Consider the following 72,089-nt stretch of genomic DNA (forward strand, 5'->3'; position numbering starts at 1 on the left):
TATATGTATAATTATTATATTCATTGTATTATGATTCTATATATGAGTAAGTGTATAAAATCTGAAGTAATATCACACTATGACTTATTTTCTTTTTTAATTTTACTTGGCTTAAAAGAGATATAGACAAACAAATAAAAAATATAAAACAGTATTTACAATGATTCATAGTTGTATTTTATATTTGGACAATTATGTGTTTTCGGATCGTTATATGTTATGATCAAATGTCCTTGGTTTTGTTGAGCTATCTCACGGTCAAGCAGTGTATCAGTTGGTGTGGTGGAAGATCGTGTTGCTGTTTCCGCTGCGGGGGTTGTCCCAAGGTATTTATCGAGTGGACCGGGCGTTGTTCCTTGTGATTTGAATGTTGTTGTTTTTTTCTTTTTTTTTCAAGTTGTTTTTATGAGATTGATGTGCTAGTCTGTCTGAGTTCTTTTCAGATGGGTTTTGGTCTGGTACCTGTATGTTGTTTGTATCTTTGGGAAAGCCAGCCTTTGTACTGGTTTCTTCAGTATGTGGTGTTTCTAGCAGGTTTTCGGTCGATTGTGATAAAATAATCTCCTAACCTTTTTCAGATTCATCTTCATTTGTTTCATCTGACTCTTCGGACGACACTTCTAACTCAGCTTGATTGTTTTTATCAACATCAGCTGTGTAATCCTTAGAGATGTGCCCTTTTGTACCGCATGTCTTGCATTTCTAGTCATTGTTACAGTCTGTTTTTATGACCGTTTTGCAGGTATTTGGTACATTCAATTTCTGTGTTTTGGTTTATTTGACCCTTGTAGAAAATAAGGCCACGGTATTTGCCAATTTTTATATTTGTAGGAATTGTGGTAGAGCAGGGTTCGCAATGAAAGATCCAGTCACCTGTTTGACAGATTGTCAAGAACCCATCATTCCGTAATCTCTCTCTGTAGTAGTTTAGAACATCAAGGTGCCAATTTTGTAGATATCTCACCAGTTGTCCATCATATTCTTTATTCTAATTATTACCGTTGTTGGGCTTTCTTTTTCTACACATTTTGGATTTCTTAAGTAGACCTTAATGCGTTTTTTCCTTACTGTGATGGAATTAACCACAGGAGTGTCTCAGTCTTCCTCACTGTCTGGGTATATACGCCATACCCCTCCAATGACTCTTTGAACTCCATTTATGTGGTTGGCGGGTATTGTAAGATCAATGCATTTGAATAATTCTGTATGCGTTAGGTGATTGTTCTTATCTAGTTTTAAGCTTCTGAAAATGTCTCATGCTAAAATGAATACCGGCTTGACGTTGAATATTTCACTATCAGGTTCTGCATCATCTCAGTGTTGTTGTTGTGTTTAAGTGCCATTACGTATGAACCCGCTATTTTGTCACTAGCCGAATTTTGACTATTTTGACCACTCATGGTTGCAAAGGGGAAAACTGTTGTGTTTTGAACTATAAAGGTAATTAGACAGTTTTTTATTATCGTATTGTGTATTGCTTGAGTGGATGGAGTGACTCTCAAATCTTCTGTACATAATTATTAACTGTTGTTATTTTCCGGAGCTTGGAAAACCGTGGTCAGCCATTCAAACCGGAAATATATATAATATCTAAGTTAATAAAATCAAAACAATAAATGATATCACAAAGTAAGTGTCGACATAATAATGTGATAAAATAATGATCGATGACTTTTTTTTAAAATAATCAGAAGATTTTTATTAAAAAAAACTTAATGAATAACACACAGTATATGAAGTTCATTCATAGTACATTATACATAAGTGAATCGTTTTTATCGTTTTATTGTTTATCTAGCCCGCAGACGATTAAATCATTATCAAACGAACAGCTAAAAACTAACATTAACGTTTTTTCTGTTACATTTGCTCTAATTATAAATGTAATGCAGGATAGTCAAGTAGAAATATAAATTTCGTATGAAGGCCTATTTCAATAATCAAATGCGTTAACATGCAGTTAATATAGCAATTATTAACACAACATACTGATAATAGCACAATAGTATAATAGCCCATGGTGATTTGAAAAAAAAGACACTTGTTTTTGTTTTAACCACGATAAAAAGGCGTAGAATTAACACAACATACTGATAATAGCACAATAGTATAATAGCCCATGGCGATTTGAAAAAAAGACACTTGTTTTTGTTTTAACCACGATAAAAAGGCGTAGAATTTTTTTGGTGTTTGAGAAATACAAGTCAGCTCTGGTATAAATTTAGTCCCAGTATAACTTATATATAATCATGCCGACACAACACCAGCAAGTAGTAGGTACATAGCCGTTTTTTTTTTTTTTTTTTTTTTTTTTATCTTTTGAGGCCAACTATAAATGGATTATTGTATTCAACGGTAATGTTTGCAATGGTTTTGTTGCATTTTAATTTATCAACTCTGTTGGGCTTTTTTCAATATAATTCGTGAAATGTGTAAAAAAAATGCATAAACTCCATAGGAAGAATACACAAAGCTAGCATTTTACGTTGATCTGCTCTCAGATTAACTACTACATGTAGCCTGAGACTAGCATATTTGGCATCGTTTCTTAAAAACATGTACATGCGTAAGGTTTGCTGTACCAAGTTAGGAATATGTTATCATATAGTCCGTTTCTATGTAAAGCAGCGTTTGTTTTTGTTGCACGCTAGCGTTTCTGTTGTTCCGTTGTACATGTATTTCTCTTATATTTTGCTTCGGTTTGTAACCGGGTTTTGTTTTCTCTCAATCGATTTATTACTTTCGACCAGCGATATACTACTGTTGCTGTTATTTAGAAGACTTTAACTATGATTCTGGTACCTTTGTAAAACCAAGTTTAATCCCTCATATTTTACAAAAGAAAATGCTTGTATGAAGTGAGGAGTATTACAGTTCAAATTGGACAATGGACCTGCAGATTAGAAAATTCCATGGAGTTCGTTATTTTTGTTATTTAGGTTTTTTTTTCTGAAAGTATCGCAACAATATTAACTTCAAGATAGAACATGTAGACCGTCTAGACAGTCATCAATAATTCGATGAAAAACACGAATGTAACCATTATTTATTGCCATAGCGAACGTTCGGGTATTCTGCATCGATGAATATTTGTATGAAGTCCAAGCTGGTAAGAATATATTTGTTTTGTAGTAGTTTTTTGTTAAACAACTCTATTATAATGAGTGTCAACAATAAAAAAAAACACACTTCTTCAAGATATGCTCGGAGTACTATTAGAATCAAAGTAATAATAAGAATTTTTCTTAAAATCATAAGTTGTTGTTGTTATTTTGTACGTCCCGAGACAAATACTTAATGCTAAATGATGACTTAATAAATCAACAATCGATACAAATAATTTGGTATAGGTGCAACCTACTGCAGCGAGTTGTTGCAACAGTTGTTTACTGTAAGACTATTGTACTTCTCTGTCTATGTAAAGGATCGGTTGTGACGGAAAAACTCTGCATTAAGTGTTGTTGCAGTGATATATGATAATTTTTAATTTTTAATTCAATTGTCATTTTCAACAAAACATTAATTACGATCATAACAAATTAATGGAATATTTGTAACATATATACACTGGTTAAAAATAATTGTGTACAATGTAACAAATATATATATAAAGTCTGTCCGGGCGTTATCCTATCCATTGTGCCATATATTCATAACACTTATTTTAACGTTAATGTACTTATTCAGAAACTTTATCGCGAACCAATGTATACTTACGTTAAGAAAATTGGTAACAAAGACCTGATGAAATATTTCAATAAAGTATAGCTATTTGTAAACTCAGTTTCCTATAATATAATTCCCATCAATATTGTTTCCACAGTTCCAGTATGGTATTTCTTCAATGAGGATTTCCGATGCATTATACATCTTTTAGTAGATAAAGCAGTTATTAAACTCCTTGATGCAATTGATGATCACTTAGCCTAAGACAGAACTATTCAAGCATATTCTATACGAAGTTCCTCTCTTCCAATTACCATACCTCCTATGCTTGATGTTACTTCCGTTACAAACATTTCGTAGTTTGTGTGTTGCATATCGAATCCTCCCCGACATTCCGTTGAATGATATGTAAAAGGGAGCACGTATTTCATTTCTACAATAAAAGTTAAGAGTCTTTGTTTTAAGTTTATTTTAAAAAAAAAATAATATCGTAAATAATACACGATTTTAATATAATCAAAAAATAGTGTAAAATACACTTACTTCCGATACGTTACTTACGTAAACCACGAGTACACACATTTCCGCGGGAATTTTTTAAGCACGAGTTTCACGATAAACATTTAATCAATGACGTTATTGAAGTACGTTTAAGGAGGCTCGACAAGATTCACATTTATTTTTTATTTGTTACAGTACACTTTTAGCAAATTGTCAAAATGGAATATCGAGATTTGCTAAAAAAAAATGATGCTACAATGTTTTTAAAAAGTAATGTTGAATAAATCTAGAAAAAAAAGGCTTTGTATATCAAGAAAACAAATCTACAATTTTGCAACATATATATTGTTGATTTTATAATGACGATTGAACAATACAAATGTTTGGAAAATAGACGCGATGTTGTCACTTATCGTCCAGTGGCTCATATTTCAGGAATGTTCAGGACTAAAGGCAAAGCGAAGTTATACGCTAAAATAACCGTTCTATTGCTCCGGTGTATCATTTATACACATTTAGGAGGGGGGCAATGAATATTACCAGGGGAGAGGCGATGATTCAAAAGTTATGAAACGAGCACCAGCATATGGCATAGTATAAATACTATCTTTTTTTCTTCATTTTCATTTTATTATTTTGAGCGTTGCAAATTTTGAATCAAGGAAGTATTTGTGTTTCTGTTAGGGAAGAGACAATGTATTTGCTTTGACATTTTCTTAGGTTAACAGTGCAACATTGTTATATTGAAGAGTGGGGAAGGGGCCGGTTTTTAGTCTTCTAGGGGCATTTTTTTTTTGTCTGACTACTCTATATTTAGAATATTTTGTAGTGTTATCTCCTCTGACCTGGTGGTATCAATAATCATCTTCTAACCTATCGGACGTCCCGAAATCCTAAATATATCTAAAGAAAAATCCAATTTAATAAGTGTCGTTGCATGCACAATAATTGTCCGCAGTTCCACGACTAATATTTAAATATGTCAAAATAAAGGATCCCTAAAACGAGTCTTACGTATGATTCGTCAATCATACGTACCTTTCGTCAATTTGTAAGAAAGCTCTATTAAGGACAGCAATTTCAAAACCATGCCTGAGGGCAGCTTTACCCGAGGTGAAACTTGAAACATATGTACTAAAAAAGATAATTTGTGTCGTGGCACTGATACTACGGGCGAATGTATTGGTCACTTATTTGTTTATAATTTGTGAATAGTACAGTCGTACAGAAAAGACAAATATAAACAGTACATTCGTATGGAATGATCAGCAACATGTGTTAAGTATGTCAACTGGGAAGAAAACGAGTTAATGTTGACTGCAACTGATATAAATTTGACATCATTTGGAGCAAGGCAAAACTTTCCTTCCAAAATACCATGTATATTTCTATGGGAAGGGTTTGCTCATGTGGCATCGAGCGTATCAATTTTCCATATTAATCAACCGTGAGTGTTTATATATGTACATGCCTTACATTGCTTGCATTTCCTATCATGATTTTCTTGATAGAGGTTTGCTGCTCACAAGGAAGCTATTAAACCAAGAGTTCCAAATGGTGAAGTTGAAATCATCCCTTCGTAAATTTTACGGACGCCATCACGAGTTGGTTGACCGTTATGGAATAACCGTTTCACAAATGATATCGGATATGTTCCTTACGTCGTAACTACAATCCCCTTCCCTTTCATGAATATGACCTACCGAATTAGACTATTTACCGGATTTGTAATCACATAAGCAACACGACGGGTGCCACATGTAGAGCAGGATCTGCTTACCCTTCCGGAGAACCTGAGATCACCCCTAGTTTTTGGTGGGGTTCGTGTTGTTTATTCTTTAGTTTTCTATGTTGTGTCGTGTGTACTATTGTTTTTCTGTTTGTCTTTTTAATTTTTAGCCATGGCGTTGTCAGTTTGTTTTAGATTTATGAGTTTGACTGTCCTTTTGGTATCTTTCGTCCCTCTTTTACAACCAATCGGAAAACATATGTATCTTGAAGCCATGCAGGATCAGTCTAGCTGACCATCATTTTGATTATTCCAGTTAAGCTCTAGATTTGTTTAAAAAAAATACTGTGCAGATAATGTTAACAGCTGACTTACATGCCAATAGAAATCCGACAGTTCTTGTGCATTTTAAGTGAATACTTGTCGATCATCATTGTTGATTGGATTGTTTTTTAAAACATATTTATTGAGCCCAAAGCACCACAAATACGAAAAATAAACGTGTTACTGCAATTCTCATATGATATAAAATGTTTGTTTTTTTTTTTTGTTGGTTTTTAATACTAAGTCAACGAGTTTAACATAAATAAACGTAATTAAAAAATATGGAAATTGACGACAGCTTACTAGATAGAACATTAACTTATTCAAAAATTGTGAAATTGTGAAATAGGGATTATGTCACAGAGAGCACAGCCCGACTAAAGAACAGATAACAGGTGAAAGCCACAAATGGGTCGTCAAGCAGCGAGTAAAGCCCACACCCGGTGTTGGACCTCAACGGGTACCTAAATAAAAATGTGTATTAGTTAATTGAAAATGGATGTCATTCTAAACTCCAAAACATACAAATGAACTAAGATAATAAATAAGACTAACAAAGGCTAGATGATCCTGAATTGGGACAGGTGCAAAAATGCAGTGGGGTTAATCATGTTGTGTGAGATCACAACTCTTCCTTTATATCTCTATCCAATGTATCCATTTATTACGCAAATTAAAACTCAGTTTAAAGGTTGTCCGAGTCCGATGTCAGAAAAAAGTAACAAAAGATACTATGGAAAATGACAATGATATTTGAATAAAGAAAGGACCACGATCAGTTACTGACATGCAAGCTCCAGATCTCAATTAAAATAATTTAACAATTATGTCTTCATTACATCATCTCTCCCGTTACGTCATACCATCATAAAAAATATGATCATTATCGGTAGTGTTCCTAATAAATATTGTCTTTCCCATGTATTTAGTTTCTATCTCGACTTTCATCATTGCAAACGACATCAGTAAACTATCTGCAAAACATACAGTACATGTTAATAATAACTATAATGGTCGAAGAACGCATTTATTTTTAGCTCTGTTTTTATTCCACTTCAAAACTCGAGGGTTGACTTAACTTTAGGTATGTGATTATTTTGGCCCTATAGTACGGTTCTAGCTCTAATAACATTGACAAAGGGACGTTCGCTTGGGCTTTTGTGATTCATAATTTGCAATATTGCAATTGTTGGACAATAGCTTAATGCAAGATTAATTATTTTGTTTTCAGAGAACATTGCAAGCAAATATTCCTTTCACAATTCCTCATGCAAGTTAATCAAATGTTTAAAGCACTTCGTTATAATAAAAACATCGCTAATGTAACAAAATTTATGAAATAAAAAGATTAACACATGTAAGCGTAAACCTGTCCCACATATTTGCAAGAGGGGCGAAAGATACCAGACGAACAGTCAAACTCATAGATACACGAAAAGGAACTTCAAAGATGGTACTTTGGTACAGCAAATCACAGAGGTCAACATTAGTTTAGATATTTGTTTACCTGTATTTTTCACAGTAACCTTTAAAACAGACGGTGACCTGTTCGTCTGATTTTAATTGATTTATTAATTTGGTTTGCCCCATAGCTGTCTTCTTTCTCTCTTCTAGCGTTGCGAGATCCTAAATTACCGCTACTTTCGTTCATTCAGAATGGAAAGGCTACCAATGCCTCCTGTCGGAATTGTGTTTTTTTTAACATGGTGATGATCTCTCATAACAAATCTTTGGTAGCTCTTTGTGTGGCCTATTTCAAAGCAAAACCTCATCCTTTATTCATCTACTCTCTGTGATATAACTATTTTCCACTATTCATACAGGTCAACTCACTGTTCAGAATCTACCAACTTGAAATACTGTGATGTGTTCTGGGCCTGAATATGTGTAAAAAAAGGGATGTCAAATTAAAACGCCGATATTTTTGAAAGGAATTTAATGTTTTATTCAATTTCCCTCGTCATATTTCAGATAGCAGTTTTATCATTCATAACTTCTTAACTGCAAATTACAAGTAACAATATTCTAACTCTTACTGACCTTATCGTACTATTTGTAATAATAAACACTATCAAAAAGACATTAAATATAAATTGCAAAACTATATGGATATTACAAAGCTAAATAAGAAATATATTTAAACATATTAAAGCAAATTTGTAGATTGACCATTCAGTCGCAGAATTAATAAATTATGTTGCTAACCCTGTATAACCATTTGTTATCCGATAGATAATGTCTGTCATAAAGTTGTCATTTATTCACACGCACATATACATATTATTAAGTATGCTGTATTCAAATATTTCTTGTAGCAGTGTTGTTAACTGTGCGATGGCTTTGATTTAAACTATATCAGGAATATTTAAGGGATAAGCATTATCATAACAAACACATCTATAGCTTGCATTCTTGTAAATATTAATAATGCAATTTCCTACAGAAGTCACATTACGGCAAAATAAAACTCTATCACTTTTATTCTAGAAAGAAGAGTTCAGACGTATTGCTATTTATTTTAAGTTCAAAATATAGGACTGTGCGGCATATCTTCAACGTTGCGATGCCCCGTATTTCTAAGTGTTAAAACTTACACTAACATTATTACTACCCTTACCTTGACTTTAGGTGCTCCACAGATTTCAATTTGATCGATATCGATATGCATATGTATATTTAATGGTAACATTCCCAAGTTAGGGCTCTACGAGATAAAACATAGAGATAATATATGGGAACCAGTATGTAAACACACATACCTCCCTAAAAGAGGCGTGGTTTGAGTAACAGCTGTATTTACAAAGTGCAACTGATAGGTTATAAAAAAAAATGCTGTACCTTATGTCTTTACTCGAGACAGATTATTTTCTAAACTTAAAACGCAAGGCTTGACAAGCTTTTCAAATATTCAAATTTATAGTCTATAGTAGAGAAATATCGTAGTGCACAACATTAGCTAGTATAATCTGTTTTATAGAGAATTTTATTCGATATATTGTCTTTTGTTTCACTGGTCTGCAAAAAGGTACATTCCTTAAGATTTATGTGACGATATCCAGTTTGACAGCCTGACAGAGCACATAGTTAAATTTTGACTAATATAGGACTGCAGACACAAAACGAACCATACAATTATTATTTAAAAGAACAATGAAATGGTCAGGGAAAGAATAAATCGTGTTACAAACGTAGAAAACAAAAAATAACAAAAACGTTTCCCTGAAATGTATAGTATTCCTAAGAATCTGTAGTACCAACAGCTTTTAAATCCAAATTATAGCCAAATTAAGATTATTAAAAAAATCAAAATTTATATACAAGATAATAACAAGATTCACAAGGAAATATTGAAACAAATTGCAAAATTAATTGTATAAGCCAGTATCGTACATTTGTTTAAAAGATTGTCAATTCTTGTCCTAAAGATAACTGATTTTGATGTTTGGTCGTTCTGATTACAAATCAACATACTTATTTTGGTTCTTATGATAAGTAGAAATTGCAACAACTAAGCTAATTGATTATTCTCTTTAACACTGCAATCCACATAACATTAAACGTATGTCGTGTTACTTTCATAGTCATCACTGTTTGTGCATATTTTGTCATTTCATCTTATGCTATGCCTTTGAATTGGATATTTCTAGAGTATAACATGCTTGCAGTTAAGTATAATGGTCTGTAACTAAGTGTCTGATACTTTGAGTTTATATTTTTGATTTGATTCTGATGTACTTTTAACAATTGGCAACTAATGCACTTTTTTATTTGAATTTTGTTGTGAAAATGTGTAATTGATTGGAATTGTTCTGAAAAAATGAATGTTTTATTCGGATTTACTTGATTGCAAACGTTAATTAACTCACATGTGCATACAATTACTGGTGTGCCTTTATATAATGAATAAATAAAACAGGAATTTGTTGCTACTTTTCTTGCATTTGAAGAATAAACTCATACCACGTCTTTTCTATACTATTAATTTACCCTGCTCTGTACAAAATCCAACACGTCATGGCAAATTGAAGAAGGGGATGATTGATGGTTGTTTAAACTGTTATACAATTAAGTAGATACAATGTATATATATAGATTTTCACATCCTAAATAGGTCAATTTAAGAGATTTTTGCAAAATTTGACAAAATTGACTAGATTTCAACCATTACGACCAAGAAACATAGAGCGAACATACTACTTTGATTTCCAGGATTATCAATCACAAGAGTTGGTAATTGTTTTTGAGTTTTGGTCTGTCTGACAGGTATTAGCATACCTACTTTTTTCAATAACATTTTGAATCTCTTGATTCTAATATATGCAACAACAAAACCATTTTATTATTCTCTTCAATATTATAACACATCTACATGCCAGTAACTTTATATCGCGACACTTTCACGTTAGTAAATCAAGAAAAATATCATGGTTACGTCATCAGACAAAACTTGTAAGGAATAACGTTTTATTATGATCCATTATGCAGATTTTGTCATTTGATTTACTGCTATTACTTTGAAACAGATTAATTTAGAGTGTAATATGCTTTCAATTAATTACGTTGGAATGGAAATTAGTTTCTGATACTTTGAATTATTTTTTGAGATAAGAGACTGATGAACTTTTAACAATTATTAACTAACTTAATTTACTTGTTATTAGAATTGCTCCATCAAAATGTTTATTTTATTCAAAAATAATTGATAACAGATGATAAATACATTGTGCATAATTGCACGAATGTGCATTCAAAATCTATATTTATAAGAATAAAACATTTTTGCAATTTAAAGAATGCTCTTTTTCATTTATTTTTTTATCGAAGTACTACAAGTGTATAAGAATAAGCAGATGTTCAAATGAAGTGGATGTTATCAATTATAGGCAAAGGTTTGACCTTTAACAAGGAGAAAAATCAACAATGTGTTTTTGGATACAGAAGGCTCCGACATGAAAAATATAAAACAATTCAATTGAGAAAACTAACAGCCTAACTTGAAACAAAACAATTAGGTACACGAGATACACATATGATAAACAACGAACCAACTACAACCCCTTAATTACATACAGGCTCTTAACTTTGGACAGGAACATGAAGGGTTTGTCGGGGTTACACGTATTTGTGTATGCAAGTTGCAGTTCCTGTGTTGATTGTTAATTTTAGTTTTAGTTGCTTGAAGAAATGGTATTATATTTATTGATTAGAAAATACACAAAATGCTTATTTTGATAGTTCATAGATAAAGGCAACAATATTATATCGCTGCTTAACAGTCATAAACCTTTCTGGTGAAGAAGAAAAAATAGACCAAAAACCAATACTGAAGGAAACATATCCTCTATAAGAGGAAAACAAGAGAATAACAGAAAAACAGATCTGCTACAAAAACAAACTTCAACATACAAATAAACGGCCTATTTGATAGCAACTGCCATACGACTAGGTACAAATCATTTAAGAAACAATGGTGGGTTGAACTTGATTTCATGGCTAGCTAAACCTACCGCTCAGGTGGCAATGTGAAAAATATCAATATTAAAGACAACATTACATGACAGGAATACAGCATAAATAACGATAGAACACTCAGGATAGAGAAATACATGAATAAATAATATAAAAGTACAACACTATGAATATGTAAACCACAGAATAACAACGGACACCTTACACGCTCGGTACCCCACAATATATAACTTTGAACTGTGCCTCACACGACTATTTCAACGTAACAAAAGGTAGTGTCACTGGTAAACAGAATATAAAATTGGGATTAAGTAAAGACTTCCTTCATTTTTGCGAATGTGCTTTGTCTATTGGCTTTTTTGTGTTACAACACAATACTGACTCCTGTATTCTTATTTTTGACGTTTTTACGTATTATATCTGTTTGTTTTGTCCACACAGCGTTGTCAATATATTAGAATTATATGCGACTGCCATACAAGTCAGAGGGTAAGCTAGCTTCAAAAACAGGTTTAATCCACCATTTTCTACAGATAGGAAAATAGTAGATAAATAAAGGTAAAAAATAGTATAGAACTGTTGACTGTCCATAACACAAGTGTTGATACCAAGTCAAGAATGTGACTATTTTTACATGTACCAAATCAGGAATGTGACAGTTGTTATCCAGTCGTTTGATGTGTTTGAGGTTTTGGTTTTGCCATTTGTTGACAGACTTTCCGTGTTAAATTTTCCTCCAACTAATGAACCATGATTTCTACAAAACCAAAAACTAAATGGCAAATTAATCAGTTCAGTGGAAGATTGATTGCTGCTAAAACTGATAAACATTTATAAAAAAAAAAAAACAAATGCATTTTTTTTCGTAGCTACATGTCCATTTACATCTTTAAAAAATAAACTTTTAGCATACCTGATGACAGATTGATCGATAAAAAAGTATAATCACAAAAATACTGAACTCCGAGGAAAATTCAAAACGAAAAGTCCCTAATCAAATGGCAAAATCAAATGACACAAAACGAATGGACAACAACTGTTATATTTCTGACTTAAAAACATTTCCTGATAAAAATAAGTATTTCATCAGTTTTTATCAGTTTTTGTACATGGAAGAGAATATTGTTCTGAATGCAAACCTTTCTGTCCATATAATTATACTTTTTTATGACATGAATGATAAACAAGCAACCTCTAAATACAATGTCCGATAAAATAAATACTTGTGTTATTGTCAGTGAACAATGGAAATCGTTTTCAGCAAGATATTTCACCCTGTCTCGTGTTCTAAGTGTATATGACCTTGTATATTACGTTGAAAAATAATATAATTATCTCTAATTATTGATTATTGTCTTCATTACATTGTTAAGCAAAAAACAGTTTTGAAACATGTTACAAAAATATGTCACGATTAGACCTTGGTTCTTCAACTCTACTTACGTTCTTTATATCCTCGAGAAACCTAATAAGAGATGTCATTAAAAAGGATTTGCAATGAAAATAAGCCACTTATGTAGATATTTCATTCTTAAAAGAGTTTTAAGTATGAAACTGTCAAAAATAAGAAGTTTGAATTAAAACAAGGATATATTCTTGTAAAAAATCTGCAGTTGTTAAACATGTTGAAGGTTGGTAGTAAAATCCCAACGATTTCCTCATGTTCTTACATTTTTAAAGATGATTTTTAAGAACAAGAAAAACAGCTTAATTAGAAAAAAATATTCAGACATGTGGGAATATTCACAATAGAATATGTCATATCAGCTTGTTATTGAAATCTTTTTGATTGTGTTACAGTGTTACTTAGCGTTATCTATATTCACAGAAGTTGAATTGTTTTAATAACCTTGACGGTTGCTATTGACTTATAAATATAGGGTGAATGACCAAACATTTCTATTTTACAATCTCATATTAGGATTTTAACCAAATTCCCTCGTGTCAATGAAGCACTTAAAAACTATTCAAAATACTTTTATATGAAATTCAGTCTTTTTAGATCTGCAATTTATAGGAATAAAAGAACCACTTTGATGAAATTTTGCAATTTGTACCACTTTATCACGTTTATAGAATATTCAATGCAAAAGTAAACAAACAAAAACATTTTAATACATATAATATGAAGAGGAATGGACTATTAAATATAAAATCTCTTTGAAGCTAAATTGGTATTAACATATTTGCACGGATATAAATGCTTTTTATCGATACGGAGTAATCATTTAATTACAATTTTTTTAATACGACATTTTTTAAAGGAGTCTCAAGAAAGTATGCTATATGCAAAATGCAAACTGACTGGACGATTGTGTGCTAAATGTCAAACAGGTAGTGTTTACATAACAAATAAAATGAAATTCAAACGTGTGTTGTTATAAGCGCGACAAGCGTCTAGATCTAGATCCAAACTTTATTTTTTGTTTAGGGTTGTATATTATGTATAGTGTTCAGTTGTCAGTTTTCTGTATATGTATCTCCCTAGTGTACTTAGGTTATATGTCAAACCGAATTTTTAAGGTTTTAGTTTATAAATTTTCAGCAAGATTATATATTTATCACCTGTCCCGGTTTCGCTACTTGAAATCTTTATTTTGAACCAACCGGAGATTCAATATCGGTCTGTAGCTTTGATCGATTCTCTAAGAAAAAAAAAGAGTACAACTCTATCCAAGTGGGATGCGGCCTAAATTTTAGAAACTTTGCATTATTGACTGACGCTTTGTTTCCTCAGGAATAGAATACCTTAGCTGCATTTGGCAAACCTTTTTGGAATTTTTGGTCCTCAATGCTCTTCAACTTTGTACTTTTTTGGCATTTTTAACTGTTTTTTTTATTTGCGCGTCACTGATGAGTCTTCTGTAGACGAAACGCGCGTCTGGTGCAATTACAAAAGCTAAACCCTGGTATCTATGATGATAAATATAGGAAGATGCGGTATGCATGCCAACGAGACAACTCTCGATTCACGTCAAAATTCATCAACGTAAACCATTATAGGTCAAACTATGGTATGCTGAGTTTTTTTACAACAGTAAAGTAACAGCTTAGGCCAAAACCTACAACAAACGTGTCCGTGGTATTCTGATAAAAAACATATCATCCATCACAAAACAATGTACATAATTACAAAGGAACTTGTTCAACCATTGACTTAAATTAGGTGTGGGGTAAATCTAAATGAATTGATATAGTACGTCACGAATAGCACTTAAAGAGGAATTAATATCACTTCATCGTTTTAAGATTTGTACTTAAGAAAATATATCACTTTATTGTTCTTATATTTTTAGCAGAAAAAACAAAAAAGGCACCTCTATCTGAGGTGCTTAATTAGGAGAAACATTTTTTTTTTAATATAGAATAATTAAAATTATCCATTATTATATATATAACTACTATGCGTCAAACTAATGTAAAAGTATCCATGTTTTTTATTGATTAATATATACATGAATGCCCAAAACAGACGGTGGTGTCAGTACTATACTAGTACAACTTCGATCATAGAAAAGGTTTGACATCCAAATGGTAAAATAAACATTGAATATGAAATTGAGAAGACAATCAGTCACAATATATTATGGCTATGATGTGTTTCAAAATAAGATAAGTCACCAATGTGTCCTCAACGCAGCGAGAATATCCCGCATCCGGAGGTGTTCCTCAGCTGGCTCCTAAATAAACGTGTGTACTAGTTCAGTGAAAATGGACGTCACACTGAACTCCAAAAAATATAAATGAAATACAATTAAAAAAAACATGCAAGACTAACAAAAACCAGTGGCTCTAACTTAGGACAGGCACAAACAAAATGAAATGGTTTAGTACTTAAAGAAAAATATGATCAATAAGGACTTGCATGACAACTACTTTCAATTCGTTTCATTATAGATAATAAAGTTTAATGTTTGATTTTCTCAGTTTGTTTGGACGTCCCCTTTTTGAATGTACCTTAGATTTCGGTGTTTTATATAAAGCTAGTACCGCCGAACTCCATCACTGGCGATACATTGTAACTGATTGTTACTTTGCTTCATGATATCATTTATGGAGGGCTTAAATAGAGTATAATAATGTACAGAGACACAGAGATATTGTCGTCTAGGAAACCTAATCAAAAGCCACCGCTGAAAATAATTAAGATGATGCCTCACTTTCATTGCTGGCAAACAAAAACGGATTCGGTTTCGGTAAAGGAATAATGACGTACATGTATTTCGTTATGTTATACTGTATAACTTTTAATTCATTGTTTTTCCTTATGAGGTAAACATTTGGCACAGATTGGTCAACAAACGACCAATATGGTACTCTGAATTAGGCAAAGGTGTCCGGTGATCTCAAATAATGAAAAGTATTTGAGGATATGAGAAGTAGGTTACCATTGGTTGAATAGATCTTTATCAATACGAACAAAAAGTTGGGTGATTCATATTGTTTCGATATCAGTGAACCACGTTCTTAGATGTTCAAATGCTGTTAGTAATAAAAGAAAACAAGAACTAACAACTTCCATAATACCATATAATTCCTTGTTGTTGTTTGCATCATCGTCATATGATCTTTGTTTGATTGTTGTCTCATTGGCAATCATGCCACAGCTCATCATTTTTATATATGAAAACTACATGTTTGTATGTCTCTTTAGAATATCATAATTCAAATACTCAAAAGTCTAGTTTGGTCACGTTGTTACCAGCTGAAAATAGGGATAAGTAAAACAATCGCCGTGGTGTGCATAGCAATTAATTTTAGTCAACATTTCCTAAATGGGTTTCATGCACAAACATTATAACCCCGGGTAATGTGAAAGGAAAAGTGTTGACAGCGGTACAAAAAAGGTTGACAGAACTTTACAAAAATATCTGTTTACTTTCTAATGAACCAACATATTTATAAATGTTCTTAAAATAAATATAGTTTTGATGATGAAAACAAACTGTCATAAAAGAAGGGCGAAAGATACCAGAGGTACATTTAAATAGATCGAAAATAAACTGACAATGCAATGGCAAAAAAAGAAAATAACAAACAGACAAATTTCTAAAGTGAATTTTTTTATAAGGGTTAAATATTTCGCAGTGGTGACTTGCCATGGCTTTGTTTGGACTTGTGTTTTTTTGGCCTTGAATGTTTGTCTCTAATATTTTATTAACTGTGCATTTGCATTCAGATATCGCAGATCAAATTTATTCGTTTATAGTGTATTAATGTACGTTTTTTTGATTGAGTTAAGCCTGCCAATTGATATTTTAATGTGTGTTTTTCTATGTTGTGATGTTATGCTAGTGTTTCAGAAAAAGGGAGAAGGTTTGGATCCATTAAAATGTTTAATCCAGATGCAAATGTTTGCACCTGTCCTAAGTCAGGATTCTGGTGTGCAGTAGTTGTCGTTTGTTTATGTAATTTATACGTGTTTCTCGTTTCTCGTCTTTTTATTTTATATAGATAAGATCGTTGGTTTTCCCGTTTGAATGGTTTTACACTAGTAATTTTGGGGCCCTTTATAGCTTGTTTGGTGTGAGCCAAAGCTCCGTGTTGAAGGCCGTACATTGACCTATAATGTCTTACTTTTTTCAAATTGTTATTTGGATGGAGAGTTGTCTCATTGACACTCACACCACATCTTCCTATATCTAAATAATAGTACACAAGACACAACATAGCATACTTACAACTAAGCTACACGAACCTATAAATCATAAAGTATTTATCACGCAGGATCATTTACCATGATAATGGATTTCAATTTTGTCTTACAAAGGAGTGATTCAAAAGCGAAAAAAAACCTTTAATGTGAAGTGTTTCATTCAATACAAAGTTATTCTTTTCCATTAAAAAAAATAATTAAGTCCAACGGTCGCTTCCATGCATTACGGATTCGAATTTATTCAAAGTTCGTGATGCACTTTGAACACCAAATGAAGAACCGATATAACAAATCTAAGTCGCGTGTTGTAAATCAATGATAAAACATAGTTTTAAAAGTCAATTAATTTATGTAGATAACTATTTACTTAGCCTAATCCTGACATTTTGGTATTCAGACGTTTATATCATGTCTACTGGCAAGTCATTTGACCTATTAATGTGATCAGAGTATTTTATTTTGTAATGAAGATGTCGTAAATATGTCACAGATTCCAGACACGAATAGTAATTAAAGATTGCGCGGAAAATAATTAGACATTTTCTGTAAACTGACGATCTTTCAAGCACGGATTTACACTGAAATATATGGCTTTTCATAACTCTTATACAGAATATGGTTTGAAAAGGTAAGACAGACACAAGCCAGATTGGCTGAAAGTAAGAGTCGCGGATCCCTATGTGTATTATGTCTTCCTGTGAACATGTCAGGTCAAAAACAGTGTTCATAATTATCTTACAATACTATGTTCTTGCTATTTCTTGTTCTTAATACCGTCATGTTGAACACTTAGTGAGGCTTTTGTTCTTTAGATTTATGTATATTGAACATAAACCTTCATCTAAAGTCCATAATTGAATTATGTATATCACATCGATTCTTATTCGTTCTTGTTCTTATCTTTTTGGAGTACAATATAGTCGTAAAGTATTGTTGGATTTGGCTGTTGGAGCCCAATATTGTCACATAAACCAAGTAGTTCTAGTGGTAATGTTGACCTTATTTTGTCAGTATAGCGAACCTATAAATAACTGTCGTACACGTGTGTAGAATAACAAGCTGTAAAAACAGGTTGTTTTACCACTCTGTTATATTGACGAAACTGTGTGAGCAACCCAAACAGACATATTTTTTTAATGTGACAATAGTTTGGATCCAGCTGCATAACTGTGTTAATATACATTAGAGACACACAACACAATATTTTAATACACATACAACAAAACTGACTACAAAATTGAAACAAACATACAGTAAAATGACAGACACCAACAAAAGTCGTTTTTTAGTTCATAGTATTTACAAAAAAATAAAAATATGCAGGAATATTGTTCTATATTGGTGTATGACCTTATCTAATTAAAAATCAAATGAAACTTCCTACTTTCAATTTGACTATCGTTCATAATGGGAGTTGCGTTTGAATATACGAGACCGAACTAATTATTAGCTGTACCATACGTTGAAGAGTTAATATATTGCTATGATTATAATTTGTAGAAATGTTATTAAGTTAACTTAAATCTGAGATGAAGGTACACATAAACTCAAGCTTCCATACAGACAATCATACTTTTACAACATGATTCACTACATACGATATACATCTTGCTTTCGATTACAAAACAACTGATTAAAGTATTTAATTTATTAAATAGTAATAAACTGAAAAAAAAATGTTTTGCTTGTATTTTCTACTGAATGCATTGGTAGATATTAACGAAGCATCACATGATAGCTTTTATATGGAGGGTGAAACTCTGTCAGATTGAAACATTTTAAATGACTTGTAAAAGGACACCCAAACTGTTTACTTCCTGTCTGGAGAAAAAAAAATAAATACCAGAAATAACAATTATCATGGCTACATAGGTGTTTTTTTTAAGTTAATCTGATATTGATGTATTCCAAAACTGGGTGGTACAATAAAAACTCATAAGTCGGTGAGAGACATGGAAAATATATGAAACAAGTGTAACTGTGAGATAATGCTCACTGATGATACCCCCGCCGCAAGTGGATAATGTTAATAGTGTAAAAATATGTAAGTGTTCGGTAAACAACAACAAACAGAAGTGTTTAACAACCTTCACTGGTTATGCAGCCCTTGCACGGTCAGTAAACAGGAAGATGTTGAGTGACGTATTTAAAAACGTATCACATCGTAAAATTGTCATTTGTAAACTCTGAAATAAAATTTTAGAAATCCTTGTATTGTAGTTCCTGAGAAAAATAAGACAAAATTACAACTTGGCCATCATGTGTAAAATTACAAGTGTTCGGTAAACAGTAAGTTGTGGAGTGATGAATCTTAAAACGCATTACACGGTATAGCTGACTTATATAAACTCTGAAACCACATTTAAGAAATCCTAGAACTGTAGTTCCTGAGCAAAATGAGACGAAAATATTCATGGGACGGACGGACTAACGGACAGTAAAACAGTACGAAAGATAGACAGACAGAGGTTAAACAGTATATTCCTTTTTTCAAAGCGGGGTTATAAAAAATACTCATAATGACGAAATGATAACCAACATTCTACAAACTACTACTACTACTACTACGACAAAAGACTAATCAACTCTATCCCATCCTACTAGATAGTAGATACTCCGGACAGTTAAACATATCCTTGTCGACTCTTACTTAAATATATCTTCCGTGTTGTTTTGTTTTAGATTTTATCTTTAATTTGGTTTAGCTTACGAATGTATCTCTATAAACATATAGTTACAAATGTTCTCGAGTACACCCTGCCACGTCCGGTCTGTGTTTTTGCTTTATAATTTTTTTATTTGTCTAGCCTTTTTCAACTGTTTTTTGACAGTTTGTTCTCATGTTTTTACATCTGTTTCAGATTTATAAAGGTTTGAATGAGCACCAAAAAACTGTGATCCCCCTCCCCCGCGGTTACAATTATGATCAATATTCAAAACATATTATTCCAAATGACCTACCAAATAAGACTTATTCTAATGCAATTTGGATGTAGCCATTTTTTTCATAGTCTAAAAGTTGCGTCAAATCTACAGTTGACAAGGCGTAACTAAGGAAAGACCCGCCATTTTTAATTGATTGAATCAACAAATGTTCGATTACTACTAGATAATCGAAAATAAAACAACACCTACTTCGAATTCTCCGTTTTAATGTAATTTTATCAGAATTTGAAGCGTACAGTTAACGTGATAACCTGAATGCTGTGAGTCGAGTAAGTTGTAAACAGCAGAGAATTGTGCAATAAAGGATTTATTTTATTAAAAAAAAAAGGTAGCGTAATAACCTCCAGTTTGTAAGTTTTCATTTGAATGACGTCACTTTGAGCTCTGACGTCTTTGTGCCAAAATCATTCATGAAATTTCGCGGATTTTTTTCTATTTGTCAAATTTAAACATTTTTTCAAGTTTTATCTTATTTTTCTCATGCATTGGAATCGGAATAACAGTACTGTAGTTGAAGAGTTGCTACCGTCAATTTTGATTTGACGGTCGCAAATATCCGTTTTACTGTCTCCGCTACGCGTCTCTAGTAAAACTGCATTTGCGACCGTCAAATTAACAATTGACGGTGGCAAATCTTCAACTACATTACTGTTATTCCTTAATCACCAGTTTTGAACTAAATGAGCAACACGACGTTTGCCATATATATATATATATATATATATATATATATATATATATATATATATATAAGGACCTGCTTATCATCTGGAGCACCTGAGATTATTCCAGTTTTCGTTGAGGCCTGTGTTACTCAGTCTTCAGTTTTTTATGTTGTGTTTTGTGTACTGTAGCCTGCCTGTTTATTTATTTTGTTCCTTTTTAGCGACGGTGTTATTTATTTTCGAATCCATTTTGCCTCTTTTTTCAGTATACCAGCAATTTCAGCAATGCATTCTACGATTACTCTTCATGTACAGACTCATTTCAAAAATCAGTTCAGTAATACATTCTTAATTCTACGATTGTTTTTAATGACGCCGACTGGAAAAACACAAGTATTTTGCCATCGAAATTTTCCCCCGATTTGAGAAAGCGGATTTTTCTTAAATCTCCATAAAGATACAATAAATATAATTTTTGAAGATAGATATATCGAACGAGCATAAAATTGGAAAGATAATTGGATTTCTCATAGACATCACATTTTCCTAAAGCTCTAATTTTCTAAAAACAGCCTTTATAATTTCCATAAACAATCCTAAAAATGTTTTTTTTTTTGGAAATAACAATTTAAAGGACACATTTAATATCGTGAAAAGAATTAATAAAATTAAATGCCATCTTAAACAAAAAATTCAGGTCTTAAAATGACATCTGACTTTGCCTATGGAGAAAATGTCTTTTCGTTTGACAGTAAGAGGATTACAATATTTTAGAATATTCTTAAATCAAATAATAATGAGACCTTGGTTGTATGATATCAATAGCTACTAACTTTTTCTTATTATATGATATCATAACCATAAAAAGATCCTTTCACAGTATTTTTTGTTAAAGTTACTTAAACTGAAAAGAAGACATTGGATATTCATGTAGTCTTTCATACAAATGTATTGATACCTTAAACAATTTGTAATATTGATGGAATTATAGCACGTTAAGATTTCGTCTGAGAAAAATGTTTCCATATCAATCCACTTACGAATGGAAAACGCCATTATGGTAATGCACGGTAATTTGCATTTTCAAAATGTATGCTTTTTCAGCTATTGATGTTTTTGTTTTAGTATGACTACTTATCTATCATAAGGACGTCTAAAGATAGATACTAGTTTTGCTTTTAATTATTTGGCATATGTAGCGACTCCCTGCTTTCAATTATGTGGCATATGTAGTGACTCCCGCCTCAAAACAAAACCCCAATTAAAAACGGATAAATACTTTCTTTTAATCATACATTTATAAAATCGTATTGCATTCCTAAATATCTTAGCAATTAATACACCTCTGTCAATTAATGTTGTCCCCATAAGAATATTGCACTGTATGCATCCTAATACATTTGATTGAAGATGAAGGGAATCATTGTACATTGTAAAGCACAGGGTTCGGAACATTCAGAAATTTGGATTTATTATTGAATAACATGTAAAATATGGATGACAATTCCTGCGTCAGATTGACCAGCTCTCACATAAGACATTCTCAATGCAACTTTCACTGGTGCGCCTTATATAATCTATTAAATTGAATATAGTTCTCAATAGTTTCTAAGATGCATAAACCCATAGGCTGTTTTCCTATCCAACTGCAGCGAACCTTTTCAATGTTCTCCAATCAATATTAATCTACCATTTATATGCGTTTGCTTTATGGCAAAATTCTTCAAATCTTAATAATCATATGTCTATTCCCGATGATCAGGTGCATTACATTCCATACACCCTCTTACTTCCAGAAGAAAATCGGCCAACTTGTTGTTTTAAGTTATGATATTCCTATGTTTACTGTACCTTTTCATCCGTTTCCCAATCCCTAACTCTGGATTCACTTCTCCTCCTTTTTACGTTCCCTTAGCTCTGTTCAACCCCTCTTCGGTCATAGGGCATTCGTGTTAATCAAGGACAATTTAAACTAGGACATTGATTAATATAATAAGCACGCAAGATCGGATTGTAATTGTCAAATGTCCGCATGATATAACTAACATAAGATCTTAACAACATGTAAAAGCTTTAAAATAGATTACATGCTCCGATAATTATGTGTAACCTTATTAACATGCGCTTTATGATTGCGTGCATGGAGTTCCATTGCTTCGAGGCATTATCGAGGACAACACACATTAAAACTACATTGAAAAAATAATGATTGTTTTTTCCAAATAAGCCAGCGATTGTAGGTGTTGATGTTATTCGTATTAACTATTGTTTTCTTGAGGTAACAGCTCAATCTTTAAATGATTGAAACATGTTTGGAAAAAAGTTCAGAATAGGCTTTAAGTGTATTATCTCAGTGTAAAAGCATATTTTAAAATTTACTGAACTCCAATCGTATTTTAAAAATCGGACAAGTCCATAATAGCTGACAACATTTAAAGCTTTACTTAATCAACGTACGAAACGAAAAGAAAACAACTGTCATATTCCTGAATTTTCACAACGTTGTAAATAACCCATCCAAACTACAGACCTAACCGCGTCTTTATCCAAAATCTCCGAAACGTTGATGCACAAATAGATCTAGGGACATACGAATGAATATCAGTGAAACAATTTAGTACAATACAAAACAATAAATACAATAAATCCAAGACAACGGTATGCAGAAATTTAACGGTAAATGTTAAAGTATTCCTTCATCATAACATTTAGCTACAATTGATATATAAACAACACACCTTTTTACATCTTAAGTCATGGAGGCGTGACTAATTAAACAACTCATGGTATGTTACGTCATGCAATCTTCATATGCAACATCAACATTATAAATTCTGATACGGTTTACTGCTTGCAACAAGTTATGAATTGAGACACAATAGGTTAATTTTTGGTGGCTTATATATTTGACCGCATCTCCTTAATTATAATAAAAAATGTTTTGTTCATTTCTTATAGAACATGCCTCCCGAAGTATAATAGGAGAATTTCTAGTTCCGCCTCGTTTTTATGATATATTTATGATTCGATAAGATAATTCATAACCTACTCGAACTTAACAACCATACAAACAACATCGCATGATCGTCATTGTTAGTCAGAATAAATGATCAACTTGGTAGATATGATAAACAGCTACAAAGCTGTTAAAATCTACACGGTAATATACATTTTGTATTTTAAAGGGTTACATGTCGTGTTGCCAGTTATAACATTCTTATTTGACCCGGAACTCGTGGTTTGTCATGTAAATATATGTTGTTTCACCCTGTACGATAAAAAGTAAAATCGCAAAAATACTCAACTCGGAGGAAAATCAAATCGAAAAGTCCTTAATCATGACAAAATCAAATGACAAAACACCATCAAAAACGAATGGAAAACAACCACCTTGTATCACCAGCCCAGTAGCCAGTACTCCGGTACTGGCATGACATACGGATTTTGTGTGTTATTAAATTTGCTGTTATAAAATGTTCAAACATATTATAAATTAAGGAATGTATCTCCTTCATGCAAAGCTCTGATTCCTTTCACAGATTCGGCTATATTTTTGGAACTTTTGGATTATAGCTCTTCATCTTTTATATAAGTTTTGGATTTTACATATTTTGGCCACGAGCATCACTGAAGAGACATGTATTGTAGAAATGCGCATCTGGTGCAGAAAAATTGGTACCGTTAATGTTATTACTACCACTGGGTCGATGCCTCTACTGGTGGACTGTTAGTCCTCGAGGGTATCACCAGCCCAGTAGCCAGTACTCCGGTACTGGCATGAAAATACGGATTTTGTATGTTATTAAATTTGCTGTTATAAAATGTTAAAAAATATTATAAATTAAGGAATGTATCTCCCTCATGCAAAGCTCTGATTCTTTTCACGGATTTGGCTATACCACTTGGAACTTTTGGATTATAGCTCTTCATCTTTTATATAAGTTTTGGAGCTTACATTATTTGGCCACGAGCATCACTGAAGAGACATGTATTGTCAAAATGCACGTCTGGTTCAGAAAAAATTGGTACCGTTAATGTTATTACTATCACTGGTTCGATGCCTCTGCTGGTGGACTGTTAGTCCCCGAGGGTATCACCAGCCCAGTAGCCAGTACTCCGGTACTGGCATAAAATAGGCATTTTGTGTGTTATTAAGTTTGCTGTTATAAAATGTTAAAAAATATTATAAATTAAGGAATGTATCTCCCTCATGCAAAGATCTGATTCCTTTCACGGATTTGGCTATACCTTTTGGAACTTTTGGATTATAGCTCTTTATCTTTTATATAAGCTTTGGATTTTACATATTTTGGCCACGAGCATCACTAAAGAGACATGTATTGTCAAAATGCGCGTCTGGTGCAGAAAAAAATGGTACCGTTAATGTTATTTCTACCACTGGTTCGATGCCTCTGCTGGTGGACTGTTTGTCCCCGAGGATATCACCAGCCCAGTAGCCAGTACTCCGGTACTGGCATGAAAATACGCATTTTGTGTGTTATTAAGTTTGCTGTTATAAAATGTTAAAAAATATTATAAATTAAGGAATGTATCTCCCTCATGCAAAGCTCTGATTCCTTTCACGGATTTGGCTATACTTTTTGGACCTTTTGGATTATAGCTCTTCATCTTTTATATAAGCTTTGGATTTTACATATTTTGGCCACGAGCATCACTACAGAGACATGTATTGTCGAAATGCGCATCTGGTGCAGAAAAATTAGTACTGTTAATGTTATTATTACCACTGGGTCGATACCTCTGCTGGTGGACTGTTAGTCCCCGAGGGTATCACCAGCCCAGTAGCCAGTACTCCGGTACTGAAATGAAAATACGCATTTTGTGTGTTATTAAGTTTGCTGTTATAAAATGTTAAAAAATATTATAAATTAAGGAATGTATCTCCCTCATGCAAAGCTCTGATTCCTTTCACGGATTTGGCTATACTTTTTGGACCTTTTGGATTATAGCTCTTCATCTTTTATATAAGCTTTGGATTTTACATATTTTGGCCACGAGCATCACTAAAGAGACATGTATTGTCGAAATGCGCATCTGGTGCAGAAAAATTAGTACTGTTAATGTTATTATTACCACTGGGTCGATGCCTCTGCTGGTGGACTGTTAGTCCCCGAGGGTATCACCAGCCCAGTAGCCAGTACTCCGGTACTGAAATGAAAATACGCATTTTGTGTGTTATTAAATTTGCTGTTATAAAATGTTAAAAAATATTATAAATTAAGGAATGTATCTCCCTCATGCAAAGCTCTGATTCCTTTCACGGATTTGGCTTTACTTTTTGGAACTTTTGGATTATAGCTCTTCATCTTTTATATAAGCTTTGGATTTTACATATTTTGGCCACGAGCATCACTGAAGAGACATGTATTGTCGAAATGCACATCTGGTGCAGAAAAATTAGTACCGTTAATGTTATTTTACGATAAAAGTGAATTAGATTTCAGGATCATTTTCAAATGAGAAATTCAGAAAAAGTGAATTAAATCACAAAAATACTGAACTCAGAAGAAAATCAATTCGGAAAGTCTATAATCACATGGCAAAATCAAATAACAAAACGCATCAAAAACGAATAGACAAGAACTGTCATATTCCTGACTGGTACAGGCATTTTCAAATGCAGAAAATGATGGATTGAACCTGGTTTTATAGCTAGCTAAACCTCTCACTTGTATGACAGTCGCATCAAATTCCATTATATTGTCACCGATGCGTGAATAAAACAGACAGACACAATAGGTAAAAAGGTAAAAGAAAAGCAGTCAACATTGTGTTATCATCTAAATCACTATAAAAACAACAAATGTAACGAAGAAGCACAAAAAGGCATACATCAAATTGAACAGCCTCATTTTATATAAAAAAGAAGATGTGGTATGATTGCCAATGAGACAACTATCCACAAAAGACCGAAATAACACAGACATTAACAAATATAGGTCACCGTACGGCTTTCGACAATGAGCAAAGCCCATACCGCGTAGTGAGCTATAAAAGGCTCCGATAAGACAATGTAAAACAATTCAAACGAGAAAACTAACGGCCTCATTTTGTTTATATTATACGATTTAATTTATCTATGTTAAATGCACCCATAAAAGATGGAGGGTTTTAAGTACTGGTGTAAAATTGCGCGTTTGAAATTCGCACAGGTAGACATGAAATAATTTTGTCGTTCAAAGTATGACGGGATACATAAATACCGTCACGTAAAATAGATATAACAAAAACAGACTTAACAGTAAAAGTAATAATGATAAATAAAATAATAGTGTGGTTAAAGTATGATGAGATACATAAGTACAGAGTTACGTCAAATGTGTATCACAGAAAACAGACATAACAGTAAAAGTAATATTAATAAATAAAATATCTTTTTCATTCAAAGTATGACAAGATACATAGATACAGAGTCACATCATTAAATAATTTTGTTGTTCAAAGTATGATGGGATACATAAGCACAGCGTTACGTCAAAAGGATATAGCAAAGACTAAACAGTAAAAGTAATATTAATAAAGACAAATAAAAGAATAGAACAAGGACAAATGAAAGAACTATAAAACACGTAGTTAAGATGATAAACAACATCAGTACGCAGAATCTATACATCAAGACCATCGTGTATTATTTGTGAAGTTGCTACAGAATATTTATCAACAAGATCTTGGTACCTTCCGATGAACTTTTTTAGAAAAAGGACGAGACGTTCTTTAACATACCCCTGGTTCATCAACTTTCTACTCAGACACTGATGACGTTTTACAAAGTCTGAGTAGGAGCTGCAAGCTCTTGGATATCGAATAAGTTGGGAAATATATATCCCATATGCAGGTGAAGTTGGTATATTGCTACTAAGGTTGGGGAAATTTATAATTTCAAAATTAAAATCGTCTCCTTTGTCATTAATTCTAGTACTGACATGACTGCGTAAGTCAAATTCGAGATGTAAGTCTAAAAATGAGGCGGAAAAAAACGATGGTTGATTTACTAAATAAGATATCGACTACATTTGCTTGATATTCACACCCGTATGAAAGTAGGTGTAATAATTTACAGACTTATATAATTACATGAAATACAATTAACATGATTAAGTTTAACATGATTCAGAAATTTGAATTAAACGATATATTCTTAAATGCAACATTCATGGATGCAAGTGATTTCCGTGACAACATTAAAATAAGGCATTGACAAACGAGCGAAAGTCTTGATTGAACTCGATTTGTTATGTCTGTTCTATAACTTATAAATGTGCATATTATACGTTTGTGTCGTAATTTGATAGAGTGGCAGAGGCGATGAACGTGTGTGGAATTTAAGAATAAAAATCGTCCACGCCTCATACAAAATGTTTGTGCTTTGGTCAACGCTTTAACACCCCAAAGTACTTTCAAAAAGTCTCATTTAGGTATAAAATAGTGTTCTCGTTGTTGTAATTGACAGGTACCCGAAGGCTGATAGTTTGTACGCGATAATAGCTCAAAATTGTATTACTAGTATTTAACTATTGTGTAAATGCTATTTAAGATTCAACATTTATCCACGATCTTAGAGGATTTCAAAGCCGGTAGTGTTCATAATGTTTTTTTTTTGTCAATATTTAAATAGCGATACACATGCGTTGTTTCAGTGTTTCTGATGTCTGGATTTTTTTCTTCTAATCGATTTGTGACTTTTAAGCAGCGTATACTACTTTTGCCTTTATTTGTACAAATTTAATCATGATATTGTAAATAGTCGACAGTGCAATACAACTTTTCAAGAAAATAGCAAGAAACGGAGGTTTTCAAATTTAAGAATATTTAAAGAAAGTTGCCATAGGTCAGATTGCAACAACGAATCAAACCAGGGGACAGTCCATATACAAATGTATTGTTGACCCAAAAAATAGGACAAAATCCCAGATACATTATACAGAAAAAATAAATAACCTGTCTGTTAATAAGATAAAAATCGTATTCGTTCATTTAATGTCAAATGAATCTTCTCGAACGTCCATTTACCAGTATCTTAATCTGCAAAAGATATTAGGACGAACAATGACGGGATGAATGATTGAAATAATATCATCCGTTAATTCATTTGGATTTATATAATGTTATTACAGTAATTCCATATAGATATTAACAAATTAAAAAGGAAAGTGTACAGCAAGAAAGGACAAATAATTTGTTTTACGATCAAGCTCCGGAATGTCGCTGCGAATCAAATAATCGTTTTTTTGTTTTTAAATATATGTGGAAGTTGGACATACATTATATATATGTTGCCATTTTAATTATTTGCATTTCATTTATCACTACTATTTAACTAAGTATCAATTTGCAAAAATCAAAAAAAAAAAACACTATACAACATCAATTTATCTTTTCTTTTTAAACTTCAATAGCTCACAAACGGTCATTTTCCAGAATTTGAGCAGATTCTTATTTTGTTCTTTTGATTTAACGAGGCCCGATCTGGAACGCGTTTTTGAATATTGCGCAACTCGGGCATTTTTCGGCAGTTGGTTTAACGGTTATAACATAACACATAAAATAAATATAAACAATACCTTTTCTGATTATTTTAGGAACTAAAATGATAAAATAAATCAATTTTTGATCGTAGTTTATATTTTATTTAAATTTATACTGTTATTATTGTTTACGACATAGTTTCGCGCCATTTACGGCAATGTAAACAATATCAGACGACATGCCTAGCAGAAAGAAGAACGGTCGGTTTTTGAAAAACTGTCAGGCAGAGACTTACAACAACAGATGAGACAACATATCTCGACCCGATTTATCCACAACTGATTTTGATACACCATCTACACTCGATTTTGATACTACTTTTACACCCGATTTTGATACTACTTTTACGCCCGATTTTGATACATCTTTTACACCAGGTTCTTTCCAACATGATCACACGTATCAATCCTCTGCATCGTTTGATGAGATCAATGAGTTCTATTTTTCTGGAAAATTAAAGCCAATAGGTTATACCAGACATGTGATTGACATTCAAACCTTTTTTGATAATATGAGATGTTCCAGATGTGACATTACATTGAAGTTAAAAGATGGAATTGGAATTTTGCCTGCTGGTTTATGTGGTCACCTGATTGTTCGTTGTTATAACTGTAATGACTTTTTACGTGTTGCCATGGGCAAAACCCACAATGCATCCCATGGGCCAAGGATATTTGATGTCAACACCAAACTTGCAACTGGTAAGTGCAAAAATAAAATCTGCACACCCTGTATATTTATACTTTATATTCACATGTAGCATGTTTACCTAGTACCAATTCCTGGACTGCAAATAATTATGATGTCTTACGAGTGCTGCCTTGTAGTAGCATTAGCCTACTCTTTTTCGAAATCTACAAGGGTGTCTTTAACGTGCAAGAGGAATCCATGACAAGTCGCCCCACTAGCAAGTCGCCCCACTCCTAATAGCCCCACTTTTTCACCAACTCGCCCCACTTTAAAAAAAAAAACGCCCCAACCTGGATTACCAAATCGCCCCACTTTTTAAAAAATCGCCCCACTTGTGAAATGTGTTAAATCCCGTTAATATTACTCCTGAAAACTTGCCCCACTGAATGGAAAACGATAAAATCTAGATTAATATATTATTAATATATTATTAACCAGGATGAATTTAGTAAAGCCAACTCGCCCCACTTATGGAAAAAGATGTTATCCCGTTGTATATAAGTTAAATTCCGTGAATATTACTCCTGCGAACTCGCCCCACTTATGGAAAACGATAATATCTAGATTAATATATTATTAACCAGGATGAATGTAGTAATGCCAACTCGCCCCACTTATGGAAAAAGATGTTATTCTGTGAATATTACTCCTGCCAACTCGCCCCACTTAAAAGAAAATGATAATAATCTAGATTTATATTATATTATTAACCAGGATGAATGTAGTAATGCCAACTCGCCCCACTTATGGAAAAAGATGTTATCCCGTTGTATATAAGTTAAATTCCGTGAATATTACTCCTGCCAACTCGCCCCACTTATGGAAAAAGATGTTATCCCATTGTATATAAGTTAAATTCCGTGAATATTACTCCTGCCAACTCGCCCCACTTATGGAAAAAGATTATTACTCCTGCCAACTCGCCCCACTTGTAGAAAAAGATGTTATCCCATTGTATATAAGTTAAATTCCATGAATATTACTCCTGCCAACTCGCCCCACTTATGGAAAAAGATGCTATCCCCTTGAAAACCTTATAGAAACTTCTTATATTATTCCCTTTTTTTAATATAGCAGTAAGAAGTGAGTATTAATATTTCCACTTATGAATAGTACAAGTATGAATAGAGTTAAAATAAATATTTAACATGATTAAACCAATTTCACATGTGGGACGATTTTTTAAAAAGTGGGGCGATTTGGTAATCCAGGTTGGGGTGTTTTTTTTTAAAGTTGGGCGAGTTGGTGAAAAAGTGGGGCAATTAGGTGTGGGGCGACTTGTCCTGCTTCCGTGCAAGAGATATGACTCTCTCTTAACACGGGTCAGCCAATTTTCGTCCCCTTCCAACGGACTATCATCGTTACTTTAGTTTACTGCTTTTGGTTGGTTTTTTTCTGTCGGGCAAGAATGTAAAAAATACAAAATCAAATTTACAGAACCAAAATCTTACATCATCCAGTGAAAAGGTACTTTACACAGTAGAATAAAATGCTTCATTGAGCGCTTATCAAACCCTGACAATTGGGGCAATATTGGACACAATATTCCAGCTTGATACTGTCTGAATTGGGATTGTGATTAAATTTGTTGACATAATTATGATATAGCTTTCAGGGCCTTTTGAAGCTACATGTAACTATGCTGAATGGGCTTTGGCTCACTGTTGAAGGCTGTACAGTGACCTTTAGTTGTAAAAACTGTCTTGTGAACAGTTGTCTCATTGGCAATCATACCACATCTTCTTTTTTATATTCTGTACATGTACATTTTAAATTTATTCTGTACTATGCACCAAATACTCAGACTATTGCCCTGATCTTTTTTATGGAACTCTGGTTGTGACAAACCAACATTTTTTTCAATGTGGCCCCACATCAAGGATATGATATAGACCCAGAAAGAAGTCTGTAACATGTATAAATTTTGAGCAATACATTGTAACTATTAAGAAGTCATATTTTTTATTGATTTAATAAAATCTACCAACCCAACACGCATCGTTTTATAAGTTGTATTTCGTCACATTTCATTATCTTATGACACAAAAAAAATACATTGCATCCTGGACTCATCAAAATCTTTTGGGACTCACCATTTCTAAAAGTGATGAGTCCCAGGACTCACCATGAAAAATTCCTAGTGAGAACCCCGACTCTTATAACAAAACCTTTAACATCATGTGCCGCAATGTGGATATATCCAAAATCAGTGAAAATTTGGTGTCAGAATGAGGCCACACTTAGAAATATTTTGGTTTGCCAAAACCCTTAGTACCCAATCTATGCATCGAGAAAGTGGGTATATTTGTTGCTACAATGTAGGTAGGCTATTTCTTTTCTTTTTCTTTTGGCTATGAGAAATTTAAGTATCAATGTTTATAAGTCTTCATGTCTATCTGAATAAAAATAAATATTTTCACATTAGGACAATAAAAGATTTTTAAGTAGGTAGTATTTTCAAGGAAGGTACATGTAGCATTAGGGCAAACAAACCTATTCTTTTTTTAGGGTCTGATATAGTCTCCTTGTTCTATATATAGAAAACTGTTTAACCAGACTTTTTATATTTATATTATTTGTGTATTGAAATCATTAAATACTTTTGTTTCTTTTTAAAAAAAATAGCAATTAATTTGACAGATCAGTTGTCCAGATATATACTGATCATTAAATTGCTAATTGTTAATGAAAAAAACACCACATAAAAATTAAATTGTATATCAGCTCAAGGCAAGATTTTAAGTAAACATATAAATTAGTAAAAAGGGCTAAGTTAGCTTTTCTCATCACTTTGCGTCCATCATGGTTTTTACAAAAATCTTCTCCTCTGAAACTATACTAAGAAAAATTTAACCAAACTTGTCCACAGTCATCATGATCATTGCGTTTATCATTATGGTATCTTGTTAAAAAGATGTGTCCCATGACCCCCCCCCCCCCCACATGAATCAAGATGGCAGCCATGGCTAAAAATACATAGGGTAAAATGCAGTTTTTTGGCTTATTTTTCTAATGAAATTGTTCATTACATGTAGGTCAAGTTCTATCTGCCCTTTAATTTTCAGACCATTCGGGCAACTTGTTGTTGGGCTGCTGCCCCGGAATTAGTAATTTTAGGAAAATTTTGCAGCCTTTGGTTATTATCTTTTGATGTCTCGAAATATCAATGTTATTTGTACAAGACTTACAACATGTAGAAGCAGATAGAAAGCGAGGCTGTGGCGAGAAAAAGTTTTTTTCCAGCCAAGTACAAATAAAATTTATATTTCAAAACAAGGTATGCTGTTTCACTATAAACTGCAACTCTTATAACTGATCTAATTGATGTATTTAGAGTAGAAACTATCATTTCTTACTTTTAAGCCAAAGGCGTAAAATTTCCGCCAACCTGTATATTTTATTGACGTCATCAATTAAACTGTACAGAAACCCATTGTCTACGTCATATACAAGGGGATATATACATGTACGATCACTGACTGTTTATCACAGATGAATTATAGTCGATGCAATTTGACTGCTCATATAGCACAGCTGCAGTATGTCACCTTATATTAGTACTGTTGTTCAAATTTTTAGTTTTAAAATATATATATGTTAGATATAGGAAGATGTGGTGTGAGTGCCAATGAGACAACTCTCCATCCAAATAACAATTTATAAAAGTAAACCATTATAGGTCAATGTACGGCCTTCAACTTGGAGCCAACGGTCTAATCTATATAAAAACGAGTAACGAGAAACATGTATAAATTACATAAACACATGATAACTACTGTACATCAGATTCCTATATGTACATAAATGTATTGACACATACAAATACTGCAATTTTTTAAATGAAAATTAATATTTCAGGTATGTACCACAGTGGAATAGGACCAATACAGCTTAATAATTTATTTACATCACTAAATTTGCCAAATGTCAGTGAAAGCCTGATAAGAAGACGTTGTGAAGAGGTTGGGCCTATTCTTGAAAATATAGCACAACAGTCCGTAGACAATGCTTTGTTTGAGGAGGGATTGCTAACAAAAACTTGTGAGTAAATCAATGATGACTCTTTAATGACAGATTTGTGTAAGCCTGATATTTTCTAGTATTGAATATCAATCTACAAAGGATTGAACCACTCTACACATGTCATGAATATTAATGTGAATGTGATTTGTTGTGTGAAAATTAGCACTATTTTGAATGAGCATGAAATGAAGTTTAAATCATAATTAACGCAACATAAGTTTTTATATGTCAGTCTTTAAAGAAAAATAGAACTTTATTCATATGATAAACAAGAGGCTAGCTAGATCTGGCTTTGTTCACATGTAATTTGTCTATTATTTGAGTTTGTTAACTTTCAAAAAACCTGCTATGAAACAATGAACACCAAACTAAGTCTTAATTATCCTTATTTAGTACAAGGTTTGTGTTTTATTTTCTCTTTTGTAAAAAAAACATGGCTGCCATTGCTATAAATAAATCATAGGGGTGAAATGCAGATTTTGGCTTATAACTCTGAAACTAAAGCAATTAGTATATATTTGACATGGGGTCAAGATCTATATTCCCTTAAATTTTCAGGGGAATCAGACATTGCCTGACCTGTTGTATTAGGGTTGCTGTCCATATGTAGTGCTTTTATCTTTTAACTTGTCAATCATTTTTTCATTTCAGGTAATTTAATAGCCGATAATGACAGTGATGCAATTCATGCTATTGCTAGTGGGTCAGAAACTGCAACAAGCAGTAGTGGAATAGCTTCAACAGATAACACTAATCCTGTGTGTGGCCCTATTAATGTAACTGGAATAACAGCATCAGCAGACGGAGCTTATCAGAGAAGGGGCTCAGGAAGGTGTTACAATAGTTTGTCTGGTAACTATATCTTTATTATTTACCTATCTTAAGATGGAAGTATTATGATCTGTTTACATGTCATACTAAAACTAAAAAAAAACTTATTTTATTCTTAAAACTAAGAAATATTGAACAGATATATCATTCTTGGAAGCAGGGTTTCCGTTGGCAGCCTCCATTTTTACACATTTTGGAAAAGAAAAAAAAATGTTTGCAATGAAAGATTCATCGTTTGCAAAAGAATTTGGCTAAAGAAATTATAACAATTGGATTTTATCCATCTTGTTTACCTTTTACGGGTTTCTTGGACAAAATGAATACTTCATCAGACAATATTGATTTATTTGTCACTTAGGGGCCTTTAACAGTTGACTATACTGTATTGGCTTTGTTCATTGTTAAAGGCCGTACAGTGACCTATAATTGTTAATTTCTATGTCATCTTGGGCTCTTGTGGAGAGTTGTCTCATGTGCAATCATACCACATCTTCTTTTTTTTTCTCTTTTGGTTTTTTTGTAAGTAAGGAAAATTGTATGTAAAATATGTTTATGTTTGTTGGCAAAACTAAATTGAAAAAGGCATAGAGGTAAAAAAGAATATTTTCCACCAGCAGAAAAACATATGTGTATAAAAATGAACAGGGTTATAAAAATGAAATAAATTTGAATAAAAATACATTAAAAATACTCCTGGTATCAACTATTTTTATGAAGGGTACAATAATGTGAATAATATATATGAGGAGCTAGATTCCTTTTGACATGAAAGTGGGTGTAACACGTAATTAATGAAATCCAGTAATTTAAAAAAAATATTCAATGGAAAACTTTTTGTAGGAACAGCTTCCATGATTGGGAAAAAAACAGGAAAGGTTGTTGGCTATAGTGCTCGATATAAGAGATGCAGGAAATGTGATGTGGCAAAATTTAAAAAACGGCTACCAACAAAACATAAATGTCGTAAGAATTGGTGTGGCTCAGCCAAATCTATGGAACCAGACATGATTGTGGAAATACTCAAAGACGCCAAAAAGAAAGATACCCCGGTAATTACACTAATAGGAGATGACGATTGCACAGCATTCAATCGGGCAAGATGTGAAGTCGACTCATGTTTGGAAAAGGTCAGTGACATCAATCATGTAAAGAAGAACATATCAAATAGGCTCCACAAAATAAAAGGCAAATATAAAGAACTCTCTGTAAAAACAATTACTGCTCTCATTAAAAGTTTTTCTTTCATGTTAGCCCAAAACAAAGGTGACTCAGACAGAATAAAGAACAGTTTACCATCTGTAGTGCTACACCAGTTTGGTAATCATGATGGATGTGGAGACTGGTGCCAAATGAAAAACAAACCCACAGCAAAGCACAGAAATCTACCATGGGGTGCAGATCTCAAAGATGAAAACTTGAAAAAAGATCTTTTAAAAGTGTTTACAGACCTTGACCCGGGAAAGATGAGCAAACTAGATTCCAGTAATCCTAATGAAAGCTTTAACAACACTGTTCGATCAAAGGCCCCAAAAGACAAGCATTACAGTGAGAGTGGAAGTTTAGCTCACAGATTGTCTGCTGCTGTTTGTCAAAAAAATGAAGGCTACAAATATGTTGCACAGGTACTAATAATTTATTTAAATAAAGTAATATAAAAACATTCATCAAATTATTTTTTTAAACAGAATATGGTTTATAAACTTGAAAAACTGTAAAACTGGTTCACTAATTAGGTTAAGTTGAAAGATAAACCATAATCACATGAAACTCATAGATATAAAAAAGAAGATATGGTATGATTGCCAATGAGACAACTCTCCATGAGACAAACTTGACACAGAAATTAACAATTATATATATAGGTGACTATATGGCCTTCAACAATGAGCCAAGCCCATACTGCATAGTCAGCTATAAAAGGCACGAAATGACAATGTAAAACAATTCAGAGCAAACTAACCGCCTTATTTTTATAAAAAAAAATAGAACAAAAAACAAATTTGTAACACTAACACATAAACAAACGACAACCACAGAATTACAGGTTCCTTACTTGAGACAGGCACATACATAGAAAAAAATATATCAAAAAGAATAATATAAATGTTGTTTAGGATGGTAGCTTTGTGAAATGTTATCATACACAATGTAAGACACAGCTCCCAAGTTCTTGTGTGTTTTTTTAGGTCCATGAAGAGCTTGGTCTTAGTCCTGGAATTGCCACAACAGTAACAGCTGCAATAAGAGACAAGGATGTTAACAGGAAAAGGACTGTAGCAAAGACTAAGGAATTTAAGGTTTGATTTAAAAGCATTTCAGAATTTTCATTCGAACACAATCTTTATACATTAAATGACTTTTAAGGAGATTGATAAATTCTAAACATAGTTTTATGCAGCCTTTTGAAATATCTTATTTTCATGATAAAAAAAATTAAAAATCCCTGTTTTGTGGGAGTTACATCCCTTTGATCATATGATAGAAAGTTTTTAAATGAAAAAAAATCCTCTAAATTGTTGTTTTTTTTTTAAATTTTATATAAAGTATTATCCTATTGTATCATTATAACTATGTGAATAAACATTAAATTTGTCATGCTTTAGAGTGTGTAGACTTTACTTTTACATGAAACAATGCAAAGGAATGTTTATTTCTTATATTTTACAGTTACAACGTTTAAAACTTAAAAGTCAGAGATCTTCAGAAACAAGAAGTCATGAAATCAGGGAAGGGGACACTTACTGCTCAAATGTCATTGGCATGTATAAATTTTATCTGTACGTTTTCAATAAGAATTTAAAAAAACAATAATTGTTCCTACAACATGTTATCAAAGCACTACCCATATATAAAATATATTTCAAAATATTTGATATAAAATTATAGTTATATTAATTTGGGATTTACTATTTTCTAACAAAGAAAGATAATTTTTGTTAGAGTTTTTTGACAACATAGATGTTTGGGGAATATGATTGAACTTTCATGATGAACAACCTTTTAATATAATTTTGACAATGAAAGAACATGACTAATTTCCATTAATGAAATTGCCCTGCTAACATTATTGGTAAATTATTTATAATACTGTTACTCTCTTTTGTGGTTTGTATTTCATATAACTTATATTATGTTTTTTTTTCAAATATCCAAATATACAATTTTCAAATATACAATTATCCAATATATAACAATATCAAAATAAGAAAGAAATTTGAAATCAAAATGTATTTTGAAGATTTAACAAAAAAAAAGTGTTTCCATTACTTTTTCGTATGACAGTGGATTACAACACAAAAACCGAAACAGTGTTATTACATCCCTTCTTTCTAATTTTATACATTATATTGAATTTTTCCAGATAGGTCTTCTTACAAGATATAATTTGACCTCAATTGTATATTTTAGCTGATGCACAAGAACCTGACTTGACAGTTATTCCAGGACCATCAGAGGACAACTGTCAACATATTGAGAAAGTTGTAGTTTTTTATGATTTAGAGACCACAGGACTAAGTATGATATAAATATGAATTGGAAATAGGAAAGCATCAAGTTTATTTGTACAAGCTTTAGGAGTAAGGGAATATGCCAGACTTGCCAAACAATTTCACCTATCAGCCAAGTATTCACAAAAACTTGATATTTTCTGACAATATTATATACTTATTGACTGACAGGCTATAAGGACAAATCATTGAATGGATAAAGAGTGGAAGCATAGTTAAACTTGCTATTGTTTGAAAAAGCCAGTCAATAACTATTTTTTTATAAAGAAAACCATGGCATCAGAATGATGTATTATCAGACTATGATGTCACTTTTATCCAAAGACAAAAGTTCAGGAAATGGTTAAAAACTATTTGCTGGTTAAGTCTTTTTTACTATTAGGTAAATAGTCAAGAGAAAATTTTCTAAAAAAAAAAGCTTGTGTTCGTTTATAGTTCTATTGTAAAAAAAACACACTGTCGTATAACAATGGTACTTTATTCGGAAAAAAGTTCTAGACAATCAGGAATTCATTAGTTGAGCCAAATAATGTCCTTCCACCTTTTTAATCTGCAACTTTTTAGAATGCCTCATCAAGGAAATGTTATGAAACTTACACAAAATTTAAGTCATTGATGCACATTTATTGGAAAATATAAAGAAAAATAATCCTGGTCTAAGAAATTCCATAATTGATATAATTTAGTTAATCAAATGTGGGATGTGGAGGTATCCTTTAGTAAGTTGAGTCATATTCCTATGCAATACTCTCAGACTGCTAAGTACTATCCATACTGATCTGTGTCCACTATTGTTACTCTTGGTTTAATTATACAAAAGAAATTTGCAATTGAACTTTTACCATGACAATCATTCAATCTACTTATTTTCATCAATTTATTAAGTTATTTTCTTTTTTATATAGGTAGACAAAGTTCAATTACACAAATCTCTGCAGTTTGTGAAGAACAGGAATTTAACAGATACGCAACTCCTACTCAAGAAATTTCAGAAGATGCATGTAGAGTGACAGGATTAAAGTTTAATACAGCGACAAATGAGCTCCTTTACAATGATGAACCAGTTTCACATAAACACCCACAGCAAGTTCTTTTAGATTTCATACAGTTTTTAATGTCACTTTGTGCCAGTGACAAACACATTGTGCTTGCTGCTCATAACAATAGGCGATTTGACAGTATCATACTATTTAATCAATTAAAATTTTATAAATTATGGAATCATTTTTCAAGATATATTGTTGGATTCTGTGATACTTTACCTTTTTTCAAAATGTTGTATCCAGAATTTGAAAATTACAAGCAAGAGTATATTGCTCAGAAACTGTTGAATGAAGCTTATTCCGCTCACAACGCTTTAGATGATTGTAGAATGCTTATGTCTCTTGTAAAAAAGACGGAGAAAATTGATGTTCTCCTATCTGACTATTTTTACAGCAGTCACCAAGTTACATTTCAGGGTGTGCAACCGAATAAAGAGTCATTAGAACACTTGTTAAGAAATAAGGTCCTCTATAGAACAATTTTCAAGAAACTTGAAGATTCAACATTGACTTACAATCATCTGAAAATTTCTTATCATAGAGATGGATTTGATGGTCTATTTTATTTGTTGAGTGAAAAGACAGGCAGTGGAAAGGCCAGAATTAGTAACAATCGTCGAGTGATCCAAAAGATAGCTGACTTTTTTTCTAATGAAGAATGATGTTATTACTGTATACAGTGACTATACACATGAATATGTATTGATAAATAGGGCAGCATTTAATATTTATACATGCGCTTTAAACAAAATAGGGGTTTACTGTTCTACCTCTGTCTGTGCCATAAATATATTTTGTTTAATTTTTTGAGGAACTTGAAGACGAGGATTTCTGATATTTTATTTCAGGGTTTATAAGTAAGTTTTAACCTGTGATGCATTTTAAGATTCCCCACTCAACAACTTCCTGTTTAACAAAATTAGTATGATTTTACACATGATAGCCAAGTTGATATTTTTTTTGTCACATTTTTCTCAGAAACTACTATATAAGTCAGCAATACCATGTGATTCTTTTTCAGATTCATCAATCAACAACATCCCTTTTATCTTACACTTGTATCATTTCACACATGATAGCAATGTGGAAAATTTTAGTTACATTTTATAAGGAAATATTCAGGTGGGGGTATCATTTTACCTGCATCACGGTATGTAATTCTGTCTGTCTATTAATCTTTCGACAATGATTTCTTCGCTTCTATGAGAGGGAATGATTTTATATGAAGCCCAGAGCTTGATCATGGAGAGTTGTAAGCATTTTTTTTATCTGGTATGCAGCCAAATTAATTACTCAGTTTAAAGTATGACTGCTGAATGTACAAGGAAATTATTTTTGTAAAGTTTTCTTGGCTTTTATGAAAGGGGATGATTCTATATTTGGCCCAAAGCTTGAAAATATTGAGTTGTAACGATTAAGCAGTTTTTAGATCTGCAGTTCAGCCACTTTGTGTTTGCTGATAGTTTGAAATGTAACTACTCATTGTACAAGGTAAAAGTTTGTCTTCAAAATTGTCTAAGCTTCTATGAAAGGGAATAATTTCATATTTGGTCCAGAATAGACTCCAGATCTTAACATGTTGAGTGCAATAATTAGATCTTCAGTACAGGAACTTCCTGTAAGAGAGTAGTTTGAAATTTTACTACCAATTGTATTTGTGTATAAGGAAAATTTGTGAACAAAATTTTCTTGGCTTCTCTACAAGACAATCATTTTATATTTGTTAACCTTTTGTAAATTTGTGTAATACTAATGGATATCTTGGATAAACCAGTAGGAAAACTTGAATCACATTTTCCTGGGTGACCATCTGTTCAGTTTATATTGATAAGGTATGCTTGGAAGGATGGGTACGTCAATAAACGCCTTTGCCAAAACTGCTTCCCTAATATAGTCATGCGCAGTACACATGAAAAGAATTTGAGGTCTGAAGAAAGATAAAATTTGGAAAACAAATATTAAAAATGTATCAATTAATAATTATCAGAATTTAGCACATTTTTTTAGAACGTGGTTGCTTTGTAATCTGGTCTCAGACTCACAAATTCAACATAAAAGCCCTCTTTTTTGTTTGTAAGTTTAGGACTCCGTCCAGTAAATAAGTTTAATCCTATAATGTTGCACAAAAATTACAATTTCATTTGATTTCAGTTATCAACCTTATGTTTTAGGGACTTTAAAAATCTGTTCATAAACATATATAGTTACCTTGTTTTCATTGTTGAATTTATGTTATTTGTTATATTGTTAATATTGAAATTATTAAATACTCAATCAGTAAGAGATTGTTTTTTTATTATGTTTATCTGGCATAGAAACAAAAAAATAGATCAGGGAGTGTTAGTTCTGTCTGTAGTAATGAACATTGTTGGAACAAATGCATGAAGTCATCACCAAGTCTCCCGGGTGCAGCAGATATAAACAAATAAGAAGATGTGGTATGATTACGAATGAAACCGATTCAGCTACAAAGGCTCACAATATGATCTGCACTGAATGACATTGGAATTGACTACTGACAGTCTGCTCCATATTGCCTCAAAAACATTTAAAAAAAACAGTTGAATACAATGGCTCAGCAAAATTTCAAGATAAATGATATGACAGAAAAAAAAAGACTCGTCATTCCCAGAGAGGAGTTCACACGGCCTTAAAAGTACCCAAGCCTCCAGGCTATAAAGACCAGCTTTTAATGATTTCAACAGGATTCTGTATGAGATATCTGTTTTTATAGTTGAACCCTCACAAGTTTATATATATACGTCTACTAAAAGTAGGGGATTATAGTGTAAAGATCTCTGTGTCCGACAGTCCATTGGTACAAAGTCTGGTTGAACTGCAGGTAGAAGTTATTTTATTTTACCATAAAGGATTGTGCTATGATATCATTATGAAAACTTTATATAAACCTATAGGCATCAGAGTATAAATAATATCATTTTGGTATTTAACCCTTCTAATCAACTTCACGGTTCATTGATTATGTAAAAAAGGTATTGCATTACATTTTATTTTTTTTAGATATTCAATTTGTGTTTTGAGATGTTCCCCATTAAGATTTTTAACCAATATTTCCATTTGCAAGTCTTAACTAGGAATCTACTTTTTTCAAATAAAGTGCAATTCAATTCCTATTGATCTTTTCTATTTGTAAAATAAATAAAAAAAAGTTTTGAGATTCTCCCTTCAAAAATGTCAAACCCAATAAACCAAGTTTTTTTTATTTTTTTCAACTCAAATGCATTCTTTTATGTATGTATTATAAGTTTGTTTTATTTACATTTACATATTTCTTTTCAATTATTTTTGATTATTAGATTTTTGCTTGTGAAGATATGATAATAAATGACTTGAAATTATGCACCCCCCTCCACCCCCCTCCTTGTGAAATTTTACCTTTTAAGTATGTTTTTTTAATTAATAATTACAGTTTTGTTGATCCGGGATAACAAAGAGACAACTTATTACATTTTTAAAAATTAATTTTGGATATTTTGAGTGATATCTTGATTTTCTTTTAAAAAAATGGTAAAATGTAGGTTTTGAGAGCCCCCCCTATAAAAATTTTCCACCGCAACACCTGGTTTTCTGACTTTGAATGGAAAGAGTGATGTTTGATGCATGTCATATGTGAAAAACAAAATTAGTTATTGAACAGTTTTTTTTTAAATTCACTTTTAGTTCATTTCAGGGCAATTTTTACTATATATCCATTATAATATTAGCCCTATTTTAGCATGTCCCTCCCGTTACTACAATAAAGGTAAGGTATATATTTTTTTAGCTTAATCCATTCATTATACATATATAGGAATTGAGGAAAAAATTCAGACATAGTTATTGGTCAGATTTTTCATAATTCTTTTAGATTGGGCCTCGTTAAGACCTTAATATACTAATATAAATGTAAATAAAGTCCGAGTCATCCTTTTCCCGCCAATTTTTAAAAGTTAGTTTTAAGTATCTCAAAAAGGAGCTCCATGACCTATCCACATTTATAGCTTATTTTTGTTCCTTTAATAATACCATTTTGACTTAAAGTCTCAATTTTTTTTTTTTTTTTTAATTTTTAAAGTTTCACCTTAGTACATCCTTGAGTGAAACAAGCATAGAAGTGGGTCAAACCAATATGCAACACCAAAATACATAAATTCTTACGCACCAGGATGCCCAAATTAAATGGTAAATGTTAAGTATTTCTCAATACTAACATAATATAAATCAAATAAAAATATAAAAGTTCAAAACACATTTTGTATCATGAAATTGTCTTCATATATTTAGTGCTTTAGAGTGTGTAATGTTTGAATATATATATATATATATACATATATATATATATATATATATATATATATATATATATATATCGAATTAGGATTAAAGTCCTGTCCGGTAATTTTGTCATTTTAAAGTTATATTTAACATTGCCATAAAAGCGGGAGGTTTGGCATGCCAAAACACCAGGTTCTTAAAATATCCTGTACCAAGTCAGGGAAATGGCTTTGTTATATTCTAGTTCGTTTCTGTGTGTGTTACATTTTAATGTTTTGTTTCTGTTGTGTCGTAATTCTCTTCTTATAATTAATGTGTTTCCCTCAGTTTTAGTTTGTAACCCGAATTTTGTTTTTTTCTCAATCGATTTATGAATTTCGAAAGTAATATACCACTGTTGCCTTTATTTTATAGAGTTGGCGAGAATCACCAAATATATATTGGGCATTTTATTAATTAAGCAGTCATATTGACTATACTCTCGAAACTTAACGTTGCATATCAATGCTTCAATACACAAACTTTGTATATCAAAAAGAACCATTTTGAAGAGTGCTTTTTTATGATCTTAAATGATAACTCATAGCCAATTCGGACTTATCCAATAAGCACCATGCATGACCATGATTATTATAATGCATGTTTAACTTTGTATATTAAAACAAACACCCGCAAAGCTGTTAAAATAGACTTTAAAGGGATTCATGACGTGTTACCAATAATTATTTCAAAATTCTTCGTTATCACGTAGTTAGTGTTTAGTCTTGTGAATATATGTAGTTGCACCTAATGCTTGAATGATAAAAGCGTATAAGATGTCGGTAACATTTTTAAAAGAGAAATTCGGAAGCGATTGTGGAATAAATAGATAAAATATCGGACACATTTGCGTGACTTTAACACCTACAAAGTATAGGATAGTAGGCAAAATTTTATGGTATTAGGCTAATAACGATATAACATACAATTAGGTTTAATGCATTTCAGAAATTCTGATTAACCGAGATATTCTAAAATGCAACATATATATGACTGCATTTCCTTTTCTTGACAATTTATTAACCAACTAAGTACATTATTGCCAAAAATGACTGGTTATTAAAAATAACATATTTTCTGTAATGGCCCTGTTTTTCTGTAATGGCCCTGTTTTTTTCTGTAATGGCCCTGTTTTTTTTTTGTAATGGCCCTGTTTTTCTGTAATGGCCCTGTTTTTTTTCTGTAATGGCCCTGTTTTTCTGTAATGGCCCTGTATTAATGCCCGGTTTGTCTGTATAAAGCACAGTAAGGGTTTTTAATAAGTTAATAAAATTAAGTTGTAAAGAGTATAATACGTTTTTGTATTTTATTTAATTTAGTAACCAGCAACCAACATTAAAAAAACATATATAGGGATCACCGATCCTCCTGTTTTTCAACACATAACTTCTGTCAACTTAATATCTTGAATATTTGGTATATTAACACATACACTGTTATTCAGTTGGTTAATAAATGTATTAAGAAATGGGTGTTTTTATAATGGCTCTGTTATATGTTCTTGGTCAGTAATAATGGCCTCGGATGTCTGTAATGGACCTCGGCGTTGCCTCGGGCCATTACAGACTTCCTCGACCATTATAACAGACCTTGGACATATAACAGGGCCATTATAAAAACACCCATTCATTAATACTATAATTAAAACGAGGCATGGAAAAACAAGCGAAAGTTTTGATTGAACTTGATATTTTATGGATGTAGCATATAAATATTGTTATTTTAAAGGTTTGCTAGCTGTAGAACATGTGAATATTTTCAGTATAAAATTCTTCCAAGATTTGAACATATAATGTGTTTGTGTTTCGGTCAATGCCTGTACATCCCAATATACATTTGTAATTACAGAAAGTAACACTAAATATTTGCACGATTATGCCGCGCGAAAAGGATGAGTCAGCCTACATGTAGCATCAAGTAAAAATGAAATTTAAATAGTCGACCCTTTGTAGAATTTAATTTAATATGTTCAGTTATTTATAAGATCAACTGGTAAGCAACTCTCTGCTTGCGAAATAGCAGAAGTTTTTTTTAAACGTGACTACGAAATCTGATAATCACGCGAAGTTAAGAAAAAATATATATTTTAATTGTATACGATAAATAAATGTTACCATTGCAGGAACTCTAAATTGTCCTATTTGATCGCGTGAAAATATTTGAATCAAATCATAAGATATAAATGTGATATTCAACTAGTTACCACTACACGTTTAAAAAGCATCATTCATACTATCAAAAGGAATGAACAGCCTTCAATGAGATACCAGCGAACCAGTTGCATTATTTCTACCGAAAGTATGAGATTTTTTTCATTGCTATATACATGATATAGGTTACGAAAGCTTTATAAACTAAATAGTTAAAACAGATATCCGGAACTTAAAATATAATTATATTGAGTGATGAATGCAACTGTTTGCTTGACTTTATAAGCAAACAATCACCTTTCTACAAATCTGACAGATGTTTAAACAATAAGCTATCTTTTGATCCAAATAGAAGCTTAATTTCTGATATCATAGCGTTTAGAACACAGAACATCAAATAATCTTCTAATGATTTAATATCTGGGACAGAAATATCAATATTAATATGCGAACTTTTATATTCTTGATTAAAATTCCATTTTCTCTATTAAAGTTTGATTTACTTTATAATCGAAATTAAGGAATAGGATTTTTTCCCTCGATGTGATTCGAACACTTTTTAAATGAAATGCAATGTTATTTAAGCAATTTTCGATTGCAAAATATCTCCAATAAACAAATGTTTTTTTATTTATTCCAGATGAAAATGCATGTAGTATTTTTATATTCTGTACGGACATCTTCAGAAAATGTGTAATGTATTTGTACTTTTAGAAGCAGCCCAAAAGAACGCGAAATTGCTTGACAGTGTTTCATCTATTTCGTAACCATTATTCGTACCGTTGATTGAATATTATTCGTTGGATAAATGTTTTCGTTGATTTTGTTTATACAGATGACCCACGGGTTTTGATCAACACATAACAAATTCTCTATAAGCTTGTATGGAGTCTTTGACAAAACCACAAAATTAAATCTCTTCAAAAATGAAAGTTTTCCTTAAACACCGAAAATATATGAATTAATCGTATTTAAGTGTACCTGCAAACATTGTTTAACTGTCAATAAATCAGAAGTGACAATGTTTTAACAAGGACTACGAATGTGACCTTACAGTTCACGAGCAATGGTAGATTTCAAGATTGTATCTCCGAATGTCCCTTGTTACGATTGGTCATATATCTCCAAACGTATTCAAGTACCTATACATCTTATACGACAAAATTATTTTTATGTCTACCTGTGCGAATTTCAAACGCGCAATTTTACACCAGTAATGAAAACCTTCTTTCATTTATGGGTAGACTTTACATAGATAAATTCAGCCGTATAGGAAAAGCAAAATGAGAATGTTGAATTTGATGTATGCCTTTTTGTGCTACTTTGTTACATTTGTTGTTTATGTAGTGATATTAAGATGATAACACAGTATTGACTGTTGTACCCCTATTTTTGACATTTTTACTCTTTGAGTATGTTTGTTTTGTTCTTGCATCGTTGACAATGTAATGGAATTTGATGCGACTGTCATACAAGTGAGAGGTTTAGCTAGCTATAAAACCAGGTTCAATCCACCATTTTCTACATTAGAAAATGCCTGTACCAAGTCAGGAATATGACAGTTGTTATCCATTCGTTTGATGTGCTTAGACTTTTGATTTTGCCTTTCGATTTTTGATTTTCCTTTTTGAATTTTCCTCGGAGTTCAGTATTTTTGTGTTTTTACTTCTTAGTCTTCGATTTCCTCTGGTTTGAGCGTGCCCGATAAAGATAAATCCAGCAAAGGTGCCTCCGACTACATGTAACTAATATTTACAAGTGTTGTAATTGTCATTTGTTGCATTAGTTCAGTTTGATGCATCACGCTAAGGCAAAATAATTTAAGTTCACTTGGTGACTTTATCTGCCATCATGGTTAGGAACGTGTGGGTTTGTTCATGCAGTCAATATACTTTTTTATGGTCACGTGTACCTTAATTTGAAGTCAAACAATATACCAGGATTTCCTGATTTGTCTCCCAGTATGAACGATTAAAAGGTTACTGTTATCATTCCTATTTATTTTTACATGCGAGATGCATTTGAATGAAGCATGCTTTTTACAGTCGTAAATGTGTCAACAACATAAATGGACATGTTCGATTTATTGCTTGATTGAATAATCAAACAAAAAAGGGAAAAAAGTAAAATTAGAGAATAAAAACGTTTTTTCTTAGACGAGAATATCCATCTTGAATTGACATATATTACCTTATAAAGGAATAAAAGATTCGCTTTCTGACAATAAGCCATATTTGTCTCTGATTTTATGTAAACATTAATCCGTGAGAATTCAAACACATTGGCAGTTAATTTTCCATTAAACATGATTTTTATAACAAATGATTAATTACTGCTAGAACAAATTTTATTTTATCTATTCAGAAGATGGGGTTGTCACTGGCTCTTAAGATTGTCTGGATTATGAAATCAATTACCCCATATAGAAATAGTAACTCTTCAGTGCCAGTCTATAAAAAGGGCATTAGGTAATATATGGTAGAATAACCTACAAATAATTGTTTTACATCACGTATGACTATAGTAAAGCAACAGAAACAATCCTTTTTTCAAACAAGACAAGCGGAAATGTAACTAGTTTCTTTTATGACGATTTTCGTAAATTTTTTTTTCAAATCTAAAGCCTATGCCATGTGACCCAACCTTGTTTTACCCAGAAGGTAGTAACAGGGTAAAAACTGCTGATATAGCATTATAAATTCAGAATAATACGGTGTTCAGCCAGATGTGATTGATTGATTGGTTGATATTTGTCTAAAGTTACATATGTATATCAGCGCCAAACGCAATATATATAAATATATGATAGATATATATTGTGGAGAGCTCCAGGGATGATAGAATATACGCTTAGTAAAAAGCCTCATGCGAAGAAGGTTTTTTTTCTTCGTTTACTTACAGATTTCTCTATAAACATTCATGACATATTTGAAACTGGATGTAAAGCAACCAATCATCAAGTAATCAATCTTCTCCCTTATTACAAAACAAACAGAAATTTAAATAAAAAAACATCGTTATCAAAATTTATCTTTTTAGATTCTTTGTGTGAATACAAAGGTACATTGTAAATAAAATGTTAATTGGTTCACTAAATGTACCTTTATCTGAAAATCAATCAGGAAAAATATTTAAGAAAATATATGCATTAAGGTACAAAATAAAACAAAGGATTGGTACTACATGTACCAGTAAGCTATTCACATGCATTTTAGTTAGCAACCTTTCCCAAAGGTCAATTATAATTTTAAAAGTATCAAACTCAAATAGCTTGTCAATTTTACTATATTTCTAAAACATAAAAATGTATAAGAACGCCAAATTACTGTTCCATCAAAGTTGCAAAAATAAAACATGCGGGTTAAAATTTTCCATTTTAAAGTGAATAATATATTTAACATGGCGTGTGTCAGTACTTTGATTTCATTAACATGGCATTTCAAATTAGTTACTATCAATAGTTAAAAGTACATTTTCTATACAAGTGATGGATGTCTGTAGAACATGTTCAATTATACCAAAATGTAATTACAGTCAAACCCACCCAAACTATCAAGTCTGAGCTATGTCCGTTTGGAAACAAATTGACAGTAATGGATGCTATCTAAAAAATATTTTTTTTCTGTTTTGGAGCCGACATATTTTCTTGCGTGTTTGATTTAAGTTTTACTTTTACCTTCTTCGATCAATGACTTTAAATAACACGTCCCCGTTCTACTAATAATAACAATTATCCATATCAGTTCAGAACAATTTATCTTTTTTAACTATGATAAGTGATAGAATATACTTCTTTTAAACAATATTGTCTACTATGAGACAGATTGGGTCCGGAAATAATCACGTATTAGGTAAACGTACTGACAGAATATAGGTAGGATAGGTAGGATTTTGTTTAAAGGCTATATTAGAGAGGCAAGTCAATTTTAAAAACAGCTAGGGTAGTGACCCCGAGAAGGATTGGGTTACTGTAAACTGATCATTATTTTTTATGTCTTGTTGCAAGAACTTCTAAATACCAGTCAAACATAACAATAAAACAAATAATGAGTGCATGGTGATATGATTGAAACCATTTTCCAATATAATGTGACAAAAATACGAGTTGCCACAAGGCCTTCAACAATGATCAAAACATAAAGCATATTGTAAGCTATAATAAAAGGTTGCTCGCTAATCAAAAGAATTGTTAATATCCACGGAAAGCGGATATGCTTACTATAGGTACTTGGTATTTAACAAAATGTTGAAAGAACCAAATTACATACTTCTATAAGAGTACTATAATACTTCTGAAAGAGCTTATGCATGCAATTCTTACATTACAAGTTCATGTGCAATATAATTCCTTCGATATCTTCTTGAACTTGAATATGACATGCAAAGCAGTGATATACCTAATGCAAATCGTGACAAATAACAGAAAAAAATCACTTAAAAATGTAATCTGTTTCGATAATCGAATGCACTTCTAAAGAGTGATAGTACTACTAAATTCACAGTCGATCGAATAAAGCATTAACTTATCTTGATAAAAACAGCAAACAATTATTCCACGTTAATGTACTTTACTTATGCATCAGTGTATATAATCATGAGACATGTATTTCGCCCTTTAGACTAAGTTTTTTTTTATGTTACAAGAAGTAGTTTATTTAACTTTTTAACTTTCATCTTTATAATATCCTACTTGTTCTTTTTCGAAATTAATCAAATTTTTGACTTGTGCCACGGGCTTCTAATTTAAAACATTTGTTTACTTAATGCCCAGTGGCAAATATTCCATGCATTGTCAAGACACGAAAATAATTTTTTTAATAAATCAATGCATGAAACTGTAAAATGAGACGACTGGGAGTAGATATCCCCGATATTCTTTGAATTACATGTGTACGTGTTTTTGTATTGCATTGGTTATTTTGTTATACATTAGGTCGTTATACTTTTCTAGTAAATAGTTTCATATTTTGTAAGTCGGGGCCTCTTATAGCCAACTATACGGTATGGGTTTTTATCATTAGTGAAAGCCATACGGATGCCTATCACTGCTGTGACTTTGATGATGAATTGTCTCATTTGGCACTCGTACCACATCTTCTTATATCTATTTGCGTTCATTTCATTTAAAATTCGAAGGATAGTTGACTCATTGACTAACATACCACATCTCTTTATTTTAAGAAGATGGGATTCACGTTAGTTTTCTTTATATATCGTTTTGAGAAGTGCTAGTGATTTGACATTCAGTAAAACTATGGAAGATAAATTAAATCTTTAAGAATGTAATAGCAACACAGATTTTAATTATTCATGTCCACACCTATCTCAAAAAAAGAACATTTCAAAACGACATTCAGGAGCTTGTGTGTCTGTTTTTTTTTCTTCAATTTTTCATAGTTATATTTGTTATTAGCTAAATCAAGTTACTGTAATTACATTATATAAATCCAGAATAATCAACGGATGATACTCTTTCAATCATTCAGTCCATTATTTTTCTCCTGAATGTCTTCTGTAGATTAATATACGGGTAAATGGACATTCGTGAAGATTTATTTGTCATTAAATGAATGAATACGATTTTTATCTTATTTACTTTTAGGTTATTTATATATTCTGTATATCGAATATTTTGCTGCCCTTTTTTAAATTATCTACATGATTAAGAAATCGGTAAGGTGTCATGGTCTTTGCAAATAGTCTGAGCATCCTAAAATTATTTTTGGTAGCATCTTTAAATCCAATGTATGCAATTTTTTTAATACGTATACGGCCTTGCTCTTTGATCTACTCACTCTAATCCAAGTCAAACGGGGGTTTCTCACCCTATGGGCATTACATCCAATTTTCTTATTAGAGACTACTTATGACTGGAATACTTTGAAACGGAAATACTTGCATCCGGGTGTCCGCGGGTCTTATTGGCATTTCCCATAATTATCATAAATCGAGATCGCTGTCTTCAAATAATACCATACAATTATATTGTACATTCCCTTATGACCATTTGAATTTATAATTATTAACAAGAGAGGAATACAGGCGATATGATGTCATTCGACTATCATTCTGGGTTTTAATCATGTGGAATAACGTGTATCGTCATGCAGTTTAAATATAACCAATTCATTATACCAATTCATTATAACAATTTACTTAAATCAGACGTCTTCCAAGAAAGTTAAATTGAACTTATTTGACACTCTTGGACTATTAATTATATCTTCTAGCTATATATTTGCCTGATTTGTTTTTTTCTGTTTCCATCATCACACATAATGAGCCACCTGCTTTGTTTCATCACAAACTTTGCCATATGTAACTGTCGTGTTATTTACAGAATTACAGAGTTGTATAGAGTAATTTGTTTTCTTCTTTCTTTTCATCCTGCGGCTTACCTTTTACTGTCTTAAATCAAACGTTTACCAAATGATATTATAGAATATCCGTTAGATATGCTAAGATCAGCACTTGCCCTTTTATTTCTTAGAAATTCCATTATTGTGTCTTATAATTGAAGCAACATATAAGATTACGCGATATTAATATTCTGAACTCATGTGTAGAAAATAGTTTAAAACTGCAAATGAACTCAATGACCAAAAAAGTTACTTAATTAGACATTTATTAATCTCACCCAATTCCATTTTTGTTCAGATTATATTTCTACATTCATGTCGAAAGGACAGAAGAGTACAGGGAGACTATCTGGTTTAGTATATGCTAAAACCTGTTGTTCACCGTTTATCGTAGGTTGGTGTGTTTCATAAATGTTTCTTGTTTCTATTTTTTTATACAGATTAGACTGTTTGGTTTCCTGTTTAATAAAATTAGTTTAACAATATTCCTTTTTGTATTCTTTATAGCTTGCTGTTCGTTGCGTGTAAAGGCTCCGTGTTGAAAGGCGTATTTGACTTATAATTGTTTACTCTTTAGTCAGTTTGACTTGAATGAGAATTGTCCCATCGGCACTCATTCCTCATCTTCTTATTTCTATAAAATATTCATTGTATATACAATACAAACCGTATAAAAGGAACATGATCATGGGGTAATGCTAAATTGCTTTAAAAGTGTCGTGCGTTGTCAGCAAATATTTGAAAATGTTATCTTTTGACTTCGCGAGAGTTTGTTAGTGTTTAGTCAAAAAGAGACTATTCGGTTGATATTGTAAATTCGCAAAACCTAGTATACTTTTATCAAAGAGGCGGAAGAGAGATATTGAAGCTCGTTAGTCAAAAACTGACAATTTCCAGCCAAAAATAAATAGTAAAAAGACAAACAACAATTATAATACACAACAAAGACATCTGAAGACTGAGAATGAGAAACAGAGGTTTATAAGATTAAGATATTGTTGGATCAATAATTCCTGTTTCAAAATATTTGAAATTAAGGAATATATCCCCTACATACAATGATTTTGAGTTTCATCCCCTCTTCAACATTTGTTTTAGATTTTCTATATCCAAATATTCCAATATTTTGGCCTCGAGCAACATGGGGGAGAAGAAGTTAGTTGTCGACATGCATGTATGAACATTGTTTATTATTACATATCACCGGGATGATCTCAGGTGTTCCAGAAGGGTAGTTTCAAATAACTATGCTAAAACTGAGAATGGAAATGGGGCGTGTGTCAAAGAGACAACAACCCGACCATAGAGCAGACAACAGCAGAAGGTCACCAACTGGTCTTCAATGCAGCGAGAAATTACTGCACCCGGAGGCGTCCTTCAGCTGCCCCTAAACAAATATATATACTAGTAGAGTGATAATGAACGCCATACTAAACTCCAAATTGTAAACAAGAAACTAAGATTAAAAATAACACAAGACTAACCAAGACCAGAGGCTCCTGACTTGGGACAGGCGCAAAAACGCGACGGGGTTAACATGTTCATGAGATTTCACCCCTCCCCCTATACCTCTATCCAATGCAGAAAAGTAAACGCATAACAATACGTATATCAGTTCAATGCTAATTTGTTTTATACTACAACAATGTTGGCTATGATGCTCGTATTGACTGTCACTCTAAGGGGTAACGTCCACTCAGACGTAAGTGTGTAAGTTATGTCAAATTTACATGTTACATTTTGTATTGTGAATTGTCGATTCAAAGACAATGATATTACATTTTGTACTCTACTAAATTATGATTTCATTTGGCCTTGGAGAGATTTAATTTATCTAGTTCCTAATAAATAGTAGTCTTGGTCCATAGATAATTCGAAGATGAATAAATGAAAGATTAAGACAGCCAAAACAAGTAGATGGAAAAAGATTTAATTTAGGTTCCCATTCAATAATAAATGTTTCACTGGGACGATGTTAAAGACAATACTCTATACACTGAGTACTCCCAAATGATTGCTGTACTAATTTAAAAATAAAAAATGATCTATTTTCGCAATATTACCATTTAATCTTATATCCGTGCATGTTCATATAACCAAACAAACAGGAAACAATAACTTCTTTTGAAATTTATTTGATACCGGAAATCAAATAGAAGGACGAAGTTGCGCTGATATTTTTTAACAATGGATATTCCATTAATTTATTAAACTCCAAGCACGAATCAGTTGGAAGATATTTGAACCGAATTGAATGTTAGTTACTTGTCAAGATGGTATAACACTAGGATGGAAATTACGCTTTATTGCTTCGGAATTGATAATTATTCACGGGAGGACTAAAATCAAATTATCTTCTTAAAAAACTAAGCTGTCTCTATGTGACACATTGATGAAGAAACTAACTTTTGAACTTTTGAATCTAATATAACCACAATTATATAAATCAGTTATACAAGAATTCGATTTTGTAACAGACATGTTAGGCATTTTAAATATCTAAAATAAAAAAAATGTAAAGTTATATCATAATAAAATCCTAATTCAGATTTTAGCACGAAATGATCCGGTAAAAATAACGCATGAATATCGTTAATTTTTTTGAAAAGTTCCCGTTACCGTATGAAAATAGAATGAATGCGGACAACAAATAATAGGAACAGACAAACAACTCATAGAAGTGAGAGAACAACAAAAAAATACCATTTAGAAGATACAAAAGAAAAAACATGAATAGATAAGACAAACATACAATCACTACATGTACTATGTAGAAAGAATCAACGACAAACTAACAAACAATGTAATGTAAATGCAGTAATATAAATACATGTAGCAGATCATTCAAGAACTCTACAAGCAAATTTGAATTCATTTGTATATTCATTCTATTCTACTATTCTAATGATAGTGCCATGCAAATGAATGTTGGACACTCCGTAATGAATGGTTTTTCGAATATTTCCCCTGGTTTTTTTTCCTAAACGTTCCCGAGATATTCTCCCGCATGCGTTAACACAAATTTTCGGAATTCATGATTTTTTATTGATACATATATATATATTATTGATTCGTGTATTTTAACAAATTTGATTCGTTTAGGGATAGTCACATGTTAAACTATATTTTCGAAGGTAGAGAGAAAACGGCGGATAGCAAAAAGCATATTGACCGGCAAAAAGCATATTGCACAGTTATTTTTAGAATATCTAAAAACCGACATACTTTGTGACGTCATGTAATGAATTTCAGGATATTGTTTAACGTTTTCAAACAAATGATATCTGTGATCGATTATTTGACGAAACAAAATCTTGAAATTCATAAGATGTCCAAAAAAAAGTAAATGAAATAACAACTAATATGTTGTTATTGTCAAGGAGACAATGTAATAGCTATAAAGTTCCAACAAACCTAAATGACGATGTTGATACATACATGGTCGGAAATTAATAATATAACAAATAAAGCCTTTGTATGAGGTCAATACAGGATATATCGACCCAAAGAAGTATATCGACCTCGGACTTCGTCCTCAGTCAATATACTTCTTTCGGGTCAATATATCCTTGTATCGACCTCATACAAAGGCTAATATTTGTATAATATATATATATATATATATGAGTTGCTTGTAGAGTTCTTGAATGATCTGCTACATGTATTTATATTACTGCATTTACATTACATTGTTTGTTAGTTTGTCGTTGATTCTTTCTACATAGTACATGTAGTGATTGTATGAGTTGTAGAGTTGTCACTGACTCAGACGTACTTATAAATATAATTATTTTCTGTGACTGTATATTACATTAATTTGTAGGATCCTTTACTATAGATAATTTAGCTGATCTGTAACAATAACATCTTCATGCCTTATATATCATGTACTGTAGTACGCCGCTAGATTAAAACTGACGAGGAAAGGTAACACACGGCCAGCGAAAGCTCTTTTTTTTTAGAGCCCAGGTGGTCGTGTGGTCTAGCGGGACGGCTGCAGTGCAGGCGATTTGGTGTCACGATATCACAGTAGCATGGGTTCGAATCCCGGCGAGGGAAGAACCAAAAATTTGCGAAAGCAAATTTACAGATCTAACATTGTTGGGTTGATGTTAGACGAGTTGTATATACATTATGTACACAGCCATGTATCACCATCATTGATGGCGATCCGATGGATACATCTGTTGTAGAGTTGTCACTGACTCAGACGTACTTATATATATATATATATGATATATATTTCACGACAAAGCATTTTCATATCGTTTATCTATGTTTCTTAAAATCATTTTCATTAATATTTATTGATGGAATTAATATATACAAGCGATAATGATTGTCATTTTGCACCTGATAATATCTGCGTAATTATACAAATTAAGTTAGGTAATCAGTCAAATACGCAAGTCACGTGAGTAGAAATGTCTGCGGCAACATAAACCGGTATGACTCAAGGTCATCCACTGTAAAAATGAACAGAGAAACAACAATCCACGAATTACTATTCAGACAACTGAAGAATGGTTTTTACACTATAGTAATTTTGGGGCCCTTTATAGCTTGTTGTTCGGTGTGAGCCAAGGCTCCGTGTTGAAGGTTGTACATTGACCTATAATGGTTTACTTTTATAAATTGTTATTTGGATGGAGAGTTGTCTCAATGGCACTCACACCATATCTTCCTATATCTATTGACATCATGTGTTTCAATAGGGTTGTTTGGACTAAATGCTCAAGAGAAACCTAAATTGTTCACTCGGGGTTTAAATCGTGACGTCGTCTGTAGACTCAACCTTTGAATGGCTGATTTTAACTACACCATAAGAAAGACATTTTTTGGAGCTTTATTTTTATAAGATCCCCTATCAAATATGTCATAAATGTAAAACAACTTGAAACCTCAACAAACCTTGAAATATCAAATTAACTACGAGCCATACGATCCATGTAACGGTGTTGCCTGCTCTATGATCGGGTTGTTGTCTCTTTGACGCATTCCCCATTTCCATTCTCAATTTTATTAAATGTCTTCCCTCTATTTTATTTTATGAATAATTGCATCCATCATACACACAGTGACCATGTAATTTTATTGGAGATTCTTTGTTTATTTCTTACATGTTTTTCATCATTACAGTTTGTAAATATTTTTTTACATATACTGAGCCAAAAAAGTTTAACAACAAAATTATGAAATTTTATTTTATTACAGGATCATAACAACATATAATTTTGATAATAAAAATATAAATTATGACATGTCAGAAGCAACATGAATGTTTAACACTCATATTCATTAGGATATTTTTTGTATGGAGCGCGAGAGGGTCAAAATGCGGAAATGAGTATAGTGTTATTCAAAATCAATTTCTCGGCCATGTTCTAAGTGCATCAATGAAGGATTGGCAGGAACACCAGCAGCTACCCGTAGTCAATACACTACTTTTGTGGCCAGATAAAAACTTTTCACGTGTTGGCGTAAAGTGACGGTAGCGCTCCTCCCTTGACGATGGTAGTTTTTGGTCTACGACATATCGACCTATCCTGTGCTGTTGAAATTTGTTGATTTCTGTTTGCTAGTCCCTAAACTGTTGACTTATGCACATAAAATTGAGCCACGACGTCAGCAACAGTCATGCCGGCATCAACCATCCAAAGAGCCATCTGACGGTCATTTTCGGAGAGGCCTGGTTGACGCCCCATGAAATTTTTTTCAAACTTTTATGTGTTTTTCTTACCAATGGTGTGTTTCTGAGCGTTATTGCGAAAAAAAAAAATTCGTTTTAAAATTACAGGTACAGAAGGTAAAGCATCAATTGCACGTACAAAGCTGAAATGGCACGAAATCAATCACCTGGAAAAAAGTACGACTGTTTAAAATTACAAGATAAACTAAGGATTATATCAATAATGTTTAATAAAAAAAATCCCGAAACAACAAAAAAATAAATTGAAAAAAAAAAGTGTTGCTAAACTTTTTTGGCTCAGTGTATATAAAGAGATATCTTTTCATGCACTATCATCCCCCTTCTCAAATACTTCTTTCCAAAGCGTGGTATTTCAATTTATATAAAAGAAGAAGAAATATCCATAGACCCATATTATGTTTCCTTGAATATCATGTTCTAAACAGTGTCAGTTGAAGAAAAAAATCATTAATGCAATATCATTTATCTTGCAATCTAGAAGTGCACATCCATTAATGGAATCACGGTTAGAACATTTGTCATGTGCATGATCACCAAACCACGTGCGCCTCGCGATTTTCTTTTATTAAGTTACCATAGATAATTTTCAACCTTGTTGTTAACATCATTCTTTTTGTCACAATTACGTTAATTATTCCTTTCACTTCCAATACCATAGTTGGTGCTAGGCAATCATATGCACTGGTTTGTTTCGATAGAAGTTATACATGGACCAAACCCGTAATACGAGAGAAAAGTGCAAATTTCATTTGTTATTAATTGTTCAGTGTTATCTTTTTGTGACTGACATAGAAGGGAGAAATCAAGTTATTCAATCAAAGTCGTGCATTTAATTAATGTTTCTTGTCATACCATTGTTTTATTTTGAGTAATCTGTCAAAGTGTTAGTGCCCATATGCTAATATACTACATTTAATATTGCATCTGCTTCGTTTCACAGCCAAACATTCCAATTGAGGACTGTCGTGAATTTCCACGATTTGAGATAGTGGGCGAGAGGGGAAATGGATGAAGTTGGCAAGTATTTTCTTTTGTAGCCTTTGTTATACTAAATTTTCAATAGAAATTGAAGAGTCTGAAGAAACAAAAACAGAAAAAGGTTTTTGAAAACATAGACTATCGCTCAAAAATATGTTCATGGAAAAAGTAAAAACACAAAATTACTGAACTGAATGGCAAAATGAAATGATAAAAAACATCAAGCGAATGGACAACAACTGTCATATTCAAAACTTGGTACAAGCATTTTCAAATGTGGAAAATTGTAAATTGAATCTGGTTTTATAGCGCTCAACCTCTCACTTGTATGACAGACGAATCAAATTCCGTTATATTTACAACGATGCGTGAACAAAACAAACATGATTAGTAAAATAGTTAAAATATGGGTACAGAAGTCGTCACTGTGTCACAATCTCAAAACAAACAAATATTTAAGATACAAGCTCCTTATCAAATTTAAAAACCACGTTCATTGATTCGCGTGTTTGATGTCAGAAAATGTAAAAAAAATATAATTAAACATGGGGAATAGTTAAAAAATCAACAGTTATGTTACCAAACTACCAAACAGACTTATAAGTTTGAGATTCCCATTCCATTTTCTATTTTAATATACACAAGCAAAACCTAAAATTTCAACCTTATCAATATTTTTTTATTAAATGTATCATGTCTCGTACATTGTCTTTTTAATATCTTTATTGTTAATTCGTTTGCTTGATTACAAAAGGAGGGCTACATTTCTGGGTCTAGTCTATTAAGACTTTCTATTGTTTAGATTTGAATAAAGGTCATTGTAAAATAAAATTGAGAATGGAAATGGGGAATGTGTCAAAGAGACAACAGAAAAGTATGTACATATGTACATGTGTAGTATTTTTTGTAATGATTGACATTATCAAAGTACACATGAAGTCTGCATTACACAATATAAATTCCTGCTAATTAATTAAGCTCGTCTGACGTCATCTGTGCCCCTGTGTTGTGAAGGTTATCGAACAGCTGTTTAATACAGGGACAATCATACTTATGATAAACAACGACTGCTGAATGTAATTAGTAGTTACCAGTGCCGGTTATGCAAACGATTTATTTAGTTTGTTTTATTTGGTTTTTCCAGGAATTATTAGTATAGTAAACTCGTTCTAATATGTAACCAAATATGGTTTGCAATACTTGTGAATTAAAGACAATTATAATAGTAGTTTACCGGTGTTTAACGCGAAAGCGAGACGAATGATATGAAACCATCCTCTAAATAAAAAGAGGTCGAAAAAGAACAGAAAATGCATTGGCAACGGTATCGATATAGAAGGCTAAGAATGAGCAACGAGAACCCACCAAAAAAAAAACTGAGGGTTGTTTTAATGTGCACCAATAGACTAAATAAACCTTCGTGTTGTAAAATAATTGTCATAGTAACTAGTACTGTTATCAAACGTTACTAAAACTGTATTCCACAAACAAAAAACAATTGTCAAATATTTTGGTAATGATATGCCCTTAAATCTAGAAAGAAAACTTCTCAGGATATATGACTATATATCTTGTTATGGCCTAGATGATAAACTTCTTTTTATTTTTAATAATTTATGTACGACTGTCACAAAAAGGAAGAGTGTTACTTTAGACCATTATCATATTACTTGAAACAATAAAACACGCTAATAATTGAGACAGGCAATACAACTGAATCCCCACTTACCTGACAGATCTAGGGGCACTTGCAAAATAACACTGCCAGATAGAACGTCTCTCTTATATTTCATATGTGTAAAGTTGAATTTGTAAACCGAAAAAAAGAAATTAAGAATGTCATCCGGAAATCATTTCTCTAAAAACATTTTGTTTTTCAGTGACCTTTATCTTTGACATACTGATCACTAAATCAACAGGCTTCTACAAATGTACCACTTATCCATATCTTCTATCGGTGTATTTTTTTTTCTCACATACATGCATGATATATTCCACCCAGAAAAGTTTTGATTTAAAAAAAATCATTTTAAAAAAAATTACCTTTTGACCCCATATTCTAAAATGACGTGCTTCCTTCGCTTTATGAATAAACCAATGCTCTAAATCCAATAAGTGTTCTTTGCACACATGCTTATTTTGACTACTGCATTTAATGAATTGCATCAAATTGGCATGTATTTAATATACTTCATTAACTTAAAACACTTCCAAACTAAATTAAATGATGCACATGTTGTTACTTATACATACTCCAAAATTGACATATCTGACCCAGTTTCGACAACCGTCCATGCTGGCTGTTCAAAAACTTCTCCCTCTGAAAAATTCACTTGTTCTAATCCGTATATGCAAATTGTACTTGCAACTGAACGTTACACGTAAATTCGTTGATCTATTTGTCACTGCCAATGAGTGTAGGTCCCTACAAGTTGTAAAGTTGTCAACTTCTAACCACACCTTCCTGATATAGATGCAACGGAGTCAATTGTAATTGTTTGATCGGTTGTTTTCAAGTTTTTCCTTTTTAATAAACAGTTTTGCTTTCGTTTTTCAAAATTTTATACTTTTATTTTTTTTTTTTTTGGTTTCTTTTCAATTTTTTTATTATTTATAACTGTTGATGCAATGTCCTTGGCTTTGTGAGTCTTTGTTTACTCCTTGGTTTTGATTGTTATTGTCTTTTACATATTTAAGTATTTGACGCATACGATTATTTGTTTTGTGTTTTAAAATTTAGCAGTTGATAAGTATATCATAAAACATTTAAACGTCTTAACAGCACAGGAATAGTATTAGATTAATAAAATCCGAAATATTTTTTAGGTTAAACAAAAAAGGACAGAATGACTTGGATCAATTTTCGTTACAATGTTTAAATTAAACTCAATAAATGTTGATGGCACCATTAAGTTTGAAATAGAATTTTCAGTTAAGGTTCTACCTAATACTACAGGGAGATAACTCTGTAAAATCAGATAAACTATTTAATGACGTTGTGTTGTTAAGGGAATTTTCTTGATAGAGGGTTGTTGCTCACGAGGAAGCTATTAATTTAAGAGTTCCAAATGGTGAAGTTGAAATCATCTCTTCGTAAATTTTACGGACGCCAGCACAAATTGGTTGGCCGTTATGGAATAACCGTTTCTCAAATGATATGTTCCTAACGTCGTAACTACAATCCCCTTCCCTTTCCTAAATGTGACCTACCGAATTTGACTATTTACCGAATTTTATATCTCATAAGCAACACGACGGGTGCCACATGTGGAGCAGGATCTGCTTACCCTCCCGGAGCACCTGAGATCACCCCTAGTTTTGGTGGGGTTCGTGTTGTTTATTCTTTAATTATCTATGTTGTGTCGTGTGAACATGTACTATTGTGTGTCTGTTTGTCCTTTTAATTTTTAGCCTTGGCGGTGTCAGTTGATTTTCGATTTATGAGTTTGACTGTCCCTCTGGTATCTTTAATTCCTCTTTTTTAAGCTTCTGAATGATCAAAATAAGTGTTTGTCAAGCTGCTATATAACCAGTTTATTTTTTTCTGATAAAATGGTTGGTTGAAATTTTTTTAAATTTTATATTTTTGTCAAAGGGTCAAAGTGAATACTTTGTCAAATTTTTATGAAAATTAAACGAGTCAAATTAATTTTAGTAAAGATGTTGGGTACCACCTTAACAAATTCGAATATGGTAGAAACCGTCAGCCACAAGTCAATTAAAACTGACTTATAACTATTATAGATAACAGTCACCGATTTTATGTAACTAAGATAAAGGGAAAGATGACATTGTTTTTTTTTCAAAACTAATTGACATATTTTATCAACTTATAAACAATTTGAGCTATGTTATCTCATCTATGGTTAAATCAAACTATATATGGAAAGAAGATTCGAAAGCGATATTTTTCAAAACAAATAACATATTATTGAAAATTTAATAAGATTAATTTTCTATGATGAAGTTGTACATATCAAAATACGTTTAATAGATTTACTCAGTTAAGATTTAATTTTAATGGAGTAAAGTCTTGAACCATTATTTATAATAGAATATGTCAAAATGAATAAAAATCATGAAATAGGTAAACAAAAAACACTTTTTTGCTTGTAAAGAATGTGAATGAAAAGATAATACTCCAATAAAATGGTAGTCGCAGTAGTTGTTTCTATCTAATAAAGACACTTGCAAATGATCTTTAGGATATGTTTTCCAGCTACCATGTTCAACACAAAGTTACTGCGAGGAGTCAATATGTACAGCTTCACCAACACTATCAAGACTGGGTGATGGAGTTGGATAGGTCACAGACAAGGAATGAACCCATGGACCTACAGACTATTCGCCTTGACGTGGAGTTCAACAGGAGACACAAGTAAGGAATACCAAAGAAATATGGGGGTCGGTCGACAAAGATTGAACAATGTTAGATGGAGGACATTGGTATAAGTACAACAAACAGTAGGCAGACTCAGAAAGAAGGCTTCCGTTTGCACCCTTTGTGACGTATGACACTAATGGGAGTTGAAAGTTAACTACATAAAGTAAGTCAGGAGAGACTCTTTACAACCTTATTGTTTTATCAGAAGCGCATGTCTTTGCTTTTTTTCAAACCGTCATCAAGTTTTTGGAAGCCATATTTGAGATGTTCAAGATTTGGATGTTGGAAGAGTTCATCTGGATAGCTATAGTTATCAGTCGAATCACTTCATCAAGCAGTTATGTATCATGCAAGTCATTCTACCAATTTGAACTCTGAGTTGAAACGTCTTTCATCTATCTCTGAATTGCCGTACAAGCATGATAGTAATTCTTATTATTCTTTGAATCAAAGCTATGACTCGAGATTTGCACGCAGTCATAGTGGCATTTTTTTTTTCTTTTGTTATATCAGTTCTATCTATAAGCTTTGATATTCTGTGTGAAGTTTAAACAGGTACATTTATCTGTCATTACGAAGAAATAGAACATTGAACAAACGAATACAAAAGAAGAAGATATATATAATTGTATTTGAAGATATCTTGCGCAATTAGTTTTTTGCATCAGTAATGAAAATATTACATGGTATGACAAAAACAATAGACATAAAAAAAAAAACAAATCAATTAAAAATATTTCATGTTCATTTATCTGGTATGACAAAATAAAGAGCACATACACAATCACATTTACGTAAGATACTTTATACTTATTTACAGACATATGGGCTGCTTTTAGTGTTGTTTGTAAGTTCAACACCTTGCTATCTGACGAAAAGAACCAAATTAAAGAGATGATGGATGTTACAAGCAATTTTCTTTGTCAGCAATTCTTAGACGGATTGCATACTTGTGACATTTAATGAAAGCAGTGGGAGTCTAATTCATCAAAGATAACGTAAACTAACAAGTAAATATGTCAGACCCACGTATGCATTAGTTTTCAAATAAAGCGGTAGAACAGTTGTATGTTGACCAGTAGACCCAAAATGATGTCGTTCACTGACATTTTACAGATGTCAAATGTAAAATCACAATAATATGAACTCCGAGGACAAATTCAAAACGGAGAGTCCCTAATCAAGTAGCAAAATCAAATGATAAAACACATCAAACAAATAGATAACAACTGTCATATTCCTGACTTGTAGAAAATGGTGGATTGAACCTAAACCTCTCACTTGTATGACAGTCGCATCACATCTGTAATGTTTACCTGTTTTGAAAATTGTTTTCATAACAATTTTTGTATGTCATTTGTCAAACACATCAAACTGTCATATTGTTGACTTGCTAAAGGCATTTTCTTATATAGAAAGTGGTGGATTAAAGCTGGTTTTACAGCTAGCTAAACCCCCACTTGTATGACAGTCGCAACGATTTTTGTTCGCATGATCAATTTGTGTATTCTACAATTTCCTATTCAGTATCATAATATCCCGGGGTATAAGTTGTGTTTTAGTAAGCTAGATAGAAAACTTCATTGTGCAGCACAAAATGTATTGTATTTAATTTAATTTATTGTTTGGTTCTCCCATAGTTTTCAAATATTTTAGCGTTCCTGACAAAGGTAGACCCATCAAAGAGCGTCGGACGTGAAAGATTTACAAAACATTAATTTGTTTTAAACATTTTCAGTGTACAATGACGTAGACCAAAAATCTAATCAACGCTATACTCAAAACTTATAAATGAGAAATAAGACTCGAACACAAATAAACAAGATAATGTAGAAGTCGGCGTACACTATTTAACAATTAAAGAGTTAATTCATGAGTAAACTGTAGACATTCATGTTTTGGCTTCCTTTGTTTTGGAAATATATCATTATATATTACCTGACGTGCAAACATATTTAATGCAACATTTAATTTCTATTCTCAAAATTTTTATTTGTGTATTCTACTTTATAACTTTTAATTGAACTTGGCGATGCGTCCTTGGCACGTTAAAGCAGATTTATTAATCAACAGGATTTGAATATAATCATTGATATTTCTACAGACAAAAATGAATACTTGTCATCTACTCCAGTCTTCATTATATTTTTTCTAAAAGAGAATAACTTGGTGCCAACTAAATATTAAACTACCGAATGAATATAAAGAAAGTATTTGATTTGATTTATATTTTTTGAATTGGATTTAAAAAAAGAGAATATGTATAAACACCAAAATAAATATATAAATATGATTGTGAACAAATAGGTCCATGATGAAATTGACGTTGCACAAAATATAGCTGTGTTACTATATTTAGGAAATAAACACAACTACAAATTAAAAATGATCCCCCCAAAAAATATTACCAAATATCCACAAGTAACCTGCGATAGTTCTGCTTCTTTTGGTACTAAGTTGCTTAAAATCAAACCAAAAATGTCCCCAAAATATATTTTGGAAAAAATGTAGTTTTATATACAATATATAGAGAAAAATCTCAAGTGACGAATACTTATGGCCACACTCTGTACATGTAGTTGCAGTACAAAAAATCTTGTGTTCGACTATGTGGATATATTATAAAAGCAAATTAATGCTTTGATGTATGTTCTTGTGATAAACATGTTCCATTTTAATATTCATAATCACTTGTCGCCAAAAGTAAATTTTTACCTTTTTTCGCTTTTTCCAAAAAGAACACAAACTGAATAATCATAAAAATGTATGACAAATGCGACTATGCATGGTACCTATAGGACACAGAGGCATAATCATTAATTGATTGCAGAAAGAAGAGAAGCGACAGACAAACTGAGGTCTTCTCAATTCACAGTATAGATAGATGTGAAAATGACAATGCGCATGATGGTCGTAGTATGAACGTAGTTAGGTCGTAATAAGAGCTTGGTTAGGACGGTAATGCGCGTGCTAAAATCGTGCTATGGTCTTGAACAGTATTGTGTTAACTTGGTATAGACGTAGAGGAAGCGTAGTTTGGTCGCAGTGAGAACGTAATAACGTCGCTGTAAGATCGTAGCGTAGTCTCTTGCTACGATGGTACACCGACCTTTGGAATCTTATCACGACCTCAGTCCGCTCTCAGTACGCCTATACTACAACCTGATTTCGCCATGACCGCACCACGATTGTTTTGAACATGTTTAAAGTTGGCCACGCTCATCACGATCTGGAAAACTCACCACGACCGTGATACGACCTGACTACGATCTACACGATAACACTACGATCGTTAAAGTTTTTATTTATTTCACAGATCGTAGTGCGATCGTTGCATAATGGGACTGTGGTATTACGTAGTATGGATCATCTATGCACTAGACACTGAGTACTCAATAGTCTAACAGTTATTTTTAAATAGTTTATAGAACCTATTTAATTTACAAATTCTATGAACCGTACATGTAATGTGATTATATGTGGGCATTAGATACATGTAAAACACAAATTTGTCTTTTTCTCACTCTACCTCCATTTCATGGTCTTTCAGTGTGACGAATGTAATAGCGATTTCTCACTCCTTAAATACTGGTAGTTTATAAGAGTTAGAAACTATAAACAGGATTGAACCTTCTCTATCATGTCTTTTGTTGTCTTTAAGTTAAACAAACTCAAAAGATATTTTCTGAGAACTTCATTTGCCAATGAACTATTATTTGAATTTCTCAATCCACATGGCTGTTGTTAAAATAAACTTTCGAAATATTTGTTTTTTCAGTCCATTTATTGTTGTGTTTAAGTTACGTTGAGCAATTGTATAAGTCTTTTTTTTTCTCGATCAATGCCCGCTGAGATCCTTATAAGGTACTGTTACAATTTAATAAAATAAAATCGTAAAAAAGAATTACACTTAAATATGACACTTGAACTTAGATGCGGTATTGAACATTTCTAATTAAATTAAATTAAATGAAAAAAGGCTATAATTCGATATATTATTAAACTCTATTTGGAGCAGAAGCTGTCTTACGGCTATTTTAGGTTGAGATAAAGAATCTTACTATAGACAATTAGTAGGAATCAGGTGGTTTATGTGAAGAATCAATTGTTTATGACCAATCTGTATTCATATTTTATACAACTTGTAGGCTCACGTAATACTTTTAATCGTGATCAAGTTTCTTCCTTCTGACTTCAAATGTCAAAACAAGATTTGTATGCAGCAATCTCCACGAATAGACGAAACACCGATTTGCACTACAGCATCAGTCTCTGATAAAAAAAATGTAGTCCTTTGTTTTTTTACAAATTTGTAGATTACTATTTCAACAAATATTTATCCCGTACATATACTTTGTGTCATATAAATTTAATAATTTCAAGTCTTTAAAATAAAATTCTAGACGGCAGGTTCATCTCACTCCTTTCTAAATATGCCCCTTTTGGGTGCGATGGGTTGCCTAATAGGATTTTTTTTTAATTGCCGTGCAATCCATATATCGTTCTTGCTTGGTATATTGCTCCATCTGCAAGTATACTTTAGCACCACTGTATATAGTGCCTATTCCTATTGAACAGGACATTGCGTTTAATACTAACGTTCCAAAACAAAATGAGATTGAAACAATTTCTACTGTCGCGCGAACGACCCGAATCAAAATGTTCTAAAAAAATCAGCAAAATCCTTCTCGAAATGTTACCCTTCGTGTTGCTCGTTAAATGTAAAATCACAAAATACTAAACACCAAGGCAAATTCAAAACGGAAAGTCCCTAATCAAGTAGCAAAATCAAATGATAAAACACATCAAATGAATGAATAACAACTGTCATATTCCTGACTTGGTACAGGCATTTTCAAAGGTAGAAAATGGTGGATTGAACCTTGTTTTAAAGTGCTAAACCTCTCACGTGTATGACAGTCGCATCAAATCTGTAATGTTTACCTGTTTTGAAAATCGTATATTTCATAACAACTTTTTATTTCAGTTGTCATGTATGTGTGTTTGTTTGATATTTTGTAATTGTTTGTTATATTTCATTGTATTTCATGAGGGCCTCAGGGAATACTAGTTTTATAGCTAACTGTGTAACCCTCTTTAAAAAAGAATTATTGCTATTATTATTAATTCCGTTATTTTACGTTACATTTACATTTACGACAAGGAAAGAGACAGAAAATGACAAAGGGGTGTTAAAACTAACAAGTCGGAGGCAAACTGACAATATCATTTGGTAAAAAAATCAAACGAAATAGAAATGACTGAGCAACACAAACTTTACCAAAAACAATTGGGAAATACCCCTAGTCTTAAATATCCCTAGTCTTAAATATCCCTAGTCTTAAATATCTTAAATATCCCTAGTCTTAAATATCCTTAGTCTTAAATATCCCAAGACTTAAATATCCCTAGTCTTAAATGTCCCTAGTCTTAAATATCCCTAGTCTTAAATATCATTAAACACGATTCATGCTACTCTGTTAGGAGCTTCTTTAACGCCTTTTCAATAAATGACCAGGATTTGTCCATAGATTCCTCTTTATGGTTGCTTATGGTCTAAATTTGAAATAACAAAGTCAATCATAACGTAAGTCGGTAACATATTGATGCGCAATGAAAGAGAAACAATATATTAACTTATTAAAACCTTGTTCTAAGAAAGAACTGTAATAATCATTCGTTGTCTAGACAACTTTTTCACTTAACTTTGCGATGTTAAGAAGCTCAATGTATTCAGACCAATTTCGTAAAAACGGATTTGCTGTGACCAGAATTCAAATTAGCAAATTAATGATTGATGAAACTAACTATTATAGAACAATTCGATGTTATTTGTAATCTGGAACTTCATGTCTAATTTGTATGTACAATGTATTAATTTCTTTCCTATTTAGATACAACGACTTTTCCCCACAACTTCTCAATACCCACAACGGTAAAAAAAAATAACTGATGTATCAACATTATTTATTATATAGTTCTGTTTGTCTTTCGTGAAAAAGAGATATACTTTCACTAAAGTAATAAAAAAAAAAGAAGTACAAAGAACTCAGCAACTAAAACAAAACAAATACTTCTATGTATGCATGGTTGTGTAAAAAGACAATTCTTCAAGATAACTCCTGAAAGACCATCAGCACTAATTTTCATTGGAAGTACATTTAGTAAAAGGAAAACAATATCAAACAAACTTAAAACCAAATAAGGAGTATATTACAGTAGTAAGATATCACCAAAGACTCAAACTTATTATCTTTAGAATCTCTCTTTTCCGCAAACAAATACATATTTATGTACATATTTAGTATCGTTTTGTATGTCATTGAGAAAAACCTTAAATAGATACACGCATATGAATTTTCAAGGTACTACAATCTATCGATACTTTGGCATTTATTTAATTTTTGCACATTCATTTGTTTGTTTTTTTTTCTCTGACTGTTAACATGGTTAATGAAATCTTTATACTAATAGATATAGGAAGATGTGGTATGAGTGCCAATGAGACAACTCTCCATTCAAGTCATAATTTATAAAAGTAAACCATTATTGGTCAAGGTACGGTCTTCAGTACGGAGCTTTGGCTCACACAGAACAGCAAGCGTATAAAGGCCTAAAAAATTACTAGTGTATCAAACGGGAAAACCAACTATCTAATCAATAAAAAAACGAGAACGAGAAACACTCAGAACATCAGATTCCTTACTTAGGACAGGTGCAAACAATTGCAGCGAGTTTAAAACGTGTTAATGGTACCAAACGTTCACTCGTATCTGAAACAAAAAAGGGTAACATCGCAACATAAGCAGACACACTATAAAATATCAATAGGAATGGCCTTACTCAATCAAAAGACGTAGTAGCATAAGCATACACTGAACGAGTACATTTGATATATGATGCAATGCAAATACAAAGATAATAACAATAAGGAATGAATTATTAAAAAAATATATTATACTGCTGTGAAATGCTATACAATTTCAGTAAAACAATAACTTTGAAAAAACATTACGTCATTTGCGATACCAAAAATTTAACACGTCAGGTCAATGAAAATAATTTCGTTGTTAAGTATACTTCTTCTTAGATATAGGAAGATGTGGTGTGAGTGCCAAATGAGACAACTCTCCATCCAAATAACAATTTAAAAAGTAAACCATTATAGGTAAACGAAAATTAAACTCTTTATCGAAAAAATATAGGAAGATGTACTTAGTTCAACTGCTCTAAACGAAAGGTGTGTCCGATTCAATATATACTAATCTTATTGTATCTTGTGTATAAAGTAGTGAACAATATGTTATTATAACAGAACGAAAAACCATATTTCTTTTGTAATTATTATTTGAATCTATGTCTGTTCATATTAGTTACATTTAATTAGTAAATTACCACATATATTATGCTTCGTAATACATTTGTACTCACCACATAATGATGTGATTTATCTTTTTTTTAAATCTATATATATATATATATTTAAGAATACTTTCAATTTCTATTCAATCACATTAAAATTCTTCAATTCAAACTATAACTTATTTTCGCAATCAAATTTTAAAGTTTTTCCAGTTTAATTAATCAACACATGGTTGTTCGGTGAACCATGGAAGTATTAATACTTCCATGGGTGAACCGGATATACGATAGTGATTTTATACAGTGATGCTTATCAGGTGTGAAAATCAATTGTATTGGTTATTTAAATATCATTATGTATGTAAAACTAGTGTAAAAACTCATTTGATTTTTTCCCTGGTCAAGTGAGGCTGTTAAAATACAGGGGTCCCTAAGTATGCGACCTTGGCTACTTAGGTATTTATATATCAGGAAATGATTGAATAACATATTTGTTATCGTTAAAAAAAAAATAAACAAAAAACAAAAACGAGAAACACGAATAAATTATATAAAGAAACGGCATCTACTGTACATCAGATTCCTGACTTAGGACAGGTGCAAACGTTTGCAGAGGGATTAGACGTTTTAATGGATCCAAACCTTCTCCCTTTTTCCGTATAACCTTCAAGAAAATTCTTTCTTTAATAAAACTATTCTAAAACTTGGTACATAAGGGGTGAATATCAACAGTAAAACTATAAAATTGGTGCTCGATAAAACTTCGTGTTCTTCCTGTACAATGATGTACGGGTGCCGGAAGTGAAATGTATATACAGTATAAAAAGAGAAAGAAAATAATTTTGATGTTCTTAGGACAAAAAAGTGAAAAACAATTGATAATAATAAATTATGCACCAGAGACTCCATTAGAATAAAAAAAAAATTGCTGTTTTAGTTGTTATTAGCTTTTGAACTACATTTTATTAACTGCGAATACTTGCAGAGCTGTACTTGTGTTTTTATATTGTTGATAGGGAGTTAGGGATGCATAAAATACCCTGTCACGTCCGGTCTATGTTTTTGATAGTCATATTGTTCTGCTTTGTATCGCCCTGAGTAGAGTATTTCTTTTCTACAGAGTTTTGTAGTTTGTTCTTATTTCGTGCTATAATTGGTTTTGTAAAAAGTCTATTCTCAAAAATAACTGCCGAAAGACCATCGTCACTAATTTTCTTTCGAAATACATTTAGT

General features: G+C 32.0%; 3 protein-coding genes across 3 annotated transcripts; all 3 read left to right on the forward strand.

Moving 5' to 3' along the window:
• Positions 1-29,765: 29,765 nt before the first annotated feature.
• Positions 29,766-34,244, forward strand: LOC143046458 (uncharacterized; the record flags this gene model as incomplete). Its single annotated transcript, XM_076219618.1, has 2 exons — positions 29,766-30,204; positions 34,052-34,244. Coding segments are annotated over 2 exons (630 nt in total), but the record flags the coding sequence as incomplete, so codon positions are not given.
• A 630-nt stretch (positions 34,245-34,874) lies between these two features.
• Positions 34,875-37,858, forward strand: LOC143046459 (uncharacterized). The gene is made up of 4 exons (XM_076219619.1): positions 34,875-35,068; positions 35,888-36,669; positions 37,234-37,344; positions 37,715-37,858. The coding sequence occupies exons 2-4, from the start codon at positions 35,899-35,901 to the stop codon at positions 37,856-37,858; spliced, it is 1,026 nt and encodes a 341-aa protein (XP_076075734.1). The 5' UTR covers positions 34,875-35,068; positions 35,888-35,898.
• Positions 37,859-38,451: 593 nt separating this feature from the next.
• On the forward strand, positions 38,452-41,882 carry LOC143044279 (DNA polymerase III PolC-type-like; the record flags this gene model as incomplete). The annotated part of the gene is made up of 2 exons (XM_076216214.1): positions 38,452-38,563; positions 39,462-41,882. Coding segments are annotated over 2 exons (912 nt in total), but the record flags the coding sequence as incomplete, so codon positions are not given.
• Between the last annotated feature and the right edge of the window lie 30,207 nt (positions 41,883-72,089).

This window comes from Mytilus galloprovincialis, chromosome 9, assembly GCF_965363235.1.
Source record: "Mytilus galloprovincialis chromosome 9, xbMytGall1.hap1.1, whole genome shotgun sequence".
In the NCBI taxonomy this organism is placed as follows: domain Eukaryota; kingdom Metazoa; phylum Mollusca; class Bivalvia; order Mytilida; family Mytilidae; genus Mytilus; species Mytilus galloprovincialis.

Bases quoted from the DNA above. Each gene is read 5' to 3' on its own strand.
- LOC143046459 (XM_076219619.1), top strand. From the start codon at position 35,899: ATGATTGGGAAAAAAACAGGAAAGGTTGTTGGCTATAGTGCTCGATAT. The intron at 36,670-37,233 runs GTACTAATAATT...GTGTTTTTTTAG, and splicing joins GCTACAAATATGTTGCACAG to GTCCATGAAGAGCTTGGTCT. The intron at 37,345-37,714 runs GTTTGATTTAAA...TATATTTTACAG, and splicing joins CAAAGACTAAGGAATTTAAG to TTACAACGTTTAAAACTTAA.